Genomic DNA, 72089 nt, shown 5'->3' with positions numbered 1-72089 from the left:
ACTGAGCCACCCAGGCACCCTGGTTTTTGCAGTTTTTAGGAAAAAAATAATTTGGAGCTAGTTTGAAACTCTACAATTTTAATACTTTCAACCCTTAAGATGATGCTACACTGTTACATTTTTAAGATATACAGTTACTCTGAATTAGTTCAATAATGGATTCAAGTTGTCAGTTAATAAATTAATATAATTCTGGGTGCTTAGAATTAAACTCAAAGCTAACTTAAAAACAATGCCAGTGCATGCCACATAGGACAGGCTTCAGGGAAAGGTTGACATCTATATCGATTGCATATGATGAATATCTTTTTTTCAATATGTCTCCATGGCTGTGACATTCACAACGATTATTTTTTTTAAGAAAATTAGGAGCAAATTGGCACACACACACACACACACACACACATACACACACACAAAGCCCCTGAAATCAAAATAACAAAAACGGTGACAACTACAACAAACAAATATTGAAGGCTCCTATAGTCACATTTTCTTTGAATATGGAATTAACAGTCAAATAGTCTGTGTGGCTAAACTTGACTCACAGGTTGACAGTAATGCTGCTGATGCTGCTGCTGTCAGTAAGGCAACAATTCCAGCACATTCTAACTGGAAGAAAATGCTGAAGTTAACAGTTTCATGTTCTGCTGCCTGGTCCTCTGATACCTGCCCCAGATTCTTGGTGCTAAATCACTTCTTCTCTATCTTTAAGGATTTCAAAGGAACACCTCTAATCTCAAACTTTGAATTTGATATCACTGTTCTCATTGCTCACAAGACAGTGACCTATACAGAACAAAAATTTCCTGGGACTGTCATAACAAAGTCCCACAAAGAGACTTAAACAACAGAAATTTATGGTCTCACTGTTCTGGAAGCTGTAAGTCTGAAATCAAGATGTCATCAGGTTTGGTTCCATCTGAAAGCTGTAAGGGAGTATCAGTTCTGTGACTATCTCCTAACTTTTGGTAGCTACAGATGTTCCTTAACTTGCAGAGGACATCGTTTCTCCCTGTGTCTTCACATTGTCTTCTCTCTATGTATGTAGATCTCTGTGTCTGAATGTTCCCTTTTTATAAGTATACCCAGTCATACTGAGTTGGGGCCCACCACAATGACCTCATCTTAACTTGACCATCTCCAAAAATCCTGTGTTTAAATAAGGTTATACGCACAGGTGCTGAGGGTTAAGATCTCCACATCTTTGGTGAGAGACATAATTCAATCCATAACCATCATGAGTTTGGAGAAAGTCCAAACTCTTAGGGATAGCATAGGAGGGCTGTTATGATTTATATAATGTTATGATTCTCTGCTTTTCTCTTTAGGCTTATCTTTAGCATACTTCACACCTCAGTCTCTACTCCAGACTATTGAGCAGGTACCAATATCATTTCTCTGGTTACACATTGCACATTTTTGCTAATATCTCCTTCTTTTGGGTTGTGTATAGGCCAATTAAAAAAAAAAAAAAGATTCCCCTGTGCCTCCCTAATTATTATGTCTCCGACTTTCCACTTGACCGGAAACTCACCCCATTTGTCACACCAATACCCATTTGCTCTTATTTTGTTTTATATATTTCTTCTCGGTGAGGTCATTTTCTACATGTCCCTGAGCCTCTGGCCCATAATGAGTAAGAATTTTTAGTCAGGAATTTTATTGTTGATCTAAGTTGTAAGATATAAGGCTCATGAACTAGCAGCTGCCATTTTTTTGCTATATAGAGCATGAGTTGGCAGACTACGAGCCATAAACTTGTTTTCATATGGCCCTTGAACTATGATAGTTTGTACACGTTTAAACTGTTGACAATTTAAGAAAATTATTGAGACTCAGAACAATAAAAAATACATCATTTCAGTAAAAAATGTGTGAAATCAGAATTTCAGTGTTCATAAATAAACTTTCATCAGAACTCACTCATTGATATATTTTCCATAGTTATTTTTATGCTACAGCAGTGGTGAGTAGCTGAAACAGAACTTATATGGTCCACAAAGCCCCAAATATTTACTACATAGTCCTTTACAAAAATTTGTTTATAGTAAGATAGACTAGAGAGAGAGAGTAAGAGAGAATGATGTGCAAGACTGAGACCCAGAGTGACAAAGAAGGAGGAAGACAAATAAAACATATTTGCAGAAAAGAGTCTAGAGACATTGAATTCTAATAATGTCTAATTCTTATTGTTCCTAAGTTTCAGCAACATTTGTAACTTTGACCCATAAAAGACACCACATGAATAATAAAAATCATTTTTTTATTGCAATTAAAATTGCCCCTGCAAATAAACTTGTCTTTGTTCTATAGTTGACTCTAAGCTCCTTAAGGACAAGGACTAACTCATTTAGTATATTATTTCAAATATTTCATTTCAGTCACTAAATGAATACTTGTTGGATGAATCAATACAGACACAAATATGTTGTTTAAAACTAAAAGTAGGAGAAGGGTTAAGGGAGCTAAACTGGATGGGTCCCCCTGTTCCCAAAGGGGCACTCTTTCTAAAACGTGCTTGTGAAAACATTCTAGAAGATCACACATATGGCTCTCTAAATCAACTACAGCCCCTCAACAAACAAACAAAAACAAACATCATAGACAGTTATTATCATTGTTCACAGAGTACAATGAATTCCCAGACGTTGCATAGAAACTGTAATGAGTCCTGGTGATAGTCTGAGTCTCGCTGTACTTTACATGAAATCTAAGTCTAGCTCATGCAACATTCTATATGAAATTTACTCATCCAGTTCATCCTATATTACACTCTGTGACCTTGCAAACTGTCACAAATATCCTGAATGAGAGAACTTACAGCACTGCCACCATCATTGCAAGTTTGTGAACTTTGAACACGAGGTTGCTGTTACCAGCAATCCCTGTTTTGGTAAAGAACTGTTATCTGACCAAGGCTCAGATTATCCCCACTGGCCACAAGAGATTTAGGTGCTTGGGGAGCTTTGCAAACTAATTTACCAAGGTATGGAATTGCATGGGGGTTCATATACAAACCTTCCACTCGGTTGTTAAGTGTGATGTTGCTATGTGTGCTAAAACCCTGAATAATACTGCCAAAATGTTTGAGGATAGCATAAATAAATCAGGCATTGTCTAAGGCACAAGGATTATTACAACCCTGGCCCAGCATAATTAAAATCAGTATCAGGACCCACTAAGATTAGTGGCTGCACTTTGCACCATTGTCTCACTCTCCTACAGCTTTGCATAGACATCTCAGGCATGGGTTTTGAAACCAAAAAGATCAGCGTTTGAAACCTGATTGATGCTCTAGCCATTTGGCGAAGTTAAATAATTCCAGTTAGGCTTAATTTTCTCATCCCTAAAATGGGGATAGTAAAATTAAAATCATAGATATGATTGTAAAACAGCATAGTTCTTGGCACATAGTAATTAAAATTTAACAAATACACCAGAATACAGAAAGGTGTAGCCCCTCAAATCTTCATCACAAACATTCTAATGTCATTGGTACACTGCATTATTTTAATCAAAATGTGACTACAAAAGCCATGATGAGATTAGTATGGTTTTATTTGTGCATAGTTTCTTTTGTCCTGCTAGATTTAGCATTCAAAAAGAGTAATTCAATGAGGAAGTAAAAATGTGATATAAAATAAGAAATGGATAGAGTACCTTATGCCATAAAGAATAGCTTGTGAAACCCAAAATACATGGCCTTTTGGAGAGAAGTGGGTTATGATAGGTCATTTTAAATAATATAAATGTCTCTGTGTGGCCTTGAGTGGTAAAACAAGTAGGGGGAGGCACTAGAGGAAAAATCTGAGGTCAATACGTAATATTCAGTGTCATCAGTAGATTGAATATGTTTCCTCAATAGGTAATGATACCCCTGACAATGTGGATATTGATCAGTGCTTGACCAAGCCATGAGGAAAGGAATTCAATCCAATACCAAAGAGCTGATTGGACTATCTCTACAATAATTTACATAATTATTAGGCTGTTCCAAACTGGCCATTTAATAGACAGTTAGAGACAGAGACAAACATAGACATAGACCTTCCATTCACCCCTTACTATTTATGGTTCTGTTTGGTAACCAAATAACAACAGTCAGAGACTATATCAAATGACCATACAAAATCCAGTATTTCAATTAAATTCTCCAGAAAATTCTGGGAATCATGAGAAATCCATGAGGGAATCTGGGAATCTGGGAATTCCTGAGGCATTCTGACATGTTCCACTATTCAAACCTACTGACCTGTTGTTGACTTACTTATTTTCACAGCAAGACGTTGCTGCCTGAGAAGATCAGGGAGCATTTTGACATCTCACACCAGTGTCCTCTCCATGCTCCTCTTACAGTGTTGTATTCAAATCTGTGCTGGACCTCCACAGCCTAAACAAGATAATGATAATAATCAACAGTTCATTTCCCAAATCTGTCTTATTCATATTCTGAGGTTCCACGCAAATGGACTTAGAACTGCCTGCTCTGTTTCTCTCTAGACGCCACAGCAGCATCACAGAAAGCCCTGCCCGTTAAGCTCTCCAGCCAGGTTTTGCTCCAATTTCCTCTACTCGGGCTTGAGATGTAAATACAAACACACACTCACATACACACATACAAACCCCAATCATGCACAGGGGGAGTTATTATCTAATTATGCAAAGACAGAGGCAGTCCCAGTAATGATGCACATGGTTTACATTGATAATAAAACACTTAGCACCTTGATCTGGAACCTCTTTATATTTTTCCAAAAACATGTGGAATTTTATCCTAGCCTAGGGATTTCCCAAAATAAAGAAATGCTGCTACAAACATTTTTACTTCCAGAGACAGAAAAAAATTTTAGCAACTTTTAAATGGCTCTTCTCCAGCCACCAAAAAAATAATGAAAACTCACCAGATGCAGCTATAAATCCTTTTTATCATTGTTTTTATTTGCATTATGGTCAAAAATATCATGAAAACATCATGAAAAAATTGTGTCTTTGTAATGCGTAAATGAAAATGCAGTTGTTAATGTGTAAATACACATTCGGAACACATGCTGTCTGAACACGCATGACATATTCAGCACCAATGCAATAAGGCCGATGGCTGCACTTTTCTTCTTACACCGAGAGTTAAGTAAAAGTTCATGCCGCACCACATAAACTGTCCAGCATTTTTTTTTCACAACCATTTACTTTCTTCCAGTGGTTCTGTCCGTTGTGCTCTTTTCTCCCCATGTACCATCTGTCTCCTCTGCTTCACCTCAACTTCTTTCTTTCAACATTTTAAGCTACTATGACAAGAGTTAAAGATCATGGAAGCCATAAAATCTGGCTTGAAACCTTAGCTAATGTTATATTCTTTGAAGGTCCTCATAGGTAAGAGCCTTATAAACCCTTGGTGAAGAAACCATTGAAAGACAACTTCCCTGGTTCTTTTACAACCCAGAAAAGCAAAGAATAAACTTTTCTATGAAACAGCTGAAAATTAAAGTTTAAGTCCAGAAAATTTTCCATTCATCAGAGATTATCACTGCGACTGTTTGGAAGCTGCTTGTCCTCACAAGAGAAAGTAATTATTTTAAGTATGAGCATGTTATTATAAATGCTTTATTATTGTGTTTGTGATACAACGTCATACCCTTACATCTCCCAACAACAACATAATCTGATTAGGCATAAGAAAAGTTAGTCTTGTCTGAAATGCTACCTTTTCTTCATAGTTTCACTAGTATATGCCACATCGTAGATTTTAATTTTATATTTAAAAATGTGGTCTAAGTCAGGGAATTCATAGAAAATGGGCTGTTTTTGGCACTATGTTTCTGCAATATAAGAATAAAAGAAAATCAAAGTTAGTAAAATAATTTATTATTCTGCCTGAGAGAAAGTAAGTGAGCAGTTTGATAAAACTTTAGTAAAACAAATTTAAATACAATATATACACAGAATATGCTTTTATGCTACTTTATATGTTTCAGCCATTAAAATATATCTCTACCCAAATATTACTAGCTTACCAAAGGTGATACTTTGTACTCTTTATAAATAATCATCGCTTCTTGTCTTCCCTAATTCAGCTAATGGATTGAACCATTTTTGAAGACTTAAGTTCGATATCAAAATTACCTTTTAATATTCCTGTTTCTCTTTCTTATGCAATAAACCAACCAACATTTACTGAGTGTCAAACAACCGTGTTGGAGAAATCAATACAACAGAAGGATACTCTTGCCATGAAATTCTTTTAGGTCTAATATGGAAGACAATATTGTCTAAATAACACAATGTGATATTAAAAAAAAAAAAAACAGCATGCTATATGAGCAACATATGTGCTGTGTGAAAAGTCAGGTCTTCCTAAGGATATGTCATTTAAGCTGAGACCTAAAACACAGAAATGAGTGAGCTATGTAAACACATTGAGGACAAGATTCCAATTAGATAGGACAACCAACACAAAGGCATTAGAGAGAGGGTGATGATCTCAAAAGGAAAAAAATATACATAATTTTCTGCCTAGAGTGTGGGGAGCAAGACAAGAAGTAGAAGTATATGAGTCTAAAGAGAAAGTCAGGAACAGGGTTACAAAGGCCTTGAAGACTGTGTGATGGTCTGTTGTCATTACAAAACCACCCTCACTTCTTTCACCCAGGTAGAACTCCAGTTTTGCTGAAATGTACACCCCTATATGAGTCCAAGAAAGTTAATGACCTTCCCAGTATTAGAGGTAAATTTTGTTTGGCATAAACTAACCATAGAGTTCCCTTTTCTCTTGCCAGTAATCAACATTAGGCATATTACTAAACCCTGGCCAATTGGACATGAAAGAAAATCTACTGGGGATTGTTATGGTCTGAATCTCCTCCCTTCAAAATGTATATGTTTAAGAATTAACCCTCAGTGGGTCTGTATTTGGAGATGGGGCCATTAAAGAGTTGATTAAAGTTAAATAAATTCATAAGGGTGGTGTTCTAACCCAATAGAACTGATGTCCTCATAAGACAGAGAAGACGTCCTTTAAATATAGGGTTCAAAAGTAAAAAATATAAAAGGGGCATCTGGGTGGCGCAGTCAGTTAAGCGTCCAACTTCAGCTCAGGTCATGATCTACTGATCCGTGGGTTTGAGCCCCATGTCAGACTCTGTGCTGTCAATTCAGGGTCTGGAGTCTGCTTCAGATTCTGTGTCTCCCTCTCTCTCTGCTCCTCCCCTGCTTGCGCTCTGTCGCTCTCAAAAATAAAATAAACATTAAAAAATAATAATAATAAAAATGTACCACGCATATACCAAGCATAAGTAAACTCCTATGGCTGTATTAATTGCCAGAAAAGTAAAATCAAGAAGTATTACTAAAAATGAAAAAGGATATTTCATAATTAAAAAGGATTAACTGATCAAGAAGACATAAAAATCCTAAATTTGTATGTACATAGTAATTTAGTTTCAGCCATTTTCCCATAAAATTGAGGAAAAAACCAAGACATGCAATTTTACACTTCTGTTTGACTCTCGTTCTGTTACCCTTCGGATCCCTTCCATGTCATTTCATTCAACCTCACGAGAGCAAATAGAGTCCTGACCATGTTGTCACTTGCACATAAAAAATACAAAGTTCTAAATTTATTATCTTTGCTAAGCACTTGAAATGTTGCAAGAATGCATGGTGATTAGAGTTGATTTATGTGGTTCTGCAAGTACTTGGAACTTCCTACTTCAAACTGCGTATTATTTACTGGATCAGCCGTAAACACGGTGACAAAATGAGAGTCAGCAAAAGTGACTTACATTTTCCTGAAATCATATTACTTCCTGGAGACATGAGGCTTTAGGAAAAAGGGAAGAGGCACAGACTAAGGTCTTACGAGTGTGGTGTTAGTCCAAGAACAGTTACTGACTTTCTAAGCTGCTGTTTTCTCATTCGGTAAGTGGCATGGATTAGAAGTGTTTTAATAGGGAACAAAATAAGATGCTATGTAAGAAAGAAAATTTTAAACTATTTAGTGATTTTTTTTCAAATAAGGTACTAGAAATAGAGTCTTTTATCTCAATAAAACAAGGGAAGGAAATTAATATTTATTAAAGACTGCAATGTGTCAGACAGACATTTGTGGTCTTTCTTAAAACTGAAAAACAACCCTAAGAGGCTATTTTTATTTTTCAAATGAAAAAAAAATGGAGGTTTACAATAATTAATAAGTCATCTGAATAATATGACAATAATAATACTACATTATTTATGTTGCCATGGACAAGAATGCTTAAGAATTTAAACTCTCATGTCAGCATTTACTAGTCAGCTTACTTACTAGCTGAGTCCATTGGAGACTCAGTTTCGCCAATAGTAACACCCAAATACTATGTATTAGATTCAATGACATAGGTATTACATGAGAAAAAAATTCCGATGAAGTGATTAGCATAATGTCTACAACATAATAAATACTCAAAAGCCATGAACTCTGCTATCGTTAACATAATAGTATTAACAGTAAAGATTTCCTTATTATTTTTATTTTTATTTTTTAACTTTATCTATTTTTTAGAGAGAGGAGACAGAGAGAGCACAAGTGGGGAAGGATGAGAGAGAGGAGACAAGAGAATCTCAAGCAAGCTCCCCGCTGTCAGTTCAGAGTCTGATGTGGGGCTCAAACTCATGAACCCAGAGTTTGAGCACCCCTACTATTTTTTTAAATGCTTTTTTATTTATTTATTTTGAGAGGGAGAGAGAGACAGACAGAGAGAGACAGAGAGAAAAAGTGACCAGGGGAGGGGCAGAGAGAGAGAGAGAGAGAGAGAGAGAGAGAGAGAGAATCCCAAGAAGCAGGCTCCATGCTGTCGAGTCAGACAGAGGCTCAATCTCACAAACATGAGATCATGACCTGAGCTGAAATCAACAGTCAGACCCTTAATCAACTGAGCCAACCAGGCGCCACAAGATTTCTTTAAACAAAGGCATTGAAGAGCTTGAGATGAAGGAAGCATGGTAAGTTCCATCTTCTGTCTTCTATTTTAGGAAATGACTATATGACTACAGATTCTGTGGAATCTATTTCTGCCCCATTGGAATTGCCATACTCTTTCCTACACACCATGCACAGGAATCAAAACCTTTTGGAAATCATCCCTAAGAAAGGGCATTTTACATACACCTGTTAAGGGCACTGATAGCTTTTTTCTTTCTTTCTTTCTTTCTTTCTTTCTTTCTTTCTTTCTTTCTTTCTTTTCTTTTCTTTCTTTCTTTCTTTCTTTCTTTCTTTTTTTCATCTTCACAGAAAAGTAACGTGCAAAGGCACAGGAAGGACAAGTTGAAAACATGATCTTTGGAAAAGTGACACTGAAGGATTTCTTTGGAAATAGAAGTGAAAATATTTATCAAAATTCCATGAATATTAACAAATGGGAAAATAACAGGCTACTATTAGGAGATGAAACCAAACACTCAATCCCACTCTTTTCTGTACTCCACTCCACAGGACTTGCTTTCCCACAAATTTCTGCAGGGACTGCCTTGTCCTCAGATCAAACATGACAAACAAGCATGAATTAAAGGAGATGCTTTGTGTTCAGAATCTAAATAAAATGAGATATAACACTAGCAATATAAACCTCATCAGAGCTAACATTTCAACTTTTAATCATTAACATTAATAACAAAAATATTTTCCCAGTACTTAATCTATGTGGAACAAAATTGTATTCTTTAAATATTTGAAAAGGATAGGAATTAAAGATTGAAAAAAAAAGCCACTTTTACCCTGGAAATGTGACATCCCAAGTGTCAAGAGAAATCACATATTTACAGCTTACTTAGGAGCTCCTGGAAATCAAGATTCGGAAGAAATCCTCATAGATCCTTCAGAGTTTTGTAAGGGTAGTTGATAGTGCCATAATAAAAGTTTAAATTAAGAACCCACATTTTGGCATTTATCAGGCAAAAACCTGCTAACAATGCCTAGGCTGGTTTCCAAAAGAAATCAAGGAGTTCTGGCAGGCCAGCTGCATGTATAAGGTAGTAAATTAAAAAATAATAAAACATTCATTTGTCAGCATAAGTCTGGTTGCAAAGTATATGGCCATTATTTTGCAATTAGTGTCACTTACTACAATAGTGCTTTCGCAGCAATTCAGGATTTAGCCACAGTTTTCCAGAGCATTTCCTTCCACCACTTCTGAAAATTATTGCTGAAATAGTCACTCAATATTAAATCAATCTGTCAATTAGTGATTGTGGAAGACCACTCCCTCTTCTGTTCGACACATATAAGTACTCAGACAGTATGAGTGTAACTTTTTTTTACAAAGTCATGATGTTTTGCATTAGCCAAAGCTTATAGGAAGATAGAACTTTCAAATATGTATTTCCATCTTATCTCATCCATCAGAAGCAAATCCCAGAGCCAGCCACTGTATTATTTAATCTTGGCTTTGCCCATCCTCAACATTATTAAGTTCAGTTTTACTACTATACTTTTGAGTTTTAAACTTTGCTTGTCCTTTTCTTCCTTGCCAACTTCTTATGGAACTGATAGTTTTATTATTACATAAAGGTATATTAAAAAGTTATTTTCATGTTTACCCCTCTCAAATGGTATTTGCACTTCAAAAGATGATTCAGGCTGCCGTGGTTCCTTGGGGAGTTAAGACAGGGAACTGATATATAAGATTTTGCAGGATGTGCCCCGCTTAGGACATAAAAGTAGTCTGAAATCCTTTCCAGCTTCCCGTACGAAGCTGAGTACTCTGACTCAGAGCAGAGACATCCAAAAAGGAAAGGTCCCTTATTCTTATTCAAGCAAGCAGTCTTGGGAAAGGGAGCTTTTACTACATTGTTTGATAGTATGTACCAAAGTGAATTGACATCACACAGGTAGCTAGTCATGTTTTGTGTTCCAATAAAAAGGGTTTAAAATCTCCTTCCCAGTAAAACAGCAAGTGGAAGAATACCAATGCTACAGAGAGAAAGCAATCACAGAGTGCTTCGTTTAAAGAGACAGACAGCCTGTATATACCACAAGCACAGCTATGAGCAGCAAAATATACAGGAGAGAATAAGAGCCTCGCATTGAGGCATGGGTCAATAAAGACTCAAGCTTAAAAACCATAGTGGGCTTCAGGGCTCCTGAAGAATAATAGCAGCTGCCTAAATCTGAATATCTTTACACATTTGCCCATAGCCATAGAGATGGAAAAGTAGAGCAAATAAAACTATTCTCAAGCATAACTGGGGGATGGAGAATAGTACACGGTTAAGTATATATGCACGTTAAGAAGTAAATATCTAAATCTCACAAAGCTGCCTCCAGACTCAATACCTAAGCAGAGTCAGGTAGAGATTGCATGTAAAAGACAGCCCAGAGATGGCAGAAAGCACATAAAGACCCCCCCCCGCAAAAAAAAGAGAATAGCCTCTGACCCAGTGACTCAGAGCAGTGCTAAGAAGAAATTGAACAGAAGGACTTGAATAACAGTAGAGTCTCTTGGAAGACACTACTTTGATGGTGGGAATGAAGAGGGCGTGTTTATTGGAAGACTTGCTGAAGGAAAGAAGAAAGAGTATGGTGAAAATCAGGGCATTACAAGGAAAAGAAAAAGGGATTATCACAAAAGCAGAATCATGTCTCTTAAAAATGTAAGATCTCAATCTATTAACATCCAATGACACTGGCTCCCCAAAAAGGGTTTTTATGAAGTAAATTTTGTGAACCATGAAAATCTCTCCCCATAAACATATAGGAATGCTGTTATTGCTGGATGAGAATGTGAAACATTTTTAAATAAACAACAACAACAAAAAAGGCAGATAAGATTCACACAAAGCTGTTATAAAGAGAAAACAGAAATTTGGAATCAGAACATTTAAGTATATAGAAACACTAGGACAGAAGGACACAAAGCAGAGAAAAATTTTAGTGCAGTACCTACACTTGAAAAAAAATTCTTAAGCAAGCACTTGCCAAAATGAAAGAATAATTCAGCAACGTGGGAAAGAAATAGACAAAAACAGTAATGTTGAAATATCAGTTGAGTTTAAATCGGAAATATTAAAACCGACATAATATCACATGATTAAAGACTAAATGGCAAGATAATTAACACTATATATTTATCTGAAAATATGACAAGGGACATTTAGAAAGAGTAAAAATGCCCAAAAGAAATGAAATAAAGATGGAATCTAAAAAGATAAAAAAGATTATATGAATGAAAGGCCAAAAAAAAAAAAAAAAGAGTCACTAAACACATAACTGAAGAACCTGGAAAAGAATAATGAAACAATGGAACAGAGCTAATAATAAAGCTAGAACCTAAGAAAACTCTAGATGGTTTGATTTTTTTATACATTCTTTTTGGTGATTAACCAATGCTTACTTTTATTTAGTTAGTTTATCATTAATTAGTTTTCTTTTAATTTTTTAATGTTTATTTATTTTGAGAGAAAGGGGGAGAGAGAGAGAGAGAGAGAGATCAGGGGAGGGGCAAGAAGAGGGAGAGAGAGAGAGAATCCCAACCAGGCTTTCCACTGTCATCGCTGAGCCCAATGTGGGGCTCAAACCCACGAACTACATGAGATCATGACCTGAGCCAAAACAAACAAGAGTCAGACACTTAACCAACTATGCCACCCAAGTGCCTCTTAATTAGCTGTTTTTAATGATGCAATGCACAACCTTGACCCTTCACCTAAAAGAAAAACTAAGAACTAGACAAACCAACTCCTGTCCCTCCCCAAATCAATAAAAAAAAATCATCCTGACTTCCACATGCATCATTAATCTCATATTGTATTTATATGCATTACTAAAAAGTATGTGAATATAATATATAATACATATATAGAGACTATATATGTGTAACTAGTCATATGTATAGACATATACATATTTTAAATGCTTTTCATTTCATAAAAGTGTACTTTTGTTCTACATGATCTTTTGAATTTACTTTTTCACTTAATGTTTTATTACTAAGATTCATCCATATTATTGTATGTCATTTTGGTACATTCATTTTAACAGTTATATTTATTATGTGATCACATGTTTTAGCTACTCTCCAAGGACATTTGTGCTGTTTTGTTTTTTTTTTCTAACATGTTCATTATATTACATGTTGCTACAGTGAACCTAGTCAAAGAGTGGAAATTTGTGAATACTGAATTAAAATTCTAAAGAGCAAAAAAATCAAAACATAATTCCTTTAGAATCAACCCAGATGTTGTAGAGAACAGTCAATATATTTCTAAAAGTATCATGGTGCGCAAGGGTAGATTGAATTCTAAAACATTGGCAATTAATTGAAACTGACCATACACTGAAAGCCAAGCAGAAGAGAATATACTTTAATTGAATCATACAACGTATAAACACTTCCAGTTTTTCATAGTGTATGTCTCAATTCTCAGAAACATTTTGGGAAGAAAGTGCTCTGTCCTTCGTTGCCTCCAGCATTTATCTAAAACATAGTAAATAAATGTCAAAGTAAAGGATAATTAATGAGTGAGCAAATGGATAAATCAACTAATGTGTATTTCCGAACAAAGACACTTTTTAGAAACACTGTTAGAGCTTTATTCACTAGTAGTTAACAAGTTTAAAATCAGATTAAAATATAAAAAATTCATTTGAAACTGATCTTCACTTTATTGCCAGGCAGCTCTGCACAATTAACTTCATGGTCTACTGTTAAAAAAATTCTTTCTTTGTTATAATTATTTTCATGCTTATTTACATACATAAACACCCACACAATCACACATATACTCACTCCTTCCCCTTTCTAGAAATCTGAAACACATTCATATATTCTAATTTTTTTCTGTAAAATAAAGATGCTATCATAGTACTCTCAAACTGAAAGTAAGACTCCTTCCAGAACATTTTATGCATGCACAAATCACTTTATATAACTCTTATAAAAAATAATTTATTTACTCTCATAAAAATCTTACAATCTAAGTCATATTCAATGTTTTCAAATTTAAAAAAGTATATAAAAAACAAAGACAAGAATGTTTATATAAATTATCCATATCTTTACTTGTGTAGAATTAAAAAAAAACACTTTGCAAAATAAAATAAATTTGGAAAAATCAATGTTTATTTTTTAAGTCAGTGTTGTTTTTGATCTACAGTAAGTATAATAGAACAATTAAAAATTTGAAATATAATCACCTAAAATGTAAAAGGAATGAAAATGAAAGGTAAGATACATACAGATTATATGAGAAGAAAACACAAATATGCAGTAGAATTTTAAAAATCTATAATAATTTCTTATAACGAAATATATCTATTAAATGGCAATTAATGTTTTGGTCTTAGTACATCTAATATACAGATGTAATGCAGCTAAAAGTTCTCAAATAATGTTTTTGAATATTCAAAACAAAGTTAAAAATGTTTAGCTTATTAAATAATCTATATGCATGTTGACTTAAAACAAAACAAAACAAAACAAAACACTAAATTGATGATGACAGACCTAAGGTAGGGCATGTTCAAGGAGACTGAGTAAATCTCATTTAAACCAGTGGCGAAACTGATAGCATGAATCATTCATAGCTAATTTGTCATTTTATCTTTTGTTCTCGCCCCCATGATATTCTATTTAATCACTTTTCCTCAAGACCTGCTCTGGACTGAGCATTGTGGCTGGTTGGGTTAAAGCAAGAATGGTGCATTCTAATCCTATTCAGGCAAGACCGATGTTACCATGTCTGTAATTTTTTTTAACGTTTTTATTGATTTTTGAAACAGAGAGAGACAGAACATGAACAGGGGAGGGTCAGAGAGAAAGGAAGACACAGAATCTGAAGCAGGCTCCAGGCTCTGAGCTGTCAGCACAGAGCAGGACACGGGGCTTGAACTCACAGACCATGAGATCATGACCTGAGCCGAAGTTGGAGGCTTAACCGACTGAGCCACCCACGCGCCCCTGTACTTTTTTTTTTTTTAATGCCTTCTATATAGAAGGTGTGATATTATGTAGGCATTGAGTGGTTTAAGCTGTACTCCAGGGACATTCAGTGTTTCATCAGTAAGTCACACTCTGAGGGTGGTCCACTATCATTCCGTCAGAAAAGCCACTCTAGAGTCAGCTTCCACAACTTCAAGTCTTCTTATCTAGCACAGATATGTCATTAGCAAAAAAAAAACAAAACAAAACAAAAACATTAAAAATGGATTTTCTTGGATGAAATTAGTAGTTTGTGAGCAGAATGGATATTTAAAAAGATTTTCCTTGATGAAATATATATATATATATATATATATATATATATGCACACATACATATATATATATATGTATATGTATGTTATTTATTTCTATATAAAGTTATTTCTTTCTTTTATTTTGGAGAGAAAGAGAGAAAGAAAGCATGGGGAAGAGGGACAGAGGGGGAGAGAGAAAGAGAAAGATTTTAAGCAGACTCCACATTCAGTGCAGAACCTATGTGGGGCTAGTTCCTATGACCCTGGGATCATGACCTGAGCCAAAATCAGAGTCAGATGCTTAACCGGCTGAGCCACCCAGGTACCCCAAAATATATCTTTTTTTTTTAGTGAATGGCTTAAATATGTTAGATATTTCTACTAACTGAATATAAAACTTGTATCAGATTCTTCATCCTATACCTATAATAGCAGACCTATATACCTATATACATACCACAGCACATGCTTTGTTCTATCAATGGTTCTGGGGATTCTTGATTGATTTAGAATCAATCTAATTCTTTAGGTGATTAGACAAAATGCTGTGTTGGAATGTTATTGTACTTGTTTAAGAGGAACCTTACACATAGGGTGAATTTCTAGCACCTAAGAAGAGTAAAAGATGAAAATTCTTTGCGCTCACAGAACAAGCAGTGGTACAGTCTAATGCCTGCTTGTTAAGTGTCTATGTAGACACATTTGTTTAGGACTTTTGTTACAACCTGGTGGTGAGCTTGTGGAAGAGTAGCCAACCCTTGCCTATCATTAATTATAGACTGCCAATGATGCAAACTGTCACACAACAAAACTAAAACAACTTAATAAAGAGTCTGGTGTCCTTTATTCAGGAGAAAACAGTCTATTGATTGGGGGAGTGCAGTGCCTCACAAGCAGTGAAGCGATCTCAAGGGATTTTGGCAAAAGCGAGTTTTGTAGAGCCTTAGAGAAAACAACATGGAAACAGGACATGATTGGCCATCAGGTATGGGATTTCTTTACATGGCTAGCAGGTCCTACTCTCCGGGTATGGTAAGCTAGTTATAGTGGAGTTGGAGGACTGTGGTTGGTGTACATTAAGTTTCCTTGATAGGTGTTTCCTGTAAGTGTAGACTGACTTACATTTAGATTCGATGTGGGCATGGCCACTGGCACACTATTTTGTGGGTCACAATATACCAGTTAACTGAATCATTACCAAACAAACAAATGACAAACAAAATTTAGGCGTTGTGCTTTAACTAATGGATTTCAACTAGCTCCCAACAATAAAAATGTAGAAACGTAAAGCTGTGTCAAGGCTGCTCTCAGTTTTTCAACATTAAAGACATGATGATATCACAGAAGCAAATGGCCATTTAGTCATTATCTAAAATACAGTGTCTGTTTAGTGCTACAATCTCACAAATTCTCTGTTATTATTTAACTCAAAGCTAAGAGGCAAATGGACACAATGATGGTGTTATTTAATGGCAATTAATTCTTCATTCATTCATTTCATTATAAACTCTGAGCATTTTCCACCAGGATTTCATTTGCCAAAAAAGAAAGGAATTTATATAAAGGATTTCTTTTTTCCTTAATCTTTACATGCATGATAAGAAACAGAAGAGACCAGCTATTGTAATTATCAGAGGATTTTTCAACCTAAGAATCTGTTGATTTATTTCAGAATATGGGAGAAAACGATAGTTATTCTAATCTCTGGGTTAGTAAGACTTTATGGTCTGTATTTCTCAATTTTCAAGGAATAACTAGATTTGTGTGCCAACTTCATTGATTCTAGCAGAGTGGGTAGAAAGTAAGGTTGTTCAAGATAGGAAATTTCCTGGGCTGAGATGCAAATACTTCTTTTGTTGTGAATTTGCTTGTTTTGCAACTGTGCCTCTTCAGAAGGAGCATTTGAATTTTGAAGATGAAGAATAACTCATTTTTTTAAAAAGTATGTAGTTGGGTAATCCATTTAAGGATAACACAGTAAAGGGGTCAATTAAAATCCAGTGTTTGGTGAGTGAGCAATGATCCACCAAAGGCACCAAATGCATACTAAATACAAGATGGACAAAATCAACAATATGCGTACAAATGAAATAAGGCAGTGTTGATTTATAAAAAAAAAAAATGAGAAAAAAGCTACTTAAAACAGTAATTTTTCCTCCATATGACAACAGTAACCTCCAGAAAAATAAATAAAAAGGTATTGCTTTAAGATAATACAAAGAGACAGAAAGACAAATACCATATGATTTCACTCATATCTGTAATTTTAAAAAGGAAACAAATGAGCAAAGAAAAATAGAGACAAAAAAAAAAAAAACTCGCACATATAGAGAATGAACTGGTGGTTGCCAAAGGGATCTGGTTGCCAGGTTGGTGTAATAGAAAAAGATTAGGGGTACATTTATCTTGAGCACTGAGTAATGCATAGAATTGTTGAATCATTATATTGTACAGCTGGAACCAATATAACACTATATAAAAATAATAATAAAATAAAATACTAGAAATAAAAAAAACAATGGTTAAACACAGATTTTTACATTTTTAAGTTGAAACTTTGAGATTTTATTCCACCAGTAAGTGAAAGAATTCTCCGAAGTTCTAAAGCTTTAACAAAAATAAAATAATACTCAGAAGAATTAAACACAGGCATGTCAACCGAACTCCATGGCAGTTATCAAATAGATTTAAGTTAATTGTCTTGTAGACTCATTAAACACTTGTAATTATTTTGACAAATTCTGGGAGTGTTAGACTGATATCCAAAGACTGGGGGAAGTGGAGAAATCGTTAAAAATAGAAATGATTGATAAATTAAAAGTAATGAAACAAAAATTGAAATGATATGCATATATATAAGTGAGAAAATGAAGAAATGTCAGATCACTTAAAAGGTAAAAATAGTGCTTAAAAAAAAAACACATTCCTATAGTAATACGAATGAACTTATCACGATCAAAAATGTATGAGAAACAGAAACATTGTCATAACAATGAGTATATTACTAGTTTCATGCTTGAACATCTCTCAATTACCTCATGTAATTCTCACATCAACACATGAAACTGCTCATTCTTATCTTCATTTTATTATTAAAAAAAAAAAAAAAAGCCAACTTCTGAGACACCTGGACAGCATATATGGTGATCTGAAGTCAATGCCATAGAATCTGTACTTTGTTTAATGTCTTTTGAATTCTGATTGATTATTGCTTTGGAGTGTCTGTGAATACCCTGCCTTTGGAGGCACAATTACAGCTTCTGTGGTTTCAACAGGAAAACTATGATGCATATATGCAACACTGATGTGTAGACACACCGAATAGCTTTGCTTCAAATGGGAAAAACTCCAAGAAGACCCTCTTTAGACATGAAAGAGAAGTTCTTGGCGAAAAGTGAGAGTGTGTGATAACTCCATGGTTCACTCTATCATGTCAGATGTTCATTCTGCCTAGACAGATGGTCATTTCTTCAACCTCATGCGGCCCACAAGGAAATCACAGACAGATTTGCTTCAACAGTGAGGTCCAGTTAGCAAGTGTTCCTTGAGAGTTTATTTATGTAGGAGAAAGGAAGCTGTGATAGTTTTTTACTGAATTCATTATTACTTAAGCATCTCCACTGCATGTTTAAAGTCCCCAAGGAAATGTCTTTGAGAGATCTATGTTCTAAGGCAGGGGGCATGCAAATATAGATAACAGAGCCTAAACCTGATGCAAACACAAGGTCTCTTGTTTTCTCTGAAGACTGTATAGCAATAAATTCACTGTGTTAAAGCAAAAGAAAGTTGTAAATGAGATTTTTTTCAAAGCTAATGATTTGACCCCTCAGGAGTCACGTTTAGAAACTGGAAATAATTGTGACTTCCTATTAAGGATCAAAAGAAATTCGTTTTTTTTTTTTTTAATATTTATTTATTTTTGAGAGAGAGAGAGTGAGTTGGGGAGGAGCAGAGAGAGATGGAGACACAGAATCTGAAACAAGCTCCAGGCTCTGAGCTGTCAGCACATAGCCCGATGCAGGGCTCAAACTAATGAACTGTGAGATCATGACCTGATCCGAAGTCAGACGCTTAACAGACTGAGCCACCCACGCGCCCCCAAAAGAAATTCTTTATCAGAAACCTTTGACAAACCAACCATAGAAATAATTCCACTGTATATGTGTGTTTGTGTAAATATATGCCTCTGTGTGTCTATATAAACTAGTTCAGGACTGTATATATTTAGAGAAATAAACAAAATTCAATGTGACCAAAACACATGTTCCTTAGGAAAAGATGTAGTAAACATATTTTCACTGGATGTCCAAAAATATTAGTTTTTAATCACTTTGGTTGAGATTATATATTTAAAATTTTTATATCTAGTTTCAACATGTTTTTTTTCCAAATAATTTAAGAGATTTGGAAAGCATCCAGAGCAGAGAAATTTAAATGATTAAAGAAGTTAACACAAAGTCTTAAGTGAAAAAAAAAAAAAAAACTGGAAGAGCTAAATTTGTATAACTTATCAGAAGAAAAACATTTACAAATATTTGAAGGGTGTGAAGAGGAAGAAGTAATAGCAATTATTCAGCATAACACACAGGAATATGATATAATAAAACAAAATAATATCAACAAGCAAAAATTTCTTTGGTACCTTGAAACATCATAACTGTGTTTAAAAAGACAGCAAATAAAAAATAATTTCCACCTTAGCAGATAATTTTCTATTAATATAATTAATAAAATATGACTTTGGCTGTAAGATAATATACACTTTGCAAAAGACTTGAAGACTAATGCCAATTATAGTAACAACAATAACCATAGTATCATCTGGCAATCACAGTTCTAACTCATTTCATTTTTACAATTAGTCTGTAATTGTAACTATTACTATTCCCATTTTATGTATGAGGAAACTGAGGGAAAGAAAGGTAAAAGAAAATGATAATGCCTAATCATTTGTATTTCTGTATTATTCAATATATTATTAGATAAAAATAATGTAGCATAATAATCTAATAATTCACATTAAGTATACACTTTTAGTTATGCAATAAGTGATAGTTGTTTGGCTAGTATTAATAATGTAACAAGGTAATTAAGATGAACAACTATTTCAAAATAAATATTTTTATTCAATAGATTTGTTTGTAATTAGAGCATGTTTGTATGTTCACACATAATTGGTTTTATAACACAAATGAGAACACATGATAATGTTAAGGACTCCATTATTTATTCTTTTTGTTTTTAATGTTTATTTTGAGAGAGAGAAAGAGACAGACTGTGAGTGGGCGAGGGGCAGAGACAGAGGGAGACATAGAATTCGAAGCAGGTTCCAGGCTCTGAGCTGTCAGCGCAGAGCCCGATGTGGGGCTCAAACTCATGACCTGAGCCGAAATCGGACACTTAAACGACTGAGTCACATAGGCGCCCCTATTGTTTATTCTTTAAGTATCCTTATAATGTGCATCTATAGACCAAACCATTAATTATAAAATTCAACAAATAATTTATTACTACACATATTTGGACCATTCTAGGCCCTGGTGATATAGCCAAGAACAAGACAATTAAGACCACTATTCTCATGGAACATACCTCTAATGGGGAAGAAAAGGATAATAAAGAAACTCTATTAATGAGAGTTCTCCACAGAAACAAAACTAATAGGATAGATGATAAGTTATAAAGACAGATGATAGACAATGATAGGTAGATATATAGATGATGATGGATAGATACACAGATAGATAGATAGAATTACTGTAAGGAACTGGCTCATGCAATTATGGAGGCTGATAAGTCCAAAATATGCAAAGTGGGCTGGCAGCTGGGAGACCCAAACATAGCCAATGCTACATTTCCAGGTGAAAGGCCATCAAGCCTTCAGTTTAAGTCTGAAAGCCATTCACTGGAGAATTCTTGCTGCAATAGGGAAAGATCAACCTTTTGTTTTATTCAGACCTTCAACTGATAGGACAAGTCACACCCACCTTATGAAAAGTAATCTGCTTTCCTCAAAGTCCACTGATTTAAATGTTAATCTCATTCAAAAACACCCTCACAAAAATACTCGGAATAATGTTTGACCAAATAGCTAATCACGCCAAGGCCCAACCAAGCTGTTACATCAAATTAACCATTACATGGTGAAGTAACATCATGGAGGTCTGTGGGATTTGAGTGGTCAGGAAGTCCTCTCTTAGGAGGAAATGTTGAAGATAAGATGTGGATGACAAGCAGTGAAGTGAACACGCATGGGACAGTCTGTGGGAAAGAAAACAGCTCTGTGAAGGGAATGTAATGGTGAGTCAAGTCAAGGAGCACAACAAAGACCTTTGTGATTGGAGTGCTGAGGAGAGTGAGGACAAGCAAAGATACCAGATAGGGCTAGAGAAAGGTCGTGCAGCTATGGTATGCAATTCAAGTTTAACGTAGAGCAGGATGGAAAGCTGCATTGTTCCAAGTGGTGGATGGCCCATAAATCCATGAAATCCGCACTGATCCCAGCGGAATTCTCCTTCACAAGGCATTTGTAGGGTTTGAAATAATGTTCTTCTACATATGATCAGTAACTAGCAGCCCACAAACATTTATTGAGCACCTAATATGTATACCAATGACTATCTAATCATTGGGGAATGAAAGAATAATGAGACATCATCCCTACTTTCAGTACATTTCGATCCCAGCCATAGAGAATAATGCAAAAACATAATTTTACCTCATGTTTATTCCCTAAACAGAAATTCTGTTGTGGTACAATAGCTGATGGGTGATGCATAAGGTTACTAATCCTGGAAAACTGTCGGTAAATTTACATATGCAGACAAAACCAAAGATTGAATTATTAGCAGCTTAAACATTGTTTTTTTTTCCCATTTGTTGTCAAGAATTTGAGTGCATTGTGTAAGACAATGAATTTTACTTTCAGACTACCTAGGAATATCTGAATAGAACAGTAGAACATTTTCTCTGCCAGCATAATTTCAATTAAATCACCTTATAATGAACTAAGCTAAAATACAAATACAACCTGAAACCTTAAGCAGCAAATTCTGGCTTTAAAATCAAACCTAAGTTTGCTTTCAATTAAAAAAAAAGTCTCAGTTTAATAAATGTTATGTTAATAAGGAGAGACTCAAGTGGTTTAAAACCCTTTTTTATAGACATTGTCCTCTATAAAAATAATCTACCTACACATCTACCCAGAAAAATAAATAGGTAAAGTTATAGATATGAGCATTTTTACTGACCTCAATACAGTGTAAATACTTCTTTTTTATTTGTGATTGCCAGATCAGCACTACCCTATGTCTGTGTATTACCTATCTAAATTCCAAATCTTCACAGGGGCAGAGTTTTAGCTTCACATTCATAACATCTCCTGAATATTCATACAAATTGCCTCTGAAAATACTCTCATTAAAAAAGACCTGAGTAATAGCCCTTGTAAAGCACTTTAAAAATATGAACCTTTGTGTAAATGCTAAGTAGCATTTTTATTAGTGTTAAACATTAAACAATAGCAGAGGGAGTAATAAATTTAGATTTATGGCATGGCCAAGGAAGAAAAATATTTTCACAAGGAGCATCAAAGGACAGTAAAAGGAGTTTTAAGGAGGGAAGCTACACTATGCCGCAGCACAGAAAAAAGAGCATCAAAAATTGGTCCAGCCAATACCGTAAGAATCAAGTCTGGTATAAAACTTTAATGCAAATAATAATAATTAGAGTCATGGAGGTCAGGAGGAGAGGCATTTAAGCTATTTGAAAATGGAGGCCGAATGAAGGGTAACCCCCAATGGACCCTTAGTCACCCAGTTTCGATAAGGATAGTGTTGTATTTGAGGTTTCCACCAGGAGACAAGGATACCTGCAACAATTTGCCTCCCTTCACCACATGGTGAAACAACCTTCTTGGAAGCTTCTAATCAAAAGGATTGTTTCCTCTTCTGCCATCCCTAGGTCACCTCTTCTCTGTTGATCCCAAGCAGTTAATGTGTTTGGATGGTTGCCGCTATTGATAGTGAGTAGTGGCAGCTCTCACTTGGTGCCTAGACCACAAGAGCTGCTGATGGCCAACTCTCTTACAAATTCCAATCTGAGAAACATCCTCCATTTGCCATTGCTCTGGTGCTGAAAGAGAACACTGGAGTCGGGACCTCTGGCTGCTGCTGTACTTCTGGCTTTAATAAGACCTAATGCAACATATCCTGCTTAGGTCATTCAAAGAGTGAGGAAGGATCGCCCAGCCCTCATTGCCATGCAAGCCCATCATCTGTGCTCTCCAAACTGTTGCCCTCTAAAAATCAAGTATATGGCCTTATCATTAGAATCCAAGTCCATCCTAGGGAAACTCACTCAGGTCAAGTTAAGGGATGCCACAGCTCAAGGGGTTCAGAGCCACCATTATCCTTTGACAGTGCAGCTCTGCGCAAGACCAGGCACAGTGATAACCATCATCTATGTTGGCCTTTGGAAAACCAGCAGCTTCATTGACCCTCCCTTTCACCGAGCCTTTGTCAGCACTAACAAAGTTCGTGTTGACAGGGTTATTTAGTTTTCAGAAGGAGGAATTAAAGTCCTGTTTCTTTCTCTAGTGTAAAGTCTGAAAGCTCCAGAAACAAATTTGCCCTTTCTTGTCCCAGAAGCTTTCAGGGATCCTATAACAATATAATTTTCTTACATATTTACAAAAAATGGTTTTAAATTTTGGCTTTCACAATCCCACTTAAGTGTTTTATTATATTCCATTATAATGTTATCAAACATAAGAAATTATATCTAGTAGATCATTGTTTTATATGTTATAATACATATAAGTGGTGATATAAATTCTCAATGAACTTTCAGCAGCATCTCTTTTGGGGTTATACAGATAATTATCAAGTGTGTACAATATTTTATTTGAAATCATTAATTTTGAAATAATTCCTGGTATGATTTGTGTGTGTAAAGGTAAGTCTGATCAACACATTAGAGTTGTGTGATTAGCATATATAATGCCTTCAGCTACTTGTTTAGACATTCTTTGATTAGAATTTTGCATCACCTAAAACACAATGCTTTTGGTTAGGGGACATGTAAGAGAACTTCCCTCCCTTGCATGTAAGCCAGCAACCCCACTTTTCTATGCCGGCCAGTCAAAGCCTGCATCTGGCCACTCTCTTCCTTCTAATCTGGTTATAGGTCTGACATATACTGCCGCAGGAATTCCAAGGCACCTTCAAAGTAACTCTTTCATTCAAAAAGCTGATCAGGGGGCGCCTGGGTGGCTCAGTTGGTTAAGCGTTTGACTGGATTTCAGCTCAGGTCATGATCTCATGGGTTGTGAGCTCAAGCGCCACGTGAGACACAGTGCTGACAGTACAGAGCCTGCTTGGGATTCTCTCCCTCTTCCTCTCTCTGTGCACAACCCCCTTCAGGATAAATGGATAAACAAACAAACAAACAAACAAACAAACAAAAATGCCGATCAGTGTTCCTGCACCTAGAAAGAGATCTACTCTCAGATATGGATAGGTTTCAGGACTGTCTCTGCCTGCATTTACAAATATGTCTTCATTTTGTGGACTTGAATATGAGGCTTTGTTTCATTTTAACTTGGTGCCTAATACTAAGCTTGGTTAGAGGGGTAGAAGATGAAGTTCTAAAGCCTTTAACCAACCTCAACCAACAAACTACTAATATTCACCAAAATGAACTTGTCCAATCTAAGACCAATTTGTTTTATGACAGTTATCTATACAAATCTCAATGACAAAAGGGAACCCAGAATATGGTAGCTAATGTTGTTAGATTAGGACAACTTTTTCAGAAAACCTGAGTTGAATCTGATTAGCAAAAATGTTTGAAATAAATAGGTGAATTGAACATATCTATTCATGTTGAATTGTTAACTGCTCCATACATCATCTAAATGATATAGAGTATGAAGAATTAAAGTCAAATAAGTATGTTTAAATTAATTAAAGAAATAAAAGGAATAATTGAAGCCATAACAAAAGGCAAGATTCTACAAAAACACAGCAGGAAGATTTGGAGGAAAAAAAAAACAAAAAGGTAAATTTCATAAAGGAAAACACGGTTAATGGGATGAAACACTAACTTTACAGATTCGAGAGCACATTGGACATGATAAAGAAAGAATTAGTGAGTTAGAATATATATATGAAGAATCACCCAGGAGGAGGCATAGCCAAGCAGAAAAGATATTAGGAAAATATTTGCTGCATGAAGGGTAAAATGAGAAGTTCTAACATATCAGAGAAGTTCACAAAGGGAGAATACAAGCAACACTTGCAAAGATGAATGTTAAAAAAAAAAAAAAAAAAAAAGCCCAGAGTTAATAGAAGACTTGAATTCTCAAAAATTTTCCCCCAGGACCAAACATGTTTGGTCCCCAGGAACCAAAAACTAAATAAAAATTTTCAGTTTTCTGAACTGCAGAACACCAAAGACCATCAAAAAGTGAACTTAAAGGGGACCCTGGATGCTTTAGTTGGTTAAGTGTCTGACTTTTGATTTTGACTCAGTTCATGATCTTATGGTGGTGAGATCCAGCCCCTTGTCAGACTCTGCACAGGGAGTGGAGCCAGCTTAGGCTTCTCTCTCTCTCTCCATCTTTCTCTCTCTCTCTCTCCCTCCACTACTCTCTCTCTTTCTCTCTCTCTCTCTCTCAAAATAAATACATAAATTTAAGAAAAAAAAGATCCCTAAAGAAGTGAACTTAAAAAAATTCTTTAAACTTTTTAAAATTTATTTTTGAGACAGAAACAGAGCGTGAGAGCTGGAGAAGCAGAGAGAAGGAGACACAGAATTTGAAGCAGGCTCCAGGCTCTGAGCTGTCAGCACAGAGTCCGATGCAGGGCTCAAACTCATGAACTGTGAGATCATGACCACAGCTGAAGTCTGACATCTAACCGACTGAGCCACCCAGGCACTCCCCAAAAAAGTGAATTTAAAGTAACCAGAGAGATAATAAAAATTACTTGCAAAGAAGAATAAAATAAATAATAAGCAAACTAGAAATCTATACCTCGCTAAAGAATGATCATAAATATATTTTTAGACAAAGATAGCATTTTAGACAAACAAGGATATACTTTAAAAACTAGTAAAGAGTGAACTTAAAAATGAAATGGAATGCAAAAGGCAAATGAATACTAAATTTGTAATTTAATTAAATTTGGTAGCAGAGGGGTTATAAAAACAAGGTTGAACTAACAATGTATATTGGCAAATGATTATAGTCAATTGATTAAAATTGTTTCAAATAATATGTGTCACATGATTATATCAGTAAATTAGTTAGAATGTGTTACATTTTATACTGCTTAGAAAGAGGATAAAAACATTAATAAGCTTTAGATTTCATTAGGTCAAATGTAAAGTTAAAATTTAAAGGCTAACCACACACACACACACACACACACACACACACACACAAAACAAATGTACACAAATGCAATAGAAGTTGGATGCATCACTTACAAATCAGGAGATGAAAAAAAATTGAATTAAAAATATTTCAACAATCCAATGAAATTAAGATAGAGCAATAAATCCAAATATATTATTAATAACTAATAAAAATAATAAATGTGAAAGGGTTAAATCAATCAGATTTGATAAAGAAGCAAATATAAATGTGTGAAAAGGATTACAAGATTAACAAATTGAATAGAAACCAAAATTCAATTAAACACTTTATAAAAGACATTAAAGAGTATAAGGAATTGCAACTGGAAGCAAAAGAAAGGTAAAAGTTGCAAATACTAAATATAAGAAAGCTGGCAGAGTTATAGGCCTGTTGATAAAATGAACCAAAGAGAAAAAATACATATATATTTTATATGTGTAAATACATATAAATTCCTAATTTAGATAGATAGATAGACGGATATAGATATGTGGTATATATTAGGTATATAAAGAATGAAATGAGAAAGTTTATAAACGGAAAGCTTTCACTGGGAAAATAGAACAATTCAAATCAATGAACTCCTAAGAATAAAGTATACAACTTACAACGCCAAACTGGAACTATTATAAGAAAAAAATAACAAATCTATGATCACAGAGGGTAAATTTAACTTGCTTTTCTCAATAATTGGTTTATTAAATAAAAAGAGAGAAAAATGGAGAGAGAGGAAAAGGAGACAAAGAGAACACATATTTAGACAAGAAAGACACAAATAACCATCTTGACATATTAAAAGTATATAAAGTATGGAAACTTGGGTTCTTGATTAAACTATTAAACTGGTGGAAAATTCTGGAACTGCCCACTGCAAAATCTTTCTTTATGGAGATAATCAGTATTAGTATGATCTAACTCATTGATAATTGGATCTTCTCACTACTAAAATGATATAGCACCAAATTTGAGAATTGAAAAATGATCCACTGAGTAAATCCAAAACCAGAGAGAAAACAAATGATTAAAACAAAGAGAAGACAATTATGTAAGAGAAAATGAAATAATAAGAGCAATAAAATATAGACTAGTTAACTAAAAAATTAATGTAATAGACAATGTAATGTATATAGATATGTATGTATGTATATATGTATATATATATATTCTAATTTATACATGTATGTATGTATATGTATGTGTGTATATATATTCTAATTAGAATAACAAATGTGTTCAGCAATTTACCTGAACAAGATTAACCTACAAAAATCAACTGCACATCTACACATCAGTCAGAAATAGTCAGTAAAATTTTCTTAGATAAAATGTCAAAAAATAATATGAAGTACTAAGGAATAAAACTAGCAAAACACGGATAAAGACCTTTCATGGAGAATAATGCAAAATGTAATTGAAAGCTGTAAAAGTAACCAGAAATATAGTGATACATTACTTTTATATACGGCAAGTTTCAGTATTATAAGTATGTTAATTCTCTATATATTCAAAGTTGTGTCATCAGAATCACAAAAACATTATCTTTATAATCTGAAATACTGATTGTTATCTATATCGCAAAGTAAAGCTCTAAAATGCTTACTCTCTTAATTGTAATCAGAGATATGACTTCTAAAATGTATATTTTTTGGTAATCACTGAAGTTTCTTTGTAAACTCACATATAAGCTATTTTTGGTGAAAAATCACCAGGTATTTTAAAAGAATATGTTTCCTCTCTGCAGCATAAACTGATTATTTGGCATTTAAATAGAATAACAGCTTACTTTGTCACAAAAAGCTCTAAGGATAGAGTCCATTTCCACATTCCCTGGGCCCAGAGGAAGATGCTCAATGTGGTTGCTACGTAACAAAACTACTAGAGAGAAATTATTCTTAAATCTATTTGTGGAGATCATCTCAGGCAAGACAATTCTGAAGAAAAATAAGTGAGAAAATTTGCCTGACAAAATATCAAGGTTCAGTCTACAGTTAAATAAATGGGAAAGAGTTTCAGAACAGTTATGCACATAATGGCTAGTGGAATTGAACAGAAATTCTGGAAACACATATAAACATAGATGTTTTATATAGATCAAAGAAGGTATTGCAAAACAGGATAAAAGATGGAATCATCAGTAAAGGGCACTCAGAGAATTAGTGCCCCGGGGTGCCTGGGTGGTTCTGTAGATTAAGCGTCAGACTCTTGATTTTGGCTCAGTTTATGATCTCACATTTGTGGGATCTAACCCTGCATTGGGCTCTGTGCAGACAGTGCAGAGCCTGCTTGGGATTCTCTTTCTCCTTCTCTTTCTGCCCCTCGCCCACTTGTGTGCGCATGCTCTCTCTCTCTCTCTCGCTCTCTCTTTCTCTCTCAAATAAATAAATAAACATTAAAAACAAATTGTGCCCCATATCCAAAAGAAAAAAAAAGTTATTTCCTCATACCAGATTTAAAATCCATTACACAGCAATAATGGCTCAAATGTTAAAAAAAAAAAAAAAAGTCTATATAGAACAAAACATTGAAGTGTCTCTTTCTAATATCACATAAGGTAAAATATCCTAGTTGAGACACAGAAAGCCGAAAAGCACAAGACAAAGGGCAGATACATTTATTTCTGCTATTCATCCCCTCCCCATCCAAGCTTTCCTTTTAGTTCTTCAAGTTCACACCTACATCCAGACCTCTGATCTCATTGCCCAGAATGTCCATCTAAACCCTGTTCCCGTCGTTAACCTCAATTAACTGCAATTCATCCTTCAGATCTTTGTTTAAATGTTCAATTTCCTCAAGAAAGCTTTTCATGAGGTGCGCCTGGGTGCCTCAGTCTGTTAAGCATCCGATTTTGGCTCAAGTCATGAGTTCGTGGTTCAGGAGTTCTAGCCCCAGCCCCGCATCAGACTCTGCTGTCAGCTCAGAGCCTGGAGCCTCCTTCGGATTCTGTGTCTCCTCTCTCTCTCTGCCCCACCCCCACTCACGCTCAGCCTGTCTGTCTCTCTCTCAAAACTAGATAAAAACATTTTTAAAAAATTAAAAAGAAAGAAGAAAGAAAGAAAGAAAGAAAGAAAGAAAGAAAGAAAGAAAGAAAAGAACGCTTTTCATGATATCCCAACCTAAGTGTAATTTAAGTCTCCCCATTGGGTTGTAAACTCCCAGGATCTTCCTTAATATTCATCACTGTCCGTCATGGCATGTTTGTGTGGTTGTTCTATTAACAGCTAGCTCCATGCACTACACTACAGCCCCATGCTCATCAGTATGTCTCCAGCACCTAAAACAATGCCTGGGACAAAGAAGGTATTCCATACATATTGTAGAATAAACAATATATGAGACTGGTTTCAGTGGAAAGGTGAGGAGAGGAGTGGAAAAAGCTTAATACGACTTTTGTATAAAGGTGATCTGTGTGCTGGAGCTTTGTAAATAGGCAGGGTTTGGACATCTGAGAAGTGTAGACTGCATTTCCAGAAAGTCAGAAAATCCTAGGGCTTTTCCTCCTAACCCCACTGGTTGTAATCAATCTTTCCTTTAATCCCGCCTTTAAACCATTATCCCTGTTCATTTGTAATTCACTTTAGGGCAGATTCCACATCCCATTTATCTCTGTGTTGCTCATTTCTTCATTGATTTACTTGAGTCTGGCAGACCAGACTACTTCTTTCATGGAGACTTCATTCTTATTGTGGGGCATGAAGGGCAGAAAAATAAAAATTTAATAAAAATATGTCAAATTGCAGTTAATGATTGGAATGTTCTTGAATACCTAAAAATAAAACACAGGCTAATGTCCTTGAGAGAGACTGGATTATAATGGGTAGCCAAATGTGAGTTCACTAAGGAGGTGACATTTAAGCTAATATTTTAATATGTACCTCTAAGCTCCTGACACATTGTAGTGGTTTATAATGTTAGTAGCTGCTTGATTATTGTGTGTTAGATTTAATTGAATATTTATGCAATCACTTAAAATCCTGATAGCTCCTTGTAGCTTTCTGTCACTAAACTAGGTCAGGAGAAGAAGTTATCTCTATATCAGTTAAATAACTTTTACTAGTCATTAAAACTGTAATCAAAGGGAGAAGAATGCCAACCGTGACCTACCTTTGGGTGTCCATCTTATGAAATAGAACTAGTGGCTCTCATTTGTACTCCCAGCCCCTTTGCTGAGTTTTCTTTTATTGGTATTGTCTATACTCTACAAAGCATACCCTTACCAATATTAATTTATCCTATTTACCTTCTCAAACAAGAGCCTGAGGCACCCTGTGTGGCTCAGTCGGCTAAGCATCTGACTCTTGATTTTGGCTCGAGTCATCATCTCACAGTTCATGAGAGTGAGCCCAGCATCCAGCTGTCAGTGGAGAGCCCACTTGGGATTCTTTCTTTCTTCCCCTCTCTCTGCCCTTCCCCTTCTTGTGCCCTCTGTCTCTCTCTCTCTCTCTCAAAATAAATAAACCTAAGCTAAATAAATAAACATTTTAAAAAAATTGTTAAGAAATATTCTTTAGTTCATCATAAAGAAGTGCTCCGTATATTAGTTTTCAATGTTGCATAAAAATTTAATGACTTAAAATGACACCCATTGACTCTCTCAGTTTCTGTGGGTAGAAAGTCTGAGCATGGCTTGCCCAGTTCCCCACAATATGGCAAGCAAGGTGATGGCCAGGACAGGTGCTTATCTGAAGGCTCAACTGGGGATGGATCCAACTCTGTACTCATTCGGGTTTATCGACAGAGTTCATTTCCTTGAGTCAGGAGAGATCACGGTAATTCACTTCTTTAAGCCAGCATTGGAGACAGAGTCCCTAGAGAGTCTGTAAATTAACAAGTCTTGTTAAACATAACATAATCCCAGAAGTGACATCCTAACACCTTTATTGTATTCTACTGATTAGAAGCAAGCCATAGGTCCCTCCCACGTTTCATGAAGAGGATGTAGGAAGGTATGGATATTAGGAGATGAGAAACATGGGGGAATACTACAAATCTGTCCACTGCAGTATTTTTTTTAAGTTCCCTGCTTTAAAATTTCTTAATGTTTTCATTTTATTTCTTTGAGAGACAAAGTGAAAGCGGGGGCGGTGGAGGGGCAGGGAGAAGGGGAGACACAGAATCCGAAGCAGGCTCCAGGCTCTGAGCTGTCAGCACCGAGCCTGACGCAGGGCTCGAACTCACAGGCCGCAAGATCATGACCTGAGTCGAAGTCGGACGCTTAACAGACTGAGCCACCCAGGCGTCCCTTAAGTTCCCTGCTTTTAGATGAACCTTTCATACACCATAAATTTTGTGCTACAAGTCTTCATCACATGTTATTACCAATAGTTATAACAATCATAAGATACAGGTATTCAGGTAGCCCTACTGTCGTACTTCACCTAACATATCTTTTGAACAACAGGTAAGCGACAGCAACAGTGCCTGAGGAAATAAAAGCCTAGAGAAGTTATCTACACTCAAATAATCTATAAATAGCAGAGCTAGAATCTGAACACTGGTTTCCTAATAATAATAATAATTCCTAATAATAATTCCTAATAATAATTCCTAATAATAATTCCAGTGCTCCAATTTACCACTTTGTTTCATTGGGAAATGCAATCGCAAAGATTGGCTTCCTCCAACTCAGCAAAATAAATGTAGCTCCAGGAGACACAGAAAGCCAGTTACTGCCTCCAAAATCTAGTGCATCTGTTTACCACTTAATGAATGGAGGAAATTAATAACACTTTATTCCAACCATACATAGGAAAGAGAGTGCAATTCTCTTCTTTGCATTTCTGTGCTGTGAGCTGCTTGTATTTCCCCCCTTTGTGGCCAGTCTTAGCCAACTGTTGTATCTCACTCCCACAAGGAGTTGAATGAATGCTTTTCCTCAAAAAATGCTACAAAGCAGTCTTTGCATCTATAGCTGACTCATAGCTTAATTAATGATTCACCTCTCTTCTTTCCTTTATATAATCATTTTTAAAATGGGTAGGTGTCTTTCTTTTGAAGATTTAAATGTACTAAACAAAACAAACATGTTTTAAGCTGGTTTAGACAGGCTTCTTCATACAACAACAAAAAACTCACAAAGAATGATCTTTGCACAAATAAATTAAATTTTACCCAAGGTGGGGAAATGTCTGAATTTCTTATTTGATATTAAGGGTCAGTGGCTTGGCTTTAATTTCCATAAGGTATTGCCTTTGTAGTCATTGGAAATTTCTGGTGTTTATCCATGTTTGTTTAACATGACCTGCTTGGAATGTTTGTCCAATTACCTTGTGTCATCTTCACGAGATTTACTAGGGCAATGCATAGGACAAAGATTTGTTTTGGAGAGCATGGAGGAGTTGAGCTTATGGGAAAAGAAGCTGATTTCAGGAACGCAAGTAGTGTTTGAGAATACTAACTGAGCTGGTAGAGACAGGTGAGCAGTAAATGTGTCAATAGGAGAAAAGGGAAGAAGGCATGAAATACATGACTTCACTAAAATTTCACTGTGTCCATTTCAAAAATTTGTTCTGGATAAGTAAAAAGAAACATATTGAGATGATACGGTTCTGAAAACTCTTCAAGAATTTGATACAATTTAAGAATTCAAAGAATGTCCAAAGGGATTTAGAGTAGAGGGCTATTTTTGAGGTTATTTGCTTTGTTCAAACTAATCGTAATTCACCCACATTTAACATACACAAGTTATATTTATTTCTTACTTGGGCAAAGAAGAATTACCAACATATGTGGTTTTCTTGCTAACCAAAGAGAGAAGCAGGGCCGTTACAGGATTTGGGAGAAGTGTGGATTTTGCATTAAATGTAAAGAGAGAACCATTTTGATGAGTTATAAACAAAGGAGAATGATTCTGAGCACGTGGTTAACATCAAGTCAACCTTCAAAAAACTATTTCCTTGGAAGTTATACCATTAAGATAAATGTGCAAATTTGAGTCTGCTGTGTTTTCTGTGAAAGCTCTAAGCCCCAGAAGTAAATCTGAACTTGAGATACAGAAAGCTTGCAGGCAGTACTTGACTTACATAACAAGAACAAAATTAAAGATAGGTGAGAAGACAACATGACCCACAAGGCTCAGATTCTTTAGGTTGGAATAGAATGAATGTCCCATTCTTAGATTTGAACAGATCAATACTCTGAAACTGAAATTTTACAGAAAAAAAAATCACCTTGCCTCTGGTTAAAATTTTATATCACAGACTAAATGGGATCACAGAGATTCAAGCAGATTAAGGCAGGGGGAGAGCATTAAAGGAAAAAACAATATCTAAAATCTACCAGAAAGGAAAAAAAGTGTGTTGTCTTTGTGTATGTGTGTGTGTGTGTGTGCGCGCGCGTGTGTGTTTATTTTGTTAATAAAGAAATGAGTTTCATGTTGACATCACAAATCCTAAGAGCCACCCACTCCTAGACAAAAAAATCAACTGTAGTTTGATGATATATCCAAGAATTGATAATATTAATGTTGTCGAAATTGAAAAACTCGTGGCTGAAATGGGCGAATTTCATAGGTGATAATAAAAAAGATTTTAGCGTTTTGATTTCCAAAACAGATATGAATTTTTCAAATAGTCTATGACTAAATGATATAAAAGTCTAAATTAATTTAAAAAAAAAGAATTTTTATGTCAAATATTATTTATTACTAAAAATTATAAAATACAAATTAAAAATAGAAACACCTCATGTGTTCTTGAATAAAAAGACAAATAATAACTTTCTCAAAATTAATATAATTTTAATAGAATTAAATTTGATCCTCAATATTTATAATGGAGAGGGAGAGGAGGGACTGAATGAAATCAACATAGTTAATGTGGGGAAAACACATGCTTCAATATATGTAAGAACACTGTAAAAACAAAATAATAATCATAAGTACTTTGCCTTAGCAACTGTTAATATATAGCATAAAGTTACCATAATCAAAACAGTTGAGGATTGTTATAGAAATAATCTACTAAATCAGTAGATCAGAGTAGAGACTCCAGACATGAAAGCAAATATATATGCGAATTAATTTTATTAAAAAATTTCCATTTCAGTTCAGAGATGAAAATAACTATTAATTTAATAAATAGTGTCAATAAAGCTGACTATCTAGAATAAAAGCATGTTACATCTCACTACTTCACACTGTATTAAAAAAAGAAATAAAATGAATTATAATCTCAAATAATAAATGAATAAAACAAATAAATAAAATGTTTATAGCCAACTAGGATAAAATAAGCTAAGGATAAGCATATCAGCTCTAAATAAGGAAGTTAAGAAATTATAAAGAAACATATTTGACTATGATATAAATTACGTTATAATATTTTATAAAGAAAATCAGATGCATCTGATAGACTGGGAAAAGGGCAATGCAAGTAAAGAAAATTATCTATAATATAAAATATGGTAGCTATAAATTGATAACTAAAGATCAAAAAAAAAACAAACAATGATAGTGGGTAAAAAATTGCATAAACATATAACAAAGAGCCACGCCAATGGCCAGTGAATTTGTGAAAATAGATTCAAACTCAGAAGTCATTAGGAAAATGGATAAACAAAATAGTCTAGTGCTCATTTTATCTTATACCTCAGTCTCCACCTCTGAGACCAAATGCCTATGGAGGAGAGAAAAATTCTATTTTTCATGAATTATTAATTACCTTTTCAGAAAAGTCTCTTCTGTTCCAAAGTGATTTGCACTCACACAGACACATAGTTTCCTTTTTCTTTTGTTATATGTTCAGAATTCAAGTCCTTGAAGGCAAAACTTAGAATCTTGTCCTAGTCCTAATCCTAATCTAGCAATTATAAAAAATAAAGGAGATGATGCAAAAAATAACAATATATAACCCAAGTCCTGACACATTCATTGCCTGCACTATTTTCTTTTGTCTCACGGGGATATTAATATTTTATAAGAAATGAGCAACTGACATACATAAATATGCAGTTAGTACAAAAGAAAATATTTTGCCTTATTGTAAAAACTAAATTCTCTCTAATCTGGGCATTGAATTGAGGCCAAAGTATCATTTTAGTATTTTCGTTTTGATGTGATTAATCGAGTATTTTCAGGTTAGATGTTTGTTTTCTTTAGGTATATGAGAGTTTGTTACTCTTGACAAGCCGGACCCCAGAAAATAACAACAGCAACTTTTAATTTATTTTAAACTGAGTATTATTATCCAGATTTACTATCAAAGTAATTGATGGTGACTACTGGGCATAATATTCCACTAATAAATGTTATGCCTTATAAGCCACAGAGGAGTAAAAATCTAACATGTTCCAAGGTTAAAGAAGGCAGAGGAATGAAGATCAATCTAGGAAAATTTACAACTGCATTTGTATGAAGTGTCATGGTTATGAATTCTGTTTCCCATCCTGTATCTCAAGTACAAAGTAATTGCTGGTGGTTTGATTTTTTTTTTTTATTCTATAAACTTCCTTGTATAGAAAATGTAAATATAATCAAGAAGGAGAAACATATGTGTCACAAATAGTTTAGATTGCTTATTGATGATCTCATTTCTATATTTAAAAGCATATAAATTACAGACTTCTTCAACCCTGTTGATTATTTTAAAACAGAGTCACATATTGAAACAACATCTTAGATTCCTGTTGCATAAGCCTGAAGTATAGTTGCAAAAATCAAACTTCAGTTTGATTCAAACTTTATAAGTTTTAAGCCCATTTTAAAATATAATTGAGACTTCTTTCATATAAATATCACTAGAGTGGTTATATCTATAACACACAAACATCCACACATATATACATTTGTGCAAACTGTTCTCTTCTACAACCCTATAGTTTAGAGCAAACTCAACCCCAAATATTTGAGTCCATTAAAACCCTATCAATGTTGGAACAGTCCTATCTGAATCATGATGCCCTACGGTTCCTAAAGCCCCAATAAATACTCAGTTTACTTCAACATTCCTAGAATATCCTTAGCCACATATCCTCCAAACCAGACACAATTGCTCCTTCCTTTTCACTCTATTCCATATGAGTTCACACATACCACCTTATTATTTGTGCTAAAAACATTTGTTTACATTGAGTCCATCCTTTGATAAAAGGATTTCCATATTAATTACATATCCCCAGTAACTCAATCCAACAGCACCTTTCACACAGGAGCCAGTCAATAAACATTTGCTGCAAGTAGTTGAAGTTTAATGTCTGAATTTGCAGGGGGGAAAAAAAAGAACAATAGCAAAGGCTTTCAGTCCATCTTTCTTTCACTAATAACATTCCCAAATACAGAGAATGTGTACTTTCCCATATTTCTTCCAAATGGTATCTGAGCGCTCTTTCCTCTGTCTTAGTGATTTGTCTATTAACATATGGAATAATTTAGATGAACTTTAAGTATTTGCCTTGTTGAGCATCATTTGCCAAGTGTAGCTTTAAGCAAACTGAATGTTTTTTCCAGAGGAACTGCTTTGAAAATTCTGTAGACTAAGTTAAGAGTCCCTTAGTCCTTTATCTGACAGAATGACAGATTCACTGAACAGATCAGTATTTTTAGCGTGGAATTATTTCAGTTTCCCAATCATCCAGGACCTAAAGTCAAAGATATGTGCATCGAGATTAATTTTTAAAAATGCCAAGAGACTTTCCTTGTGATTTTTAATGCAATAGTTAAAACTGCCTGCATGCACACTTTGAATAAATAACCTAAGAGGTCTGAAAGTGTAATGTCTTCTCTAGAATCTCTGTTAAGACTATTTTTCCTCTTACTCCATTCCCCCTCCAGAAAGCTTTTTAAAAGAACAATCTGCCTTTAAGAGTGGACACAATGAACTAAGTATTGATTCACTATTGATTCAGAACTGATTCAACCAGAGACTGCTTCATGAGAATCTATTACGCACCAGGTACCATATTGTACAGCAAGGCAGATTAGATTGGTACAGGACCTTATCTGCACTCAGATGGACCTTAGGCACAAGGAAGAGATAGGCCATAAAGGTACATGAGGTTGTGTAATATAACTTTAAATAATGATCAGTGTTTCAAAGCACTGACAGAAAGGGACAGTGAGTGGCCGGTGGGGAGTAACATTTTCAATAAGTTACAAAGCAAATTGGGAATGGAGTACTTCAGCAGAGAATGGAATTTAACATTCAGTGATAGGGGAAGAAGCTAAGATATGGATAGATATTCATGATAAAGATATGGATAGATATTCAAAAACCAAAAAAAACAAAGGTTACCTGATGAAAGTATGTCAAGTTTTTTTTTTTTTTAATTTTAATTGTCATTTAGTGTCCTAATCTTGAGCATAAACAAATAGCCAATGATCATCGGATATTTAATAAATTTTCTTATTAAGAGGGAAGCACTAAACTAAGTAGAATAAGTAAGAAAATAGAGCACCGGTTCCATGAGTAGAAGTCCTTAGAATATACTCAGTTGATATACTCAGAGAATTCAAAGAAAATATTATATCCAAAAGATATATACAAACATGTTAGTACTATTCAGTTTTTAAACTATGGGTATGTATATCAGTAACAAGAATGATAACGTAAGAAATTCCTTTGTATAATATACTATTAAGTAGGTTATCTTTGTTAAAAAAAGAAAGTATATATTTTTATGGTAAATTGTGGCAGAAAGAGGAGAAAACAATAATAAATGAAACAAGATGGTTCTGAATCTTCAGAGAGACATTATGTTGGTCTTTTTGATATAGGACTTTCTCTTATTGATCAGCTAAAGTACTATGATTCCAAGTAACAGAAAAAGCAATGCACACTGACATAAAAATGATGAAATCTAGAGTTAATTTGGGTTTCCTGAGGGTCAACTTAATCGACGGTTCTGGTTTCTTTGCACTACTGTTGCCTTGAATGTGCCTTCCTCTCTGTGTTTCCTTCTGGCTGTTTTCTTCACATGAAAAATGATTAAAGCATTTCCTGTGCTGATATTTATTCTTTACAAGATTCAGAGGAAAAGAGTTCTAGAAATTCAATAACTTTCCCGAAAGATCCAACAAACCTTTAATAATGACTCAAATGCTCAGTGTATGAGGAGGCTGTTACTGAACTAACCTCTTGGAAGGGGAATGGACTCACTTAGATCATTCACCACCTGGAGCTGAGAGTACAGTCAGGTTTCCCTGAGTCATAGGGCTATATGCAGAGCAGTCGTCCTAGAAATAAGGGAAGTGGGGCAGGACACTGAAAAGTCAACCAGGACTGTCCATCACAGCATATCCGTTACACTGGAACATTAAATTATTTAACACACAAAGGTATTTCGAGCATCTGCTACAACCATGCTAACAAAGTGGTCACTTGCAAAATACCAGTTCAATAACCAAATGGATGAGTGGCAGGCATAATAGGAAGACTATATATAAGAAGTGGTGAAATAATAATAGAAGAAAACCTCATTCTAAAAATTTGTGAGTATGAATTTACTCTGAAGGGCCAACGTGTTCCCCCATGTGGAGACATCATTGCATTCTGCAAGATAGTATCCCTGGTTGTTGAAGCCTGCTGGTAGCCTATACAGCACGGCAGGAGAGACCATGGAAGAGGAGAATTTCTGGTGGTATCATTTCAATGGAATTATTTGATCAATATTTTAGTATTTCAAGTTAGCATAAGGTTTCATAAAGCTGGGAAACACCCTCTAAAATGCCTCTCTAAACTCTCAGAATTGGCAATTGAAAATCAAAGGTCTCTCCTTTCTGTCTTTCTTTCCCTGAGTTAAGTTTTCCACATTACAAGACAGGATTAACAACAAGTCAACTCTCATGCAGAAGGTGAGTTGTGCGAAATCCCTTTGTGCTTTATTTCTAGTGTTTATATGACATTTAAAGCACCTTTGCTTTGTTGATAGATATTGAACACCAGTAATTGTACTACCTGAGTTAATTAGGCAACTAGAACATGTTTACCATGCCTATCAATTTTCTGTCTGGCAGAATATCTCAAAACCAGTTAACAAGCAAGGACAGTGTGAAATGCTTGCTTAATTGTGTATACAGTATTCTCTGAAGCTAACCAATGACCTCAATTAACAAATCGAGGTTAGCGTTGTTCATTTCATTGCCATTTTGCAGCCTTCTGCAGCTGCTTTCCCCAAATCAAGGCTCTATCTTGCAGAAAAGCTCTACTGGGTTTGCATCAAGCAGAGGGAGAATTGTCAAACCATGAAGGAAATTATGCAGACTTTGGTTTAACCTAAACCTGAGTAGAGCCACAAAGAACAAAACAGTTTTAGCATGTTATTTTTCTTTTCAGAGTGCTTTAAGAAAGAATGATTAGGAAAAACAGAATTTTATGTCTTCATATCATGAACATCTTTAGGAGATATACCAGAATGTTAATAAAATGCTAGGTCTTGTACATATAATTTTCCAGGGACAGGAATGTACTCTCTTTGCAGCATTAAATAAGCTGTGTCGTTATCTTGCACATTAGCTCATAACTTAAAATAAACCTTGAACGTAGCTCAGATATTTCCAGTGGTTGGAAACTATCATTAAAGAGGAAACAGATGGGACTGATATTCTTTAATCTGAGTAGACTTTTGTTTGTAGAAAGTTAAAAGGATAATATACTCAGTTTATTTATTTTTTTACTCTTTATGTAAAACTTAACTTTTAAGACTAACCATAGACAGAGGGCAGCTTTAAAGAAAGAGAAAAAAATAGCTAAAACTTACTAAAATCAGACTACATCAACTAAATTATTTTATTTTTTTTTTAAAACATTGAATGCAGAAGTAGTCCTTCATAGTCACAGCTAAGCATGTCGTATTATCTTCACATTATATTTTATAAACTCACATAGTGCATTCAATTTCCATTAGAAGTTCCTTCCAACTCTGGTTATAATGAGGAGAAATTGTAGTGTCGAATGCACTCTAGGAAAGATATTAAAATATTCTGCAATCATCACTGTACTATCTGAACAAACCCAGTTTCATTTTTATTACTTCTTTCTATATGCCAGGAAAAGTTTTTAAAAAGCATAATTAAATGATGGGGAGATCCTTTCATGTATTTACAGAGAAACAAAATATTCTGTAGAAAGTTTTAAGTAGGAGAACAGATGGAAAAACAAAAAGGAGAATATTATATTCCTATTCATCTCTTATAAGAAAAGAAGGGGAAGATTTTTAAAAAGACTTGTCTCCATTGTTTTAAACATTTTTTGGAAATTTGGAAGAGGAAGTTGAAAATGGAAACTTTTATGTTAATCTAGAATATCTAATTTTGTATGATTCTGCCAGTATTCATTAAAATTCTGTTTTCCTTGTTTTTATTCTCTCCCTCAAATAACCCTTGTATATTGTACTTAATATCTCTATAAACCAGTTGGCTGAGAAGTGAAAATGTAAAAAATAATTTTGCTCACCATTTACAATAACCCCTCCCCACATGCTTTCTAATAAGGGAAAGCATGATTTTGAAATGTGGGTTCTGGAGTCAAACAGATATGGACATGAATTCAATTTCTTCTTATTAGCTATATAGTTTTATGTGGGTTACTTTTCTGAGCTTGGATTTCCTCATATTCTAAGTCAAAATAATAACAAAAAAGTTTTGCCTCAGAGTTTTGATTTTTGAGATACTCCTCCTTAGAAGTGTTTCTTTGACTTAAATATTAGCTTTTATTTTTTATTGCTATCACCATCATTATTATGAATTCAAATGATTACCAGTTATCCTCCCTTTCCTGGCAGAATCGATGAGGATTATAGATTTGAGATGTGTAGCTGTATAGATGTTACTTAATCCTATGGACAGTAAGAAAAATCTTTATAAAATAAACAGATATTGGGGCGCCTAGGTAGCTCAGTCAGTCAAGTGCCTGACTTCGGCTCAGGTAATGATCTCATGATTCATGGGTTTGAGCCCCATATCAGGCTCTGTGCTGACATCTCAGAGCCAGGAGCCTGCTTCAGATTCTGTGTCTCTCTCTGCCCCTGCCCTGCTCATACTCTGTGTCTCTCTTTCTCAAAAATAAATAAATATTAATTTTTTAATAAGTAAATTAAATTAAATTAAATTAAATTAAGTTAAGTTAACAGATATTTGTAAGGTAGAAAAGTCTCATTGTTTTGATCTTGGAGTCCAGTATAAAAATCACACATATGTAAAAAAAAAGCCCAAAATCCACAAGTTTGTTCTATTTCCTTCCCCTATGATAAAATAGACTTCAGTTGCCTTAATTAGTCTTATTTAGCTCTTTTTAAAAGTTTTACATTATTACTAAGTGTCTAGAATAGCAGGTCATTTTTATGGATTAGCTCGAAGAAATCTACACACACATTGAATTGAATGTAGATTTTACGGGGCATCTGGGTTGAGCATCCCATTCTTGGTTTCGGTTCAGGTCATGATCTCACAGTTTGTGAGACTGAACCCTGAGTCCAGCTCCACACTGACAACACAGAGAGTTCTTGGGATTCTCTCTCTCCCTCTCTCTCTCTCTCTCTCCCTCAAAATCAATAAAGAAATTTTAAAAAAATAAAAAATAAATGAATGCAAATATTAATAAGTATAGTTTTCTAAATTGTCCCCCCCAAGCCACACTTGTCCTCATCTTGGTTTTTCTTCAGATTTTTCACTGGAGCCAGAACATTTTTATTTTCTTAATGAAAAATACAATACCACTTAGTACATCTAGTTGAGTAAGATAAATATCAAAATCCTTAACTTGCGCTGAAAGATTCTGTACAGTTTGTATTTTATCTACTGAAATTATCTCATTTGTTTCCTTTCACTTTCCTAAAATATATCTACTCCCTCCCACTCCATCCCCACAAAGCCTTAATACCTGCTTCTCTTTTTGCCAACATGCTGGCTCCTCTCTCCCTCAATAGACCCTACTTCATCCTTTAGATCTCAGTTAAAATGAAGGTCTTTTCCTAAGCTCTTTGAAAGGCACAGAAATGCCAACATACCCTTTCATAGTATCATGTAACCCCCCATATAAATTTTTTAACAGTTCAACTTTAAATTTATTCACATATTAATATCATTAATTTTTGCCTCCTACATCATACTACAAGTTCCTTTCCAGAAAGTATTTGGTCTGCATCTATTCATCTTTGAATTACCATCATTTAGCACAATGCCTGGCAAAATAGATATGTACTAAATGAGTTCATAAATTTTTTTAAAAAATGACAAAGTTAAAAACCCTTTCTATCTCCTATGTTTATCACATTATATTAACACCTTGAAAGTAGGAGATTTCCTTTATTAGTCTTTGAGGTCTTAGTTGTTGCATGTAATGCCTAATCCATAAAATTAATCAAAAAATCTTTGTTGAATGTGGAGGAAGGTCAGTAATGTATCCTCTAGACTGAGAAGACACGGTAATAATGAAAAATGAAGCAAGCCACTCTGTACCATTTACCCAGGATTTTATTCATGGTAACTTCCTGACAGGGGCAATCAGACTGGCGGAGGGACAAAAGATCCACAGCACTATGAATTTCCATCCCTATTCTCTGCCTCAATCTGGACCTTAATCTTCAACTTTTATGGAGCAAGAGGCATGGACGTGAGGTCACAGAGTAGTTGTCTAAAGTGGTGCCTCTTTGTGCCAGAGGGGAGAACAAGATGGAGGACCAAAGATGGAGTCAGTGTTATCAGCTCTCCCACATGGAATAAAGAGAGAAATAATGTCTAGTTCAGTACTGACAATGGAGTAGTCTCTTAAAAGCGATAACTAGTAGGGGCGCCTGGGTGGTTCAGTTTGTTGAGCATCCGACTTCAGCTCAGGTCATGATCTCCCGGTTTGGGAGTTTGAGCCCGCATCAGGCTCTGTGCTGACAGCTCAGGGCCCGGAGCCTGCTTCAAATTCTGGGTCTCCCACTCTCTCTCTCTCTCTGCCCCTCCCATGCTCATGCTCTGTCTCTTAATAATAAATAAACGTTTCAAAAAATGATAACTAGTACTAATTAATAACTCTCATAATTGTTTTCATGATTATTTATGACCTTGAAGTAAACTATTACTCACATTTTTCAATATATATGAACATGTGCAAGCATTTTGGAAAGCCATAGCTTATTCTTTACTTTAAATAAGAATTCTAAAGATTTTGTTGAGACTTTTAAAATTTGAGATTAAATTGAAATCATAATCTTAGCATTTGATATTCTACTCACTTTTAAATCAAGCCTAATATATTTATTAACTTAACTAACTTCATCCAAATATAATCATGTTAATATTTATTTGTCTGGCTTGAAAAAGATGAAGAAATAACTATTCAAAAAAGACATTCAATGGCATCTCTTTCTTGGAAATTAAGATAAATGTCTTTTTCAGTATTTAATATTGAAAATATATATTACAGTTCATCTTAGGTATAAATTTCCAACATAATGTTAAGTTATCCCCAAGGAATAAATACTATCAAAGAGTAATTCAGAAAACTCACAGAACTCTATAACTTCATAATACTTTTAAAAAACATATGGTAGAAAATAAAGTTGTGGATTCAAAGGAAAAATCCAGTACATCATTTTGAGAGCCAGATAAAACATATAGACTTACCCAATTTATCCCAAAGAGTTAGGGTTAGAAGCAAGAGTCTAAACAGGGCATAAGTAACTTTGGTGTTATGCAATTATTCACATGAAAATTTGACTTAGAGTACTTGAGGGAAAAGTAGCACTTTAGCAATTGATGCAATTAAAATCTACTTATTTTACAAAATCTTATTTCTTCTTGTTTCACTTGATCACCTTTCTGCCTACGTTTTCCCCTTAAGAAACAAAAAGCTCAGTTTTGACTTGATGCCCAATTGAACAATTTAACACCAACATTAATAAAGTAAAATAAATAATTTCTTCTAAATGTTATTTCACCCTTGAGTGAATTTCTGTGTTGAGTAATTTCTATAGCTTTTGTCAGAGTGCCAATAGTTTAGCTCATGGCTATCCTAGTCTCATGCTCTTTTCAGATTTTTACAGGGATAATCAGAAGACCAGATTCTTTCACCTCTTTCTTCCTGTGGCTAATTGTTGATTGGTGTTTGAGAAAATGATAAAAGCATAAGACTGAAATTAGACTACCACAAAATTAAAGTAAATTTTGGTCACGTAAAAAAGGAAAGAAATACAAAAGTGATGTATTGCTTTGACATATATTTTGTATTTTATGTTCTACTATCCTGAACTCAGGCAAAACTTTCCAGTGAATGCCAAGAAACAAAATTAAATACCAATCCTTAATAAAACAGCAAATAAGAATTAAATGGCTTCAAGACAGAACTATCCACTTACTGAGTTTTCTGTGTTCTGAAGCTGAGACACTAGACAATATTTTGCAGCTTTTGTCAAACTAGGCTTTAAAAATTATAAATATATTGACTGCGTAATCCACTTTCTTTTTTAAAAAGATTATTTTAAGCTTATTTATTTATTTTGAGAGAGAGAGAGAGAGAGAAGAAGAAGAAGAACAGAGAGAATCTCAAGCAAGCTCCGCACAATCAGCACATAACCCCACTCGGGGCTTGATCCCACAAACCTTGAGATCATGACCTGAGCTGAAACCAAGAATCAGACACTTAACTGACTGAGTCACTTAGGCACCCCGTTCGCTTTCAATTCTATGGGAGAAAAAGCAAATTCTTCATAAAATTCCACCTTCATCCTGCAACTTAATGTACATAGGGCTAATGAAAAAGTGTGTTCAAATATGTTGACCTCTAGGGTATCTGAGTACTAACATCTGTTGTCCCAGTTATTGTTATGACACTCAGCACAAACTCTGGTTTGTGATGCTGGGGCTGGGACTTGCCCATCCTATTTCTGTTTTGTTATGCTGGCTTCTGTGAGTCTCTGCTGATAGAAGATACTAGAAAAGCACTGGAAGACGTAGGGAAAAAAAGAGGCTCCCTCCTTCCTGTGTGTTTCCTGTTCCTGTGTTCTCTTCTTGCTGCACTCAGTCACCACGGCCACAATTTTTCACCCTGACAGTGATATTTCATTTCAGTAGCAGTGGCTGGCTTCTTTTCCAACACCTTCTGAACCAACCTCATCACACCTTCTCAGACATGTCAGCTTCACAGAGTGAGCAGTGACTCCTCCTTAGACTTCTGATTTTCAGACACCCGAGTTTCAGCTCTGCAGATTCCCTCATCTATCTCTGAAGTATTAATAATTTGAAAATGTAATTGTCCCAGCCTTGGGATGGACTTATTTTTCAGTAGCTACTCTCTCTAATGCCTTACTGTTTCCTTTCTGCTTTTCAGTCCTCCAAAACTGGTAGCAAAGCTTTTTATTAAATCTTCCAATCAAAAACAAAAACGACAACAAAAACTGTTGTAACTTCTATATCCTGACTGGACCTTGGATGATACATGGGTCATGGTCATGGATTAACAAATGAGGGCTTAAATCCTTTTGCCCACATATCTTTGTTTACTGACATATGAAATCATTGTATGAGTTCTTATGCAATTTTCAGGTAACTTCAATTCCTAGAGGCCTTTCATAAAGAGACCAGAGTTGCATGTAAACACTTTACTTCTTTAAGTAAAAAGTGAATTACTCTTGACATTACTAACTCAGTGAAAACTAGTTCCCAACAACTTTTCAGTTATCACCAACAGATTTGCAGAAAGGATTGTCCTCTCGTAGACATTTAAGTAGTCTGAACGAGTAGCAGCTCTAATTCTTTACTCAACTGCATGCACTTGTGTCTCTTCCAATTAAATACGCTTTTGTGTGCATGATAGATACAATGTCAAGAAAACCCAGGATTTCAAACTTAGCAATGTGAGTTTATCTAAAAATTCCTCTTTTATTTTTTTCCAACCTAACACTAAGTTGAGTAGCTCTTTTCTGTGCTTCTTTACCATCAAACATAAACACTTATCATACGTATTTCCTTATTTTCCTGCCTTCTGAACTACACTATCAACTTCTTGAGATAGAAAATATTCTTAGTATCATTCCTACCAATCATGATTCAGTTCAATGCCAACCTTTCTGCATGCTGTCAATAAATATCAGATGAATGAATCAATGAATGGTTTTAATTAATTCATCACTAATCCTCTTGTGTTATATAACAAACACTTGCCATGTCCATACATTTCTATGATCTGGACCTTAGTGTTATTCACTCCCCACCCAAAATAATCTAATCAAAACCTATTTTTTTTCCCTGTATACGTTGTATTTGTGCCACATTCTAAACTGCTGCCATAAAGTATTTCTCCCAAACTCTACAGTCATTAAAATGATTAAATTGCGTTGATTTAATGTAGTGTTAAGTACATTCTATTGTTTTCTAATTCTTTGGAAAATTGGTAATCCCCTATATAGTGTATGTGATAATTCCTTATTAATTAAAAAATCTGTCTAACAAGGACAGCAATTCCCTTTCTACAATAGATAACACAGAGTTTATTCAATAATTAGCTCCCTGTCAAAGTTCTCAAACTAATTTCATCTTAGGTTATTTTCTGAGATACTTCGGCTCTATCTATGATTCTAGAAACCATCTGGTACAAATCTCCCTTGATTTTTCTATTTATGACGTAATTTTCCTACATAAAACTAAACTATATTTTACTATAAATTCATTTTACTGTATTATTCAACTTACCTCTTGCTGTTGGTTCAAAACCTCAGGAGCCTCCTGGGTGAAATCTGAAATGGGCTTCTGAACATGAAGGGCAGGGAAAGACCAGATTGGTAGGTAGGCAGGGTTAATAAGCAAGGGAACTTACATAGGACGCTTGTCCCCGGGATCGCAAAATGAGCCGCTTGCACCCACATGCCAAAATCTTAAAAGTTTATACAGAGGGCCTAAATTGGGCAAGTCACATATACCATTCACATGGTCCCAACAACATGTTACTAACTCACGGCCCTGCCCTTAGGCAGAGGACCTTGGCTCAGGAGGAAGGCAAGCAGAGTGTACATTCCTAAGACAGAGGAGGGAGTAGGGAGCTGCCAATCCCCCCAGATCCAGCTCAAAGGTCAACCTGCGGTCACATCCTCTCCATGACCCCCTCCAACACTTGCATAGGTTTTATTTATTTATTTATTTATTTATTTATTTATTTATTTGCTCACTTTCATATTTTAAATGACTGGTTATTGTTTTTACTAGTCCTCTTCCTACAATATGTATCTTCTTTTAAGAGTGGCAAGTTAAGTGTTCTAATCTCTGCTGTGACATTAGCATATTATGTGAAAGTAAAAATTGTTAGGTTAAGTCAAGCCTCTTAACTTTGGGGAAAATTTCTTGCCTCAGTATGAGAGTATAATACCTTTCACTTACTAACAATATCATTGAGAATATAAAACAAGATGACACACGTATGTTTGCTTAGAAAAGTAACCATTTAAATTTAAGGCACATTAAGGGGCATCTGGGTGGCTCAGTCAGTTAAACGTCTGACTTCAGCTCAGGTCATGATCTCACAGTTCATGGGTTCGGGCCCCCTGTCGGGCTCTGTGCTGACAGCTCAGAGCCTGGAGCCTGCTTCAGATTCTGTGTCTCTCTTTCTCTCTGCTCCTCCCCCACTCATGTTCTGTCTCTCAAAAATAAATATTGAAAGAAAAACATTAAATTTAAGGTACATCTGGGGCATCTGGGTGGCTCAGTCAGTTAAGTCTCATGATCATGAAATTGACCCCCGAGTTGGGCTCTGCACTGTCAGCTTGGGATTCTCTCTCTCTCCCTCTCCCTCAGCCCCTTCCCTGTGAGTGTTTTCTCAAAAGATAAAAATAATAATAAAATAAAACAAATTGAAGGCACAAAATACCTTCTTAATTTTTAGATTCAAGCTTTCCAGAAGTAAAGATATTCAGTCTCCATTGCTTTTCAGGCCCATATCCTGACTTCTCTACAGTGACTGTTTTCTTTATTCTGTCCAGCTAACACTGATCATGATAAAATTGTTATCTGAATAACTTTCTAAATGATATTAGTTTTCCTATGGAATGCTCTTTTCTATGTATAAACATAAATGCAAACTCTTCCTATGTCCATTCAAATCACATGCTACCATTTTCCCCATTTTTCCATGAAGTCTTGATCCCACAGCACTGGTCCCTTTTAATTTTTTATTTAAATTCCATTTAGTTAACACACAGTGTAATATTTGTTTCAGGTGTACAATTTAGTGACCCAGTGTTCATCACAAGTGCCCTCCTTAATCCCCATCATATGTTTGACCCATCCCCCCCACCCGTCTCCCCTCTGATAACCATCAGTTTGTCCTCTGTAATCAAGAGTCTGTTTCTTGATTTGCTTCTGTCTCTCTTTTTTCCCCTTTGGTCATTTGTTTTCTTTCTTAAATTCCACATATGGGTGAAATCATATGGTATTTGTCTTTCTCTGACTTATTTCACTTAGCATAATACTAGTCCCTTTTAATAATACCATACCTCAACACCTCAGGACTTTTCATGCTTACTAGATCTTATGACTCTCTTCTCATTTTCTTTTGAACCAACTTTGTTCAGACTTTCACCCCATTTTTCCACTGAAACTGCTTTTGTTGAAATTACCAACAATTTCTACATTGCTAAATCTCATGGCCAATTTTCACTGGTCATTTGCTCATCCTTGAAAGAATTTCTTCACTGGGCTCTCAGAACAATCTTTTAATTTACTATCTGCAGCCCACTGTGCCAGATTCTACTTATATCTTCAACCTGTAAACAGTAGGAGGGCCTCAGCGGTTAATCCATGGATCTCTTTTCTAACTATACCACTCCTCTGGTGATTCATGGCGACTTTTTGTTCTAAATACCATTGATATGCTGACAACTTCTTAAAGTATGCATCCAGGTAGGATTTTGTCAGCCTATGTAACCAACGACCTAGTGTACATTTCCACTCAGATTAATAATAGAATTTCAAACTTATGATGCCCAATATAGAACACGTTGGACATACGATATTGCCTTTTCTACTCTTAGAAAATGGCAACTGTATTTTTCCAGTTTTCAAGGACAAAAGTCTTGGACTCATTCGTGACCCTTCTATTTCTCAGCTGTTGAGATATCACCATCCTTATTAGTTCTAGCCTCAAACTAAAACAAGCATCAAGTCATTTAGCAACTTTGCGGTTAGCACCCTTGTCCAAGCCAACATTATCTCAATAGCATATAATTCATTTTTATACTTGCAGAATCGCCTTCCTGTAGCCTATTCTCAAACACAGCCATGAGGGGAATTTTTCAAAAATGTAAGCCATATATGTCACTGGTCTGAACAAAATACTTAAATGACTTTATATTCAAAGTTAAAGGCAGTATCTTAATAATGTTACACAAAGCCCTATGTGATCTTGCCCCCATTACCTCACTAAGAGCTCATTTCTTACCATTTGGCAATGGTTCACTCTGCTCCAGTCACACTAGCCTCCTTGCGATTTCTCCAACACGCTAAGTTTACTCATGCCTCAGGACACTCACACGTGCTGTAAAGCTGTGCTTAGAATCCTCTTCTCTTAGGCATAACAATCCCAGACTTTAGCCTCTAGTACAAAGCTATAATCATCAGGACAGTATGGTATTGGCACATACCAATACAGATAGACCAATGGAATAGAATAGAGAACCCAGATAGACCAATGGAATAGAATAGAGAACCCAGATAGACCAATGGAATAGAATAGATAGACCAATGGAAACAGATAGACCAATGGAATAGAATAGAGAACCCAGAATTGGATCCACAAATGTAAAGCCAACTAATCTTTGACAAAGGAGGAAAGAGTATCCAGTGGAAAAAAAAGACATTCTCTTTAACAAATGATGCCGGGAAAACTGGACAACAACATGCAGAAGAATGAAACTAGACCATTTTCTTACACTATACACAAAAATGAATTCAAAATGGATGAAAGACCTGAATGTGAGACAAGAAACCATCAAAACCCTAGAGGAGAAAGCAGGCAACAACCTCAGCGCAACAATTTCAGCAACCTGCAGCCACAGCAATTTCTTACCCAACACATTTCTAAAGGCAAGAGAATTAAAAGCAAAAAGGAACTATTGGAACCTCATCAAGATAAAAAGCTTCTGCACTGCAAAGGAAACAATCAACAAAACTGAAAGGCAGCTGACGGAATGAGAGAAGATATTTGCAAATGACATATTGGATAAAAGGCTAGTATCCAAAATCTATAAAGAGCTCACCAAACTCCACACCAGAAAAACAGATAATCCAGTGAAGAAATGGCCAGAAGACATGAATAGACACTTTTCCAAAGAAGACACCCAGATGGCCAACAGACACATGAAATAATGCTCCACGTCACTCCTCATCAGGGAAATACAAATCAAAACCACACTGAGATAGCACCTCATACCAATCAGAGTGGCTAAAATGAACAAATCAGGAGACTATAGATGCTGACAGGATGTGGAGAAACGGGAACACTCTTACATTGTTGGTGGGAATGCAAACTGGTGCAGTCGCTCTGGAAAACAGTGTGGAGATTACTCCAAAATTAAAAATACAACTACCCTTTGACCCAGCAATAGCACTGCTAGGGATTTATCTAAGGAATACAGGAGTGCTGATGCATAGGGGCACAAGTACCCCAATCTTTATAGCAGCACATTCAACAATAGCCAAATTGTGGAAAGAGGCTTAATGTCCATCAACTGAGGAATGGATAAAGATGCGGTTTATATATACAATGGGACACTACCTGGCAATGAGAAAGAATGAAATCTGGCCATTTGCAACAACGTGGATGGAACTGGAGGGTATTATGCTAAGTGAAATAAGTCAGGCAGAGAAAGACAGATATCATATGTTTTCACTCATATGTGGATCTTGAGAAGGGGGAAAAAATGTTACAAACAGAGAGGGAAGGAGGCAAACCATAAGAGACTCTTAAATACAGAGAACAAACTGAGGTTTGATGGGGGGTGGGGGAGAAGGGCAAGTGGGTGATGGGCATTGAGGAGGGCACTTGTTGGGATGAGCACTGGGTGTTGTATGGAAGCCAGTTGGACAATAAATTATATTGAACAAAATAGAATCCTCTTCTCCTAGATTTCCTTAAAGATTGCTGCTTCATTTTTCATAATTCTTTTCCAAAATGTCACCCTAGGAGTGAAACTTTCTCTGTTCATGTATTAAAAATGGTAAGCTGACCAAGTCTCTTCTCTATCAGTCCTCCTATTTTCTTCTTATAATACTTATTACTTACCCTAGATTTTACTTATTTGACTACTCTCTGTCTTCATCTACTGAAGTAAAAGATCTATGTGGATGAAGCTATATTCTCTTGCACTGACTGATATATTCTCTGCTACCAGAAGACACTGTATATATATATTTATAGCTCATAATAGGAACTCAATAAATATTTGTTGAATAATTAAATAAAGTCAAGTAAATAAAAACTTAAAAACATGTCTGAAATACTGGAATTAGACTATTTACCATGACCTAACTATTATCCCCTGTAAATAGAAACATAGGCTGCTATATAAATAATCTTGATCCTATAGGTATAGGTTAAAATATTAAAAGCTTGACTATCTGAAAGAGAGAACATAAAACAAAATATTGAGGATGACTTTCCTTGGAGGTTATATTGGCTAATTGCTTTCTATCATGCAAGACATTTTTAGAAAACTCAACAATAGATACTTTAGGGAATATGAAGTAGGTGAAATAAATACTAGATACACAGCTTAAATATTTTTCCCAAAGTCTGAGGATTCATTTAGAAGTATTCACACTTGAAAAACGGGCTTTCAAATTAAGAAGGACTCTTGGTTAGGAGGTATGCATGTAAGATGAGAGAAAACTTGTTTTCCATAGTACCTGCTGGCATGTGTACACTAAATATTTACTATACTCATTATTCATTTAATTATAGTGGTAAAATTCTATAACAAGATCCCAGTAGGTAATAATAGTAAATTGAAGAACATTGATTTTTAAAGCAGAAACTACAGATGACATAAAACTGGCTCTATTTACTTTGCCAGAAGAATGTTTTCTGAAATTACAGTCCTGTATTACTGAGTTCATTGTGCCCATATTTTCAAAGTACCTAAAATCATGTACGTGGTAAGGTGTGAGTAAAGACGTCATGAGGCAGCAATTTGAATATAAAAATCATGAGCTGAATCTATAGTTCTTCAAAACCCAGAAAGCAGTTCAACTTTAAAACTCACAATTCTACAATGGGTATATAAATCAATATAATTATCTTATTATTTTTATCATAACCAATCCTTATTTAAAATTACCTAGAATCCTAAAGTGGCTTAAAACATTACCAAGTAAATCTCATGAAACTCTCCTAAAAGAGATTATATAATAAGAATGCCAGTTGACTGATGAGAACCATAAAACTTTTAGCACAAAGGACACCATCCAACCTCCCATGCTAAGAGAATTGGCCAAACTCTAGCATACCTTCTATTGACCCAAGACCATGTTCCTAGGATAATCACAGCCACCACCTCCACCCTCTTAAAATGTCTACTTGAGAAAGCCCAACAATGTTGTAATGGTTAATTTCGTAAGTCAACGTGGCTGGGCCACGATATACCAATGGTGTTGGTGGGGCATTACTGTCGGTGAGGTTGTTTTAGAATGAAATTAACTTTTGATTGAGTAGAGAAAATTGTTCTTTCAGTGTCGGACTTCAGCTCCGGTCATGATCTCACGCTTTGTGAGTTCGAGCCCCACATTAGGCTCTGTGCTGACAGCTCAGAGTCTGGAGCCTGCTTCAGATTCTCCATCTCCCTCTCTCTCTACCCCTCCCTCGCTCATGCTTTGTCTCTCTCTCTCTCAAAACACAACAAAACAAAGTAAACTTAAAAAAAAAAAAAAAAGAAAATTGCTCTTCCTGATGTGAAGGTGTCCTCATCTAATCAACTAAAGGCATGAATAGAAAAAAAGCTCACCCTCCCAGGAATAAGAGGAAATTCCTCCTGACTGACTGCCTTGACCTGGAACATTGATCTCTCCCTGACTTTCAAACTCAAACTGAAATGTTTTGGCTCTTTTCAGGTCTTGAGTCTGTTGGCTGTAGGCTAGAACTTAAACCATTGATTCTCTTGGTTCTCAGGTCTTTAGATACAGACTGGAACTACATTATGGCTCTCCTACATCCACCTTGCAGGCTGCAGATCTTGGGACTTCTCAGCCTTTATAACCATGTGAGCTGATTGCTTATAATAAATCACATATAATTGAGTATGTGTTTACATGTATGTGTGTATCTCATTTGGTTCTGTTTCTCTGGAAAAATCTAATACAGCTGACAAAGGAATTTACTCTTTATTCCAACCAGACCTAGGTCCCTGACCTCTATTTTTTCTTACAGGAGTTACTTATAAATTATTTCACTGTCCCTTTGAGGTGTAAGTCTTCTACCACTCAAAATTGTCTCCTTGAATAACTGGGGGCCATTGCTTGAAAATGCAAATATCCAGTGACACTCAGTCAGTTAAGCATCTGACGCTGTTTTCAACTCAGGTCATAATCTCACAGTTTCATGGGTTCAAGCCCTGCTTCAGGCTCTGTGCTGGCAGGGCACAGCCTGCTTGGAATTGTCTCTCTCTCTCTCCCTCTCTCTGCCCCTACCCCACTTGTGTTATCTCTGTCTCTCTCAAAATAAATAAATAAATAAATAAAATGCAAACATCCAGGGAGATGGCTGTCCTATTTCCCAGTTCCCTTGGGACAGTAAGCCTAACTTTGGTGGGCACCTTCTCTAATTTGCAAAACTATCCCCTGTTCTAAAGATATAAAAAGTTTGTTTCTCCCCCAGGTAACTGCCAATTAACAAACTACGATGGCCTAGTCACATTGGCCAAGCCCCTTAAATGCAATTCAGTACTTTTCCTAAATTTAGTGCATTCTTGCATTTAAAAACCTCCTATATTACATTTTGGTGGAGTTGAACCCAGATTATACTGAAATATCTCTCTCCTACTGCAGTAGTCTGAATAAAATCTGTCTTGCAACTTTTATTATTTTTATTTTTTAATGTTTATTTTTGAGACAGAGAGAGAGCATGAGTGGGAGAAGGTCAGATAGAGAGGGATACACAGAATCCAAAGCAAGCTCCAGGCTCTGAGATGTCAGCACAGAGCCCAAACACAGAGCTGAACCAACAAGGCACTAGGTTGCAACCTGACCTGAAGTCATATGCTTAATGGACTGACCCACCCAGGTGCCCCTTTCTTCCAACTTCTAAAGTTTTTCTTTTTTAAAATGTTTATTTATTTGTTTTGAGAGAGATAGAAAGTGCATGCACACACACACAAGTGGGAGAGGCTCAGAGACAGAGCAAGGGAGAGAGAAAATCCCAAGTAGATTCTGATGCTAGGCTGTCAGCACAGAGACTGGTGCCAGGATTGATCTCATAATCTGTGAGATCATGACCTGAGTCAAAATCAAGAGTTAGATTCTTAACTGACTGAGCCACCCAGGTACCCCTGTCTTGCAACTTTTAACCAGTGTCTGCTGAATTTCTCTTTGACACTAACTTGGTCACTCTCTAGAACAGACACTGACCTTGGAAATGTGGTTAGAATCAGAAAAAGTAATACAACCTGATTTAAACATTTTTTCCTGCTTGTTGAACAATAGACCTCACACTTTCATTTTTCAATGGGCTCCACAAATTATGTAGGTGACCTTGATTGTAGTAGTAATAGTAACAGTAGTCATGGCAGCGGCAAAAGTGGACATTGATTCCTTTGTGCCAGACTTTGGCTTAACTGTTCTTTGTGTATCAAGTTATTTAATCTCATAACAGTGGTAAAATATACTATGCTAATACAAATCCCTTTCGATAGTTAAAAACTGAAGCAACAGAGAAATTCATTGCTTTTTTTTGTAAAAGACAGCACCCAGTGCTCATCCCAACAAGTGCCCTCCTCAATGCCCATACCCCCTTTCCCCTCCCTCCCACCCCCCATCAACCCTCAGTTTATTCTCAGTTTTTAAGAGTCTCTTATGGTTTGCCTCCCTCCCTCTCTAACTTTTTTTTGTCTCCTTCCCCTCCCCCATGGTCTTCTGTTAAGTTTCTCAGGATCCACATAAGAGTGAAAACATATGGTATCTGTCTTTCTCTGTCTGACTTATTTCGCTTAACATAGCACTCTCCAGTTCCCTCCACATTGCTACAAAAGGCCATATTTCATTCTTTCTCATTGCCAAGTAGTATTCCATTGTGTATATAAACCACAATTTCTTTATCCATTCCTCAGTTGATGGACATTAAGGCTCTTTCCATAATTTTGCTATTGTTGAAAGTGTTGCTATAAACACTGGGGTACAATTGCCCCTATGCATCAGCACTCCTGTATCCCTTGGGTAAATTCCTAGCAGTGCTATTGCTGGGTCATAGGGTAGATATATTTTTAATTTTTTGAGGAACCTCCACACTGTTTTCCAGAGCAGCTGCACCAGTTTACATTCCCACCAACAATGCAAGAGTGTTCCCATTTCTCCACATCCTCTCAGCATCTATATTCTCCTGGTTTGCTCATTTTAGCCATTCTGACTGGCGTGAGTTGATATCTCAGTGTGGTTTTGATTTGTATTTTCCTGATGAGGAATGACATTGAGCATCTATTCATGTGCCTGTTGGGCATTTGGATGTCTTCTTTAGAGAAAGGTCTATTCATGTTTTCTGCCCATTTCTTCACTGGATTATTTGTTTTTCAGGTGTGGAATTTGGTGAGTTCTTTATAGATTTTGGATACTAGCCCTTTGTCTGATATGTCATTTGTAAATATCTTCTCTCATTCTATCAGCTGCCTTTTAGTTTTGTTGGTTGTTTCCTTTGCAGTGCAGAAGATTTTATCTTCATGAGGTTACAATAATTCATTTTTGTTTTTAATTCCCTTGCCTTTGGAGATGTGTCAAGTACGAAGTTGCTGCGGCTGAGGTCAGAGAGGTTTTTTCCTGCTTTCTCCTCTAGGGTTTTGATGGTTTCCTGTATCACATTCAGGTCTTTTATCCATTTTGAGTTTATTTTTGTGAATGGTGTGAGGAAGTGGTCTAGTTTCATCCTTCTGCATGTTGGTGTCCAGTTCTCCCAGCACCATTTGTTAAAGAGGCTGTCTTTTTTCCATTGGATATTCTTTCCTGCTTTGTCAAAGATTAGTTGGCCATACTTTTGCAGGACCAATTCTGGAGTCTCTATTCTATTCAATTTGTCTATGTGTCTGTTTTTGTGCCAATGCCATAAGTTTTGATGATTACAGCTTTATAATAGAGGCTAAAGTCTGGGATTGTGATGCTTCTCACTTTGGTCTTCTCCTTCAATATTACTTTGGCTCCTTGGGGGTCTTTTGTGGTTCCATACAAATCTAGGATTGCTTGTTCTAGCTTTGAGAAGAATGCTGGTGCAATTTTGATTGGGATTGCATTGAATGTGTAGATTGCTTTGGGTAGTATTGACATTTTAACAATATTTATTCTTCCAATCCATGAGCATGGAAAGTTTTTCCATTTCTTTGTATCTTCTTCAATTTCCTTCATAAGCTTTCTATAGTTTTCAGCATACAGATCTTTTACATCTTTTGATAGTCCCCTCTCACCACTATTGTTTAACATAGTGTTGGAAGTTCTAGCATCAGCAATCAGACAACAAAAGGAAATCAAAGGCATCAAAATTGGCAAAGATGAAGTCAAGCTTTCACTTTATGCAGATGACATGATATTATACATGGAAAACCTGATAGACCACCAAAAGTCTGCTAGAACTGATACATGAATTCAGCAAAGTCACAGGATACAAAATTAATGTACAGAAATCAGTTGCATTTTTATACACTAATAATGAAGCAACAGAAAGACAAATAAAGAAACTGATCCCATTCACAATGGCACCAAGACTCATAAAATACCTAGGAATAAACCTAACCAAAGAAGTTCATTAGTTCTAAGTATTAGAACTGAGATAGGGAAGAAATAGTGAAAATGGTATGAAAAAAAAAACAGATGAGAGGGTAGAAAGAGAATCAAAAAGAAATAATGCAAGCTTGGAATGAAGTACTTATTTGTGTCAACAACATTCTTGTTTTTGTTTAATTTTTGCTTTGTTTGGTTTTGATCTAGGGGTGGTGCATAGTGCCACAATAATTGAGATGGTCTTCAAGAATGAGATAAGTCCAGCTTTAGTTAAACTGAGTTTATATGAAAATGTCTAACAGGTAATTGGAAATATGGGTCTGTCACTCAAAAGCAAAGTGAAGTTGAGGAAGGAAATTGGGAATAACCCAGCAAGGTAATATTTGAGCTCATAGGAATACATGATATTGACAAACCAGAAAGACATCTAAAGAAAGAAACTTAAACAAGGCTTTTTTAAAGACCTGGAAGAGGGGGAGGCAGAAGTAGGGTCTGAGAAATGCTCTTTATTCCAGGTGCCTGCAGTTGTCATTGAACTCAAGAGAGGGGAGAGAGTTTAAGTCAGCAAATGTTCAAGAGTTCTAAATGCTGCAGAGAGCTCAAGGATGGATGAGGAATTGCAGAGAACCAAATATTGGAGTTAAGGATAAACTTTGGTGAATAACAAGAGAGCAATTTCTCCATAGTGAGAATAAGGAGCCAGATTGCAAATGTTTACAAAGGGAATTGTTGGTGAGAAAGTGATGGTTGTTTGTTCCTTTCAGGTGTTGGAATTGAAGAGAAAGAAAGAATAGAATGGTGGGGGAAAATAGAGTCAAGGAAAAGAGTTTTGGGATCAGAGAGGTTTGTCTTATTTAAAAGATGAAGGACAGAAAGAATTGAGAAGGAGAGACACAGAAGGTGTTAATCATTGGAGCTGCATCTTTCACCTCTCCTTATTGGAATCTTTCAATCCCTTTTTCATTTTATTTATGTATTGGGTATATGGGTTTTGCCACTTTCAAGCAGATAATCTCTATCAATAGACTTTGGCTCACTGTATCTCGTTTTCCATTTAAAAAATTAAAGTTGTCTGAGTTTACTCACTCAGGGGACCAAAGAGGAAATGTTTGCAAAACAGACTATAAAATGCATAAGTGAAAATTAAACACAAAAATATAATTATACAGAAAGTTTAAAATTTTTGTTTTATTATTACCACGTTTCCTGTTCCTTGGAATTCTTCCAAGGAGAACCATGAGAGTTCATTTTGTTACTCCCTTACAAAGAAGGACCTGCCTGAAAGTCAACCTCAACCTCTTCTAGCTGTAGATCAATTTTGCTGTTTTTCCATTCAACTGTGCCAACATTCTAAAACTATAAGGGCAGAAAATAAGCAAAAATACCAGTGAAATAGCTGTAGGTCAGGTCTAATAAAAATGACATATTCACCATTGTTCATTTAGGTATGTGAACTGACATATTCACATCTTCATATTCATTACTCAGGAATCCATTCTGATTCTTAAAGTTAGTGTATTATGGTTATCATATGATTATCTGCGGCATCAATTTTCCTTCCTGCTACATTCTGTTTTTACAAGCTGTAAGCATCATAAACTTGGAAGATTTTATTGGAAAGTCAAGGTGGCAGAGTTATGGAAATGACTCAGAAATGATGCTTCCCTGCTGCAACAATGTTGATTTACTTGTAATGCTAAACACACTCCACTAAGTCATACACAGCGCTTGGGAGAGGGATGACTAATTAGCTCAGTGACTTATCCGCCCACATGCTCTGCTGATTCTGATACATTAAAACATTTTATTAGCCTGCAAGGTCAGGAAATCTTACTGCTTGGGTAGTATTTCTAAAAATTTAATAGCAATAGCCTGATGTTAGTTCCTTTGCGTCTGTAGATTGAAAATAAATCCTCAAAGATGAATAAACTCATATACTTATTTCTTAGAACTTCTTTTCATGTAGAGATCTCAACAAAGATTGAAACGTTTAAAGTGGAATAATCATTGGCAAAGTCAGACAATTATTCATATGGTGACAAATAAATTCAGTTCTCTAAAAACTTAGAATCCTCAATATAGTCTACTCATTGTGCATTTCAATATGAGATAAAGATTTGAAGTTCATACTTGTGTGTAAAATGCCCTCTTTTAGCATATCTGATCAGTGGATCATCTTCAGCAAGCATTTCTAAAGACTGACATGTTTCAGGATGTTCAATGTGCAGCTGTCAATGGTAGAGCTGTAAACAGAACCAGAGTAACTAAATATTCAAATAGGGATTCTGTAATCATAAGTGACATTAGCCTACATTCAATCTTTAGTAGATAGAACACACACAAATTGAAAATTTATTTTCCAACATCATCACCATAATCATTAGTTGGGCACAGAAATATTACATTAAATTAGACAACTATGGGCCATGTTAAGTTGGGAGAATTATGCTCATCTCTTAGTTTTCTGCCACTGACTAAATTCCACAGTTGGTGCACTGTCTTCTTTGCATACAAAAGATGGTGGCATTTATTTCTAGGCAGTTAATTGCTTTTCCAATGTTAATCACTTGAAATACCCTATACATTTGATTAGCATCTCTTAGAGCAAAAAGTACTGAAGCAAAAGTGTTGTGGGGAAAGAAAAAAAGGTAGAAATCAAAATAAAGCCAGAGGGCAAAGAATGAGCTGGGTAGTTTATTTTTGAATGCAGAAATAATACATTGATTAACCTGAGGCAGGAAATATTTAAGATTCATATATGTTGCAACTTTTCTGTAAGTACCATATTGTCCCATGTTATTAAAAACATGCAATACCATTTTTTTTTTTCTTCCCACTTTGGACTCAGTCATTTTCTATTCAACTGCTACATTCTGAAGACTACCTACCTCTAAGAAAGCACAAAAATATTTGAAGTTGAGAAAATATAAAAACAGACTTAATGAATTATTAATTGCTTTTAAATTTTATGTGTAAAAGTTTGATAATCCTGCAAACCAAAGTGGTTCCCCAAATCCTTCAGCACAAAGCACACTTTTTATACTTTTTCTGTTTCCTCATTCTGACACTTTTCATTCATAAAACAATGATTCAATTTTTATGTATGTATTTTTTTTCTCAAACTTTACAGTTCTGACAACGAATCATGAGTTTCAACTGTGCCCACATCTTAAACTATCCAACTCTGTCCATATCCTAAAACTGTAAGGATAGTAGTAAAAATTCCAGGAGAGTAGCTTTGAGTAAATTCTAATAAAATTACTTACTCAGCATTATTCACTTATGTATATGAACTGACATATTTGCTTCACTTTGGGTAGAACACAGCACAAGAAAGAGTATGGGTGATTGAGATGTCACAGATCTGAGTTCAAATTTAAGTTTTGCTATGAACCTCGCTGTAACCTTGAAGATATATCATATTCCATCTCAGCATCAATTTTTTTGAGCTGTAAAATGATGAGATTGAGTCAAATGACCACAAAGATTGCATCTAGCTCAAAATTCCCATGTTTTGTGCCCAATAACATGCACCCCAATTCTCAGTACATATACAAATAAAATGTGGATGAATTGAAGGCTTCCACATATGCAGGGGAAAAAAGTACTTTTAAACACAGTTGGCATCTGAGTTAAAATGAGAAAATCAATAAACATTTAATTCAAGACAAAAAAATGTGTTCAAGCTTTCTTACCATAGTTAAGGGAAGGCATCTTATGACTTTGAACTTTACTTCCTAGTTACAAACAAGTCGCCTTTCTTCTTTAAAGAAGGCAGAAGTATTTTACCTACCAAAATATCTAGTCATTAAAAAGCAGTACACTGATGTAAGAATTTCCACTGGAAATCAGGAGCTCTGTTCCACTTAGATAGTGTAATATCTATATTATATCTCTATTAAGCCACAGAGTCTTATTAACCTCAATCCTTTTCATGTGCATTTTGCTTATTGAGCTAAAGTTGTATAGCACATAGACTGTTAATATCCATTTATACCTCCTTAAGCCTAGCTGAATTTCTTGAACCCACAATAAAGAGTTATTTTTTAGAACATAAGAAAGGGAAAAAAATCTTCTGTTGAGCTAGATTTATGAAGACTGAAAAAGTCACCTAATCACACAATCATCATGTAAGTAAATACAACCTTAAGTAACAAAATGAACATGTACGTATTGGGATATTTTTTCATTAATATTCTAGTTAAATTACAAAGAGATTGTCAACAGTTATATGGGCAGAAAACAGGTCATTTTTCACATGAGTAATTTGTGAATGCATTCTCAGATGAAATAGAGGCACCCATACTTGGTGTCAGCTATCCCCCCACAGAAAACTCACCTCATGGTTGAATGCCCTTAAGGCAGGCTCTCCAGCCATCCATTTTCAGAATGGGCCATGATATTTTTACCAAAAGGGAAAAGGGACTCAGGATCTGCATGCTTTGTCCAAAAGCAAATGGTTAGCAGAGAGATACCTGTAAAGATTTCACCTGTGGCCTAAGACCCTAACTCTCCCCAGGAACTCACCTAAAATATTGTACACAGAGATTTTTAAAACCTGTGTCTTTTTCTATATCACTAAAATATCCTTTTTAAAACGTGTGATATATGAAGGGGAGATTAACACTGAGCTACCCATTTCAGAGCAGTCATTTTAAACAGCATATACAAATATATAAGAGGAGAGTGTTGGAGAGTAAGTGTGACAATGTCCCTGAGATCTTCTGAAATTGGTTAGGAACAAATTAGTTTCTGGATTTCTTTTGATTTGTAATTATGCAGAGAGACAGAGACAGTTTCTTATTATCAATAATGTGAGTTTCATGTCCAGGCTTGTTTGAACTGGGGAAACTTATAGCATATTTGGTAGGAAAAAAATAATAAAACAGACATGATATAACTCATAAATCTAAGTTTTCCTATTGTTCTCTAGGAAAGATGCCAAAAAATAAGGTATGAAATGAATTTATATCGCTTATTCAAGCAGTAATCATTAAGTCCTGAGCCATTTTCCCGTTTGAATAATGATGGGATTGCTCTCATGGAATATGGAATGTTTTCACATAGGAATACACATTTTTATATACATGTATATTCCTTTGAAGGTGTTATGCTTTCTGGTCTCTATGCAGAATATATAGCTTAACTGCTTCAGTTTCTTGAGCCACAAAATGAGACATGCAGAGATCAAACACTTAATATTAATTTGGCTTTTATGCTATAGCCTGTATAAGTTCAGGTTCACAAGGCTGTGAAGGGGAATATGCCATAAACAAGAAATAGTGATGAGTCACATGAATTTGCAACTCTTTGGCCCTATTCAATCTTTAGTTCTGAATTTAAATCACCTTTGAAAATAGGAACATAAATGAATTTAGACCACAAGAATAAGTACTGCATTAAATACATAGTCAAAAAGTAAATAAAATTCCTGCAGGAAGGTAAAATGTACAAATCCAGTACTAAAAACTAACCAAGAATCTACATTTCCAAAGTCTGCAATTGTTTTCTGGTAGTGACCCACACCTTGCCATAACCTCAACAAATTAATAGATATGCGCTGAAGAAAATTACTACATTTCTTATTTCTTTCCAGGTTGGCTACGTAATGTATACTGTAATATCTATTTTTAAATACATTTCCTCCCCCCTAGAGGATTTGAAGACTTAGGCTTTCTTAGAAATGACAAAAAAACATAATACGTCTTTTTGAAGGCAGAACTGCAGGTAGTTTGAAGAATGGTCTAATCCAAAAAATTCTCATGCTTGTTATTCATTAATTCATTCATTCACTCACTCAAAAATTATTTGTGAGTTCCATGACATGTCCAGCACAGTACCATGGATACGAATATATAAAAAATCCTGACTCATGCCCTCAAGGAGCACAGAGTCTAGTAAACCAAAGAAGTGAAACAACATGTATGAGGGAAGGAGTAGCACAAAAGAGGACAATGTTTTCCTGAGGTAGAAAGAGAAGAGGGAAGTGTGCAGAATCCCTATGGCAAATCAAATATGCTTTGTGCAGCCACCTGTTATAACTGCAATAGTTTCCACCTAGTAGTTAAGAAGAAACGTGTTCATTTCAATGTCAGCTTACAGCTAAGAGCTTTTGCTCACTTCTCAAGCTCCTCTGTGGAACTCTGGTGAGGTTTTGAACCACAGAGAGCAGCAGACATAACTTCTGCCCCCACCAGGCAGGCCTGTGGGAGGTAGACTATATATTCACCACTCCGTGATGAGAAAATAATCAAAAGAGCAGCAACATAACTCCCTTTGCTATTTTCAAACCTCACTTGAATGCATATAATTGATTGATTCAAATTTGCATTCAGAATCCTAGCTGTTAGTGCAGATAATTTTAATTTTCCAGCTTCTGCAGCAAAAGGAGAATGGAATGGACACTTAGATAGTCATTACCAGCAACCATCATCACAACAACAAAATCCTAAAAGGAAATGCTACGGAAAACTGAGAACTTTTAGCCTCTTCCATCTTCATACATAAAGTCACATGGTCACATTCTGTTCTTGTCTTTGATAGTTCCCTTAGTAGCCTTCCTCTAAATAAGTATTGCATATTGGGGAAAAGGTTTAGGATAAGAATAGAAAAAGAGAGGGAGAAGGAAAGAGAAAAGACTTCATCTCACACTGGTAGTATATTTCTGTCTTTCCCTTAAACCTTTGAAATTATCCTTTAAAGTTTCAAAGACTTAAAAATCTCATTACTTATGTTCTAATGCTATTGTTTAATATGTTTAGTATGCTCTCTGTGGGCAAGGAATTGTCACCAATCCATTTACATAGAAAAAAATCTTTTGGAATTTTCAGATGGCCCTGGTGCCATTCTTCTATTCAAAGCGATTGCTTTCTCCCATTCTGTAGGCTGCCTTTTAGTTTGTGATTGTTTCCTTCACCATGCAGAAGCTTGTTTTTTTAATGTGTATTTATTAAACAGTGAGTGAGTGAGTGGGGGAAGGGTAGAGAGAGAGGAAGACAGAGGATCTCAAGTGGCTCCATGCTGACAGCAAAAGAGCTGGATGCAGGCTCGAACCCATGAACCACGAGATCATGACCCAAGCCCAAGTCAAACACTTAACCAACTGAGCCAATCAGGTGCCCCAAGAAGCTTTTTATCTTGATGAAGTCCCAATAGCTCATTTTTGCTTTTGTTTTCCTTGCCTCCAGCAATAGTCTAGTAAGAAGTGGCTCCGACCAAGATCAAGGAAGTAGCTGCCTGTGTTCTCCTCTAAAATTTTGATAGTTTCTGATCTTACATTTAGGCTTCTCATCCATTTTGAATTTATTTTTGTATATGGTGCAAGAAAGTTATCCAGTTTTATTTTTCTGCATGTTGCTATACAGTTTTCCCAACATTATTTGTTGAAGAGACTGTCATTTTGGCATTCAATATTCTTTCCTGCTTTGTCGAAGGGGAGTTGACCATACAGTTGTGGGTCCATTTATGGGATTCCTATTTTGTTCCACTGATCAATGTTTCTGTTTTTGTGACAAAACAATACTGTCTTGATGACTACAACTTTTTAATATACCTTGAAGTCCAGAATCGGTAATGCCTCCAATTTTGCTTTTCTTTTTCAGGATTCTTTGGCTATTCAGGGTCTTTTGTGGTTCTATACAAATTTTAGGATTGATTGTTCTTCCTTTGTGAAAAGTGCTGATGGTATTTTGATAGGGATTACAATAAATGTGTAGAATGCTTTGGATTGTATCGACATTTTAATAATGTTTGTTCTCTAATCTATGAGCATGAGCTTTTTTCCCATTTCTTTGTGTCCTCTTCAATTTTTTCATAAGTGTTCTATGATTTTCAGAGTTGGAGAAGATATTTGCAAATGGTATAGCTGATAAAGGGTTAGTATCCAAAATCTATAAAGAATTTATCAAACTCAATACCTACAAAACAAATAATCCAGTTAAGAAATGTGCAGAGACATGAATAAACATTTTTCCAAGGAAGACATTAAGATGGCCAACAGATGCACGAAAAGATGTTCAACATCACTGATCATCATGGAAATATAAATCAAAACTATGATGAGATACCACCTCACACCTGTTAAGAATGACTAAAATTAACAACACAATATACAACAGGTGTTGACAAGGATATGGAGAAAGAGGAACCCTCTTACAGTGTCAGTGGTAATGAAAACTGATACAGCCACTCTGGAAAACAGTATGGAGGTTCCTCAAAAAAGATAAAAAAGACAACTACCCTACAATTCAGCAATTGCACTACTAAGTATTTGCCCAATGAATACAAAAATAAAAATTCAAAGGAGTACATGCACCCCAGTGTTTATAGCAGCATTATCAACAATAGCTAAACTATGGAAAGAGCCCAAATGTCCATCATATATATAGATATGATGGAATTTTACTCAGCCTTCATTACCTCATCCAATATTACTTCAAAAAGAATGAAATCTTGCCATTTGCAATGATGTGGATGGAGCTACAGTGTATTATGCTAAGAAAAATAAGTCAAAGAAAGACAAATACCATATGATTTTATCTACATGAGGAATCTAAGAAACAAAACACATGAACATATGGGAGAAAGAAAGGCAGGCAAACCACAAGAGACTCTTAAAGAGAACAAATTGAGAGGTGATGGAGGGAGGGAGGTGGTGGGTGGGCTAAATGGGTTATGGGTATTAAGGAGGGCACTTGTTATGATGAGCACTGAATGTTATATGTAAGCGATAAATCACTAAATTCTATTCTTGAAACCGATATTACACTATATGTTAACTAGAATTTAAATAAAAATTTGGGGGAAAAAAGTGATTGTTTCCCCAATACCCATTCATGATAAAAACTCATTCTCAGTAGACTAGGAATAGTGGGGAACTTCCTTCACTTGATATAGAATACCTAAAAAAAAATCCACAGATAATATCATACTTAATACTGAGAAACTCAAAGTGTTTCCATGAAGACCAGGTAAATGTCACAAATGTACTTCCTCATCACTCTTTTCAACATTGTACTGGAAGTCCTTGCTAATGCAGGAAGGAAAGAAAAGGAAATTTAAAAAGGCAGGGAGCCTGGGTGGCTCAGTCAGTTGAGAGTCCAACTATGGCTCAGGTCATCATCTCGCAGTTCGTGGGTTCAAGCCCCGTATCGGGCTCTGTGCTGACACCTCAGGGCCTGGAGCCTGTTTCAGATTCTGTGTCTCCCTCTCTCTCTGCCCCTCCCCTGTTCACGCTCTGTCTCTGTCTCAAGAATAAATAAACATTAAAAAAATTTTAAAGGCATATATCTTTGGGAGGAAGATATAAAAATGTCTTTGTTCACATATGACATGATCATCTACATAGAAAATATGAAATAACAAAAAAAAAATCTCTTGGCACTAATAAGCAATTATAACAAGACTGCAAGGTATAAAGTTAGTATGCAAAAGTCCATTGCTTTCCTATAAACCAAAATAAACAAGTAGAATTTGAAATTTAAAACACAATATCATTCCATAAAAAATGAAATACTTAGGTATTAACCTAACAAACTAGAAAAAAAAAACTAATAAAAGAAATCAAAGAACTAAATAAAAGGGAGATAGTCCATATTCATGGATAGGAAGTCTCAATACTGTAATGATCTCAGTTGTTTCCAGCTTGACCTAGAGATTCAATGCTGTGTCAATCAATATCCCTGCAAGTTATTTTATATATATTAAGAAAAAAAAACTGATTCTAAAGTTTATATGGAGTCCAATACACAAAATAGACTAGATAATATTTAGGGAGAAGAACAAAGTAGGATGATAGATAGTACCTGACATCAAGACTTACTACAGAGGCTACAGTAATTAAGATGTGTGGTATTAACAAAGTAATAGAAAGATTAATGGAACAGATTAGAGAGTATAGAAATAGACCCACACAAATATAGTCAACATATCTCTGACAAAGAAGCAAAGTCAATAGAGTGAAGTACAGATAGTGTCTTCAATGAATGGTGCTGAAAACAGTAGACATCTACATGCAAAACAAACAAACAAACAAAAAAAAAACATGAATTTAGACCCAGACCTACACTCTTCACAAAAATTAACTCAAAAGATATTGAATCCAAATGTTAAAACATAAAATTATAAACCTCCTAGAAGATAATATAGGAGAAGCATATGTGATTTTGGATATGTTTATGCCTTTTTGGACATAACATCAAAGACATGATCCATGAAAGAAAAAAATCGATAAGTTGGACTTCATTAATACTAAAAACTTATGCTCTGTGAAAAATACAATGTCAAGAGAATTAGAAGATAAACCACAGATTGGGAGAAAATATTTCAAAAGAAATCTCTTATAAAGGACCGTTATCCAGAATAAACAAAGAACTTTTTTTAAAAATTTTTTTAAATGTTCATTTATCTTTGAGATAGACAGAGGGAGACAGAGTGCGATCAGGGTAGGGGCAGAGAGAGGGAGACAGAATCCGAAGCAGGTTCCAGGCTCTCAGCTGTCAGCACAGAGCCCGACATGGGGCTCAAACTCATGAACCACGAGATCAACTTGAGCTGAAGTCGGACGCTTAACAGACTGAGCCACCCAGGAGTCCCTAAACAAAGAATTCTTAAAACTCAACTATAAAAAACAGAAAGCCCACTTAAAAAAATAGGTCACAGACCTTAACAGACACCTCACTAAAGAAGATATATAGATGGGGAAAAAAAAAGCGTATATCAAAAAGTGCCCATATCTTTGTCATTAAAACGAGATACCAGTAGGTACCGAATCAGAATGGCCAGAATCTGGAACACTGACAACACCCAATCCTGGTGAGGGTATGGAGCAATAGGAACTCTCATTCATTGCTGGTGGGAACACAAAATGATTCAGCCACTTTGAGAAATAGTTTGGCAGTTTTCTATAAAACTAAACATATCTTTATCATGGTACCCAGTAAGAATGCTTCTTGGTATTTACTCAAAGGAGTTGAAAATCTATGTCTACACAAAAACCTGCACATGAATATTTACTGCAGCTTTATTTATGATTGTCAAAACTTGGAAGCAACCAAGTTGTCCCTCAGTAGGTGAATGGATAAGTAAACTTTGGTGTTTTCAGAGGATAGAATATTATTCATCAGCACTAAAAAGTGAGTTATCAAGCCATGAAAAAAAACTTGGAAGAAACTAAAATACCTATTACTCAATGCCAGAAGCCAAACCAAAAATAGTGTGTACTATAGGATTCCAACTATATGACATTCTAGAAAAGGCAAAACTTTGGTGATAATGAAAAGATTTGCTAGGAGTGAAGGGATGAGGGAGGGATGAATAGGCAGAGCACATAAGAGTATTAAGGGAGTGAAAATATCCTGTATGATATCATAACGATGAATATATGTCATTATGCATTTGTCTAAACCCAAGAGTGAACCCTAAGGTAAACTATGGACTTTGGGTACCTCTGATGTATCAGTGTAGATTCATCCTTGGTAACAAACGTACTACACTGGTGGTGAAGGAGAATGCACATGTGAGGACAGGGAGTATGTGGGGTATCTCCACACCTTCTCAATTTTGCTGGAATTTACAACGGCTCTAAAAATATTAAATATTGTTTTACAAAGTTATTATTCTCCAGGTACATGATAACATCTACAAAGGGAGTCCAGTCTGCTTAGATCAAGGAAGCTGGAGAATGTTGACTGGGAGTGGGCTTATGGAGAAGTCAGGCACTTCAAGTAAAAGGTATTTAATAACCATTAGTCAAATGAATGGGTACTGAATCTGAGTTTGTGCTATACTGTGAGGGGGTAAGTGTCTATATTTCTTCTAGAACTTAGTATATGTACCCTTGTCTAGTTATTTCTCAGCTCCTAATGTGGTGCCTAGTATATGATTAGTATTTAATTAAAATGAGCTAAGTAAAATAATGTCTATGGAAATGGCCATTGACATCGGGAGCCTATTTATTGTACTAGTTGTGGGAACAGAAATGAGATCCTGCATTGGAATTTAATGATGGAATAATAAACTCTTCACAGAGTGTTAGGACCAATTCTCTATTTCAGTGTCCTAGTGCCTGCCACCCTGAAGTTAGTGCACAGTGATTACTAACTCAGATGGGAAAATTATTGCATAAATAAATAAATAAATAAATAACAGAACAAAGCAACTGACAAAAAAGCCCAACAGCTAAAACTTAACTATTCACGGAGATGTGAAAAATGACCAAGAATCGGAAGTAGTTATTTTAAATTATGAATTTAATACAATTTATGATATCATATAAAAATGAATTAACCTGGCTTCTTTTTAAAATCTTTTTAAATGCTTATTTATTTTTGAGAGAGAGAGAGAGAGAGCGCAAGGGGGAGGGGCAGAGAGAGAGGGAAACACAGAATATAAAGCAGGCTCCAGGCTCTGAGGTGTCAGCACAGAGCCTGACACAGGGCTTGAACCCAAGAACTGTGAGATCATGACTGGAGCTGAAGTCCTATGCTCAACTGACTGAGCCACCCAGGCACCCCAACCTGGCTTTTAAGATCAAAATGTAATATATTAATTTATACCTTATAATCTGTAACAATGGAGGAGTGATACAAATTAAAAGGTAAAAATTAATCAAAGGAATATATCCCTCTAGAAAATTGAAAAATATCAGTTACTTTGATCCTCTGCAATCAGAATGGACAAAACATTGGAAAACACATTGCAAAACACATTGCAAAAAATACTCTCCGCCTGACTTACATCAGTCTCTTTTATCTTCCCTCTAGCTGACTCAGTAATTAATAGATACTATCTCTGTCTATATTGGGCATTGTTGACATCATTTTTTTTCAGCTAAGTTTTTTTTCTTTTAATGAGCATTAACAAATAATCTATTCTAATATCACTTTCCAAATTCATTGGAAATAATCATAAAATTATGGGCACCTGGGTGGCTCAGTCGGTTAGGCATCAGACTTCAGCTCAGGTCATGATCTGGCGGTTTGTGAGTTCGAGCCCCGCATCAGGCCCTATGCTGGAAGCTCAGAGCCTGGACCCTGCTTCAGATTCTGTGTCTCCCCCTCTCTCTGCCCCTCCCATGCTGATGCTCTGTATCTCTTTGTCTCCTAATAATACATAAATGTAAAAAATTAAGAAAAAAAGAAATCATAAAATTAAAAGCAGAATTAAAAGACAATGTCATTTTAGAAAAAGTAGCAGAAGACCTATCTGGCTCTGAAACACCAACACAAAATGCATTTTTATTTATCTTATAATACTTCAGGGTTTCCCTATAAAAGATAAAATTGAAGTGAATGGATTTTTTAAAAATCTAAATTCATTATGTCCTTGAGTTTTCTTTCTCTTTTTAAAATTATTTATTTGCTTTGAGAGAGAGAGAGAGAGAGCGCACATGCTTGCACAAGCACGCAAGTTGGGCAGGGGCAGAGAGAGACTCCCAAGCAGGTTCCACCCCTTCAGCACAGAGTCTTTTGCAGGGTTTCTCGATCATATGTACTTATTTTAAGAGAGGAGATAGGACTTTCACTGATTATTAAATATGTCTGCATTAGGATCTTCCAAAGAAACAGATCCAATAGGTTATTTATTATATGTTATTTTTAAATATATTTATTACACATTATTTTATTTATATTTATAAAGTGATGTATTATGAGGAACTGATTTATGTGATTATGGAGGCTGTGAAGTCCGACAGCCTCCCATCTGCAAGCTGGAGACCCAGGAAAGCCAATGATATACATCAGTTCATGTCCAGAGGCCTGAGAAGTAGAAGGCAATGGTTTTAGTTCAAAGGCAGGAGGAAACTGATGTCCAACTCAAATTGGCAGCAAGAAAGAATTCGGCCTTCCTCTGCCTTTTTGTTCTGTTCAGGCCTTAAATGGATGGGATGATGTCCATTCACACTGAGGAGAATCCACTAATTCAAAGGCTAATCTCTTCCAGAAACACTCCCACAGACCCACTCAAAAATAATGCTTAACCAGTCAAGTTGACACACAAAATTAACCATCACAATATCTATGACCAACAAAACACTAAAGACCATTGAAAACTCATTCAACTGCACTTATTTTGCTAAAGACTCGCTAAAGACTGAGCCATTTGATCTATCTTCTTTTAATGAGCAAAAATCTTACAGTAAATCTAATTTCTCTCTGATTCAATGTCATTTTCATTTGCAGCCTAAATTTCAGTTTTTGTCTTTAGTCATTGGCTCTTTGCCTCTTTTTTCCCCCTCTGAGAGAAAGCAAGAGCACAAGGGGGGAGGGGCAGAAGAAGACAGAGAGAAAAAAAATCTTAAGTGGGCTCTAAGCTCAGCTCAGAGCCTGACACAGGGCTCAGTCCATGGCCTGAGCTGAAATCAAGAGATCATGATCTGAGCAGAAATCAAGAGTTGGATGCTTAATCTATCGATCCACCCAGGCACCCCGAGTCATTGCCTCTTCTGTTTATGCATATTCTTTCTTACAATTTCATCTTCTTTTTGGCTTTAGTTACAGTTTGTGTACTGTTGAATGTTTTCTCTTTATCTCAATCTCTGATCCTCCTCCCGTGCTATAACAACCGAAGTGTAGCTTTGGTATATCTTTATTGCAT

This window comes from Panthera tigris, chromosome B1 (genome assembly GCF_018350195.1).
Source record: "Panthera tigris isolate Pti1 chromosome B1, P.tigris_Pti1_mat1.1, whole genome shotgun sequence".
Classification (NCBI taxonomy): domain Eukaryota; kingdom Metazoa; phylum Chordata; class Mammalia; order Carnivora; family Felidae; genus Panthera; species Panthera tigris.
Note: the sequence above shows the minus strand (reverse complement) of the source record.